General features: G+C 47.6%; 3 protein-coding genes across 7 annotated transcripts; 2 read left to right on the top strand and 1 right to left on the bottom strand.

Moving 5' to 3' along the window:
* Positions 1-3,133: 3,133 nt before the first annotated feature.
* LOC149332781 (growth arrest-specific protein 1-like) lies at positions 3,134-4,205 on the bottom strand. The gene has a single exon (XM_089555882.1). It carries the CDS (start codon positions 4,199-4,201, stop codon positions 3,311-3,313), a length of 891 nt encoding a protein of 296 aa, XP_089412008.1. The 5' UTR covers positions 4,202-4,205; the 3' UTR covers positions 3,134-3,310.
* A 30,944-nt stretch (positions 4,206-35,149) lies between these two features.
* On the top strand, positions 35,150-58,293 carry LOC149332780 (uncharacterized). Of its 5 annotated transcripts, XM_089558367.1 has the most exons (5): positions 35,168-35,767; positions 42,210-42,456; positions 44,729-44,904; positions 48,211-48,367; positions 51,820-52,083. In XM_089558367.1, the coding sequence occupies exons 2-3, from the start codon at positions 42,234-42,236 to the stop codon at positions 44,749-44,751; spliced, it is 246 nt and encodes an 81-aa protein (XP_089414493.1). In that variant the 5' UTR covers positions 35,168-35,767; positions 42,210-42,233; the 3' UTR covers positions 44,752-44,904; positions 48,211-48,367; positions 51,820-52,083. The 5 variants fall into 5 exon arrangements, with proteins under 5 accessions (XP_089414490.1, XP_089414491.1, XP_089414493.1 ...); XM_089558364.1 differs by lacking the exon at positions 44,729-44,904 and having other exon boundaries at positions 35,150-35,767; positions 51,820-52,089; XM_089558368.1 differs by lacking the exons at positions 48,211-48,367; positions 51,820-52,083 and adding an exon at positions 58,137-58,293.
* A 1,723-nt stretch (positions 58,294-60,016) lies between these two features.
* LOC149332779 (innexin inx2-like) lies at positions 60,017-69,948 on the top strand. Its single transcript, XM_089558363.1, has 2 exons — positions 60,017-61,848; positions 68,661-69,948. Exons 1-2 carry the CDS (start codon positions 60,914-60,916, stop codon positions 68,896-68,898), a joined length of 1,173 nt encoding a protein of 390 aa, XP_089414489.1. The 5' UTR covers positions 60,017-60,913; the 3' UTR covers positions 68,899-69,948.
* Positions 69,949-71,037: the final 1,089 nt, after the last annotated feature.

The following is a 71,037-nucleotide window of genomic DNA, read 5'->3' as shown; positions in this document are numbered from 1 at the left end:
GTATAAAAAATCTATAGATCATTTTTTATAAGGGTTTATGTTCATGAACCCTTACCATGTCTATGATGCCAGTTCAATGGCCTCCTCGTGAAGTGAATCCGGATAAAGTGCCGCTTCGACTTCAAGCAGGCTACTGCTCGCTTGTCTTCGTTCTTTGTCCGGACATAAAAAGACTAGAATGACTCGTCCCACCGACTTCACGCACCACTCCAGCCACACCCATTATTGGCTAAAACAGCCCATACCTCATGTAAAACCCTTCATCGGGTGCTTTGACGCGGAGGAAAATAGGGGTACTAAATCGAAAATGGAACGCAAAACTCGCGATTTACGAAGACGTTCTTTCTAGCGCGCTTCCTGGTGGTGCCGGAATCATAAGAACTGATTTTTGTTTGTCTCCTTCTCCAATCGAGTTAAGACGTTGCATTTTGTTTTCTTCAGTTGTTTTTGTTCTGACCGCTTCGTTGCTTGATTACCATGATTGTCCTGTCTTCTTTAGCCGTCAGTTTTCTGTAGACCTCCTTTTTCATGAATGAGATAAGGCGACGGTCTCGGATTGAATCTGGGCGATTGAAGCTGCGTACCTACTGTAAGAATATACATTGCTCCACGCTTTGTGAATGGGAACTAATTTGCACAGTTACCATTATTTTCAACCAAAACTGCTTTTTCTCTGCGTGCGCGTCCATGCATGCGTGTGCTTCCGTCCGAAATATTCATTTCGCATTTCATTTGTCCCCGATGTCATATAATCTTACTTGGCATGTGAGACGATTCGCTCTCATACTCGTGTGTATGCGATGTAAGTTATCACCGCTTGTCCTCTTTGAATTAATGCCAGTTCTTTATCTGTGTAAAACATGTTATTGGGCTAGTTTGTGCATTGCTTACCCGAAGAAACTTACCCGAGTTCGTTCCCTGAGACTATCGTCCATTCCTCACTGATTCGCTTCCATAGGATTGTTCCACATTGACTAAAAAATGTTTAAACATGTACATCAGAAGCCAATAGGAATGCGAGGCATGCGCATTAAGGTGCAGGTCCTCAAGTATCCTTCACAAGATCCGTTTCAATGGCTGCCTTCTATGTTTGCCATGGTTATAGTGCGATTACGTCCTGAAACGTTTCGCGTCGTCTTTAAAAGGTTTTTCCGTGCAGCAGGACCCGTTCATTTGTGCGTTTGTTTGCTTCAATGTGCTCTAATTTCATAGTTACGAACACCGTAAGATTGAATATACACGCGGGTGGTATCGGAAGAAGAGTTTTATTCCAGGTAAACAGGAAACAATGTACAGGGGTATAATTAGTACTAACATTCACCTGCCTGGGAACAGTGGAGCAGTTGAAAGGACGACGAAAGTGGAGGGGCAAAAATACGGAGACAAGGTTGCTCAGCTCAGCTGCATCGTTCCCAACTTTTTGCCCCTTGACTCTGTCGTTGCCCTTTTCACTGCTGAAATATTATGAGCAGTGCATCAACTAGCTCCGCTCTCCACCCAACTAACACTCACCTTCGCCCATGGTTTCAAACTTCTCCTTTATACGCCACCTGCCGCGTCTTGCATTTTACAAGCTAATAGTAGCCCGACTGGTGCACTTTTATTTCTGTTCTGTGACTTATACATTCTCTCTTTGATAATACACTTCAGTTGTTAGTTCAGCGCCTGTGTACTCGCGTCATGTCATGTCTTTCACGCCGTTTCCTTCACTTAACATAATATTCGATGTAACGGAAGATGGTTTGGTTTGGTTTATGGGGTTTAACGACCCAAGGCGACTCTGGCTATGAGGGACGCCGTAGTGAAGGGCATCGGAAATTTCGACCACCTGAGGTTCTTTAACGTGCACTGACATCGCACAGTACACGGGCCTCTAGAATTTCTCCTCCAAAGAAATTCAACCGCCGTGGCCGGGATCGAACCCGCGTCTTTCCGATCAGCAGCCGAGCACCATAACCACTGAGCCACCGCGGGGTCCGATGTAACGGAAGAATATTTTGTTGTGATAACGACAGAAATTTTGTCGGGACCTTCTGTTGGAGTGGCACAACTTCTTGTCCCAATTCTTGTCACAGTGGCTCAGTGGTTATAGCGCTCGGCTGCTGGCCCGGAGGACACGGGTTCGATCCCGGCCGCGGCGGTCGAATTTCGATGGAGGCGAAATTCTAGAGGCCCGTGTACCACGCGTGTAGCCCAGGTGGTCGAAATTTCTGGAACCCTGCACTACGGCGTCCCTCATAGCCTGAGGCGCTTTAGGACTTTAACCCCCATAAACCAAATCAGTATTGTATGTAGCGCTGCGTGGTTTTTCTAACTGCGAAATAAGTTGCCTTTAATCACGACAAATTTCCTGTTGGCGTGAGATCCTCTCATGGCAACAACAGCTTGAAATACTGCAAGAAATTCTGTCACTTCACTAAGAACCTCTGTCTTTACAAGTAGAACCACATAAATCTTATTGCCGTATTAAAGGGCACACTTGGGCGTAGCTTTCAAACCTAAAGTAGAACCAGGAAACAAAAACATCGTCCAGCTCTCGACATGTATGCCCGGAAAGCAGAATGTCTATCTCAGAATGCGGTGGCGAAGCTTACGAGCTCTTCAGGACTCAAATTAATTTCCCACTTGGCACGCATGACCGCAAGATAGATGTTCTCTCCGCGTAGTTAGGAAAGCTACATGGAGGCGGGAATGTAACAAAAAAAAAAGCCGACGCACCATCCACGCGCTTAGGACAAGTATGAGAAAAAGTTATTTGAAATGTGTCCATCCTTTTTAAAGTTAGCCTAGACAGCAAAAAGCGCAGCCAGCAGGAAAATGTGAAGGCTGAAACTTGCTTCCTGAATTCTGGTGATGTGTGCACGAGCTGCGTGATTCTGGTCGCCATCAGCTGTAAATGTATAGTTGTAAATTTTCCCTTACATCACAGCAGCTTTTCTTTCTTGGTGGTCCTCAGGGTAGAAGCGTTTATATTTAACGCAAGCCACTCCTCGAATGCATATCTAAGCTTCTAACATCCGAGAGTTCACGCTCGTCTGATAGGATTGCGTGGAATCTCAAAGATCAGAGCCATAAATATGTGCGCGATGCAACCATCTGGCAACTGTTTTTTCTTTTAGGCTTACTCTACGAAAAGGATACTTCCTGCCAAGTGCAACGAACCAGACAGGTCAAAGCGATGCGCCAAACATCAACGCTAGCAATGAAAAGCATTGTCAAGCGTTTCTCTTCTTTTTCACTGCATCAATGCGTCCTTCGGGCAAGCGTTTTTTCACCGCCTGTCAACCCACTCCACGCACTTTACTCGGCGTCACCGGGCGCAGCACCAAGTGACAAGGCTAACCACCAACACCGCAAGTACCAGGACACGTTCAAAACTCGGCTGACCACCACCGCTGTTCGGTCCTATGCCGTCCATGCGGAAGCATGTCCTGCGTATCCTGTTCAGTTCGTTGCCGCACGTGACCCTCGTGACTGGCCCGTCGCACGCGCAGTCCAGGAGCCTGTGGGCCTTCTCCATCTGCAACAGGACGCGTACGCTGTTGCGGCAGCGGTTCGAACAGTTCTCCGCCACACCCTCGAGCACCTCGTGGCAGAAGCGTCGGTAGTAGTCCCACGCCACCGAGCACACCGGGTCCAAGACGCAGTCCTGTGCCATCTGCGAACACTGCGGCCTCGAGGAGGACGTGGACGATGAGGAAGCGATCACCGTCAGGCCACCGGGGATCTGGAAGCCAGCGGTGGCGTTGTTGGCGCCGGAGACGCACGGTTTCTGCCACCAGCAGGGCGCCAGCCGCAGTCGCAGAGCCCGGCAGAAATCGTCCGGCCCGCACTCACAGCCGATGTACGCGTAGCCTTCCTCGGTGCTCGCCAGGGAGACGAGGGACTGGCGGCAGTGGACCGAGCAGCGGCCCGGCGTGCGGCCGGCCAGCTCTCGCCTGCAGTCCAGGCGGTGGCCGTGGAAGGCCATGCCGCAGGTGAGCCGGCCGATGCAGTCCTGCTCGGCGTCCTCGCAAGTCAGGTGGCGTCGCGCGGAGGAGGCAGAGTGCGCGCTGACGACGCTTCCGCTACTGCAGTCCACACCGCCACCTCCTCCACCGCTTCCAAGCGCGGCGATGAAGAGGCTGGCGAGGAGCACGAGCATCCGGTTGTACTGGGCAGGGTCTGGCTTGAAGAAGAGATGCGTGCTAACTTTCACCATTCGAAACTCGACAGATCAGAGGCTGGCGTACAGTAGGCATTCACGGGTGAACCCCCGGGGCCCAAGTGTCAAGTCAAGAGAATCGTCACCGCAAGGAACTGATTGAAATGGAAGGAACGTGGATGTCTGGTACGAAGAAGGAGCACCAGGAAGCGTCGTTTCAGTCGTTTACCGTCGTAGTTGGAGCCCTGGCGAACAGCAGTAGTCAGAGTTAAGAGCAACACAAGCTAAAATTTTTCTTTCTCGTCACGCACTAAACGGCGATAGTAATAGAAAGCACTTCTCGAAGAGACGACACCTCCGCTATCCCGTTCAGTTAGACGTTCGCACGTAGCGTTCCGGATGTCCTCACCCAGCGAGTGACAGCCCCGTATTGCAGGACGGGGAAATTCTGCTTTCTTGTGAAAGACTCTCCGAAGATTTCTTTTTTCTTTTTTGTGATTGTTTCCAGTCAGAGTTTGCCCTCATCACTCTTTCGCAGGCGCGACTTCGGGCAACAAAGGAGCTTGCGCTATCGTCGTTTTCCGTCTTATCGAAGCACTTTCCCTAAAAAGCTCTCCACTGCTTTCTTCATCTCGCTTCTTTTTTTCTTGAACAATATTACAAAGTCCCGTAAACACTATATTTCTGCTTCCGTATATTTTTTCTTCCGATTTTTTCGACGGTGAGTTATTATGCTCGCTGTAAAAGCATGAAAGGATCCATCCTGCGTAGCCACAAACGGAAGCCGTCAATACTGCAGCAATCTTAATCGAACGGTTCGATCTCTTTCCGCACCGCAACTAGTGAAAAGAAGAAAAAGGTCCGTTAAAGACGCAATGCTGAGACGTGCGCAAGCTACAGCCGCTCTAGAAGTATATCATGAAGTAGGTTTCGCTCTCAATGGGACCCTAACCCCGTTCTTTAAGGTTTCAGGAGGAGCTCGATATCACTTCAAGAATCTACGTCTCATTGATGAAACTGCTATCTTCTCGTTGGGACCACGGAAGAGCTTCTTTGTCCCCGAACTTTCCCAAACCGGCTGTTGAAAGCACCTGACACCGGTTTTATGTTTGTTCCTCCGGTTCTTTTTCAGTCAGACCGCAATGTGCAGTCTATTTTCGGCGCTGTGTTGCAGCTGAGGAAGATTCTTATCTTACTGAGCTATCTAGACAATTGTGTGACAAAACGCACGCGCTTCTGCGGCCATATTTTCGCTTGCACTTGTGTCTGGTTTAAAGGTTCCTTCGCAACTTTCTTTATGGCCTCGTCTTTAACTATTACCTTTCTCTGGGAGCACAAATGAGCCGAATTTCTATGTACTTGTGAGGTGGCGATGGACTGTTTTAACGGCCGCGTGGAGGCGTGCCGGATAATGTCCGTTCTAGAGCGACCCTTCGAGTTCAGCGCCGTTCACATGTGTGGGTGACGCACATACGATGCACGCGTTCGCTCCGTACCCCGTAAAATTGTTTGCTTTCCCAGCCGGCGTTCAGTGCATGAAAAGAGTCATGCTGAACATACTAACAACCTTCAAGGCGATTCCATGTTTCCGCACCAAGCTTCTACTGGAGCCATCTTGTTTCTTCCAGGAATGGTTTGCATCCCGTCTCTCGTTAATTCCCCGAGTGCAGCATAACCCACAGTTTGCCGCGCATGCTTCAAAGTGTCTGTCATGCACGCCCGATGTCTTGTCTTCGTTCTTGCGAAGAAACTACCTTACATGGGCTATCTCGGCCTCATCTGCTGCTTTCGTTCATTCCCCGTGTCAGGTTATCGCGCCTATAGTTTCAGAGTTTTCATTGCGAGCTCTTGACAGACACACGGGCCCGAGTTCCGTAATCTCGATGAGGATAACTGCGATATTTCTAGACGAATTGCTCCGGACATCGGATCATCAATCCCTCCCTATTCACCACGACTCTTGGACTGACAGAGCACATCCCTGCTGCAACCGCTTGCCGACTAATGGGCGGCCGATACGGTCGGTGGGCAATCAAACTCAAAGCAAAGTTTGCTCGCGCTCTGCCATCGACCAAATGTACACTTCCAACATTCTCTAGCGATGTCAGAGTACAATGCAGGCTTGAGCTCCAAAGTTAGTTGACAAACAGTCAAGCATTAGGAGGAAGGCGTAGTTGCGGTCGCTAGATTATTTCCTCTATCGCGTTCTTCGTCTCTCAGTCACGGCGCATATTTTCCCGAGATACTGAGAGAGGATGCGGAGGCCAGCTACTAGTCTAGAATGCTGCGATGCGGTCCTGATGGTCAGTGTGGAGCACATCGACAGCTCTTATTTCATTCTGAAGTTCTTCAACGTGCCCATTTAAACAAAGGAGGGTGTTACGACGATCATCACACTCATCAAACTTCTTGCACCAGAACCAACAACTTGGTGCGAGGCTCTTTGATTTACCTATTTTTCTTCTTTTTGTCTTTACTGGCTGGCCGTGTTGACGGAATTCCGCTCAGCGACGGCAGGCGCCCTGATTTCGAACCTGGGTGACCCAGCGGATCCATTCTGTCGCCACGTAGGAGCAGAGCACACTCGCTACAAGCTGCGGTAACAGAGCACTGGGTCAGTATTTGCGGCCATGTCTTCACTCGGCTTCTCCTAATAAGTCTTTCCAGATACTACTGAAAGAAGGGAAACATGGAGCACTTTTGCATCGACTCAAAATATCTGCTTCTGTCCTCCATCTCAGAAGCAACCTCGTTCCTCCCGTGTATGTTTTGGCTAGACGTTGCTCTCAAATTTCGATGGTGTCTTGTCGCGCTCTTCGTTCAATTTTTTGCGCCCTCTTTCACTTTTTGAGCATTGCTGCACTCGCATTGCACTCGCTGCCAACCGCACAGGTGCCTTTGAGCTGACTTCGAGCCGTTCGTTGACCTAATGCTACGTTTCTACTTTCCAAATGTCAGCAGGTATGAAACCGGCACGAATAGAAAACGTGGCCGGTTCTTTAGCCGTCTTGAAGTGCGTGTTACGGTACTATGAGATTAAGGCGAATTCATCGGCACTGCAGGCTACGGCGTTTGGGGAAACAAACGGATAGAGGAGAAGGCGCTTGCGCTGCCCAAGATGTCTTTGACTCCGAATGTAACGAGGCTGTCCTTGTTGTTGCGCCAGTATTTGAAGATCAATCGGCGTGTGTTTACGTTGATACTCTAGTTAGAAAAGCTTTCTTATCGTTATCCCTAAGAACGGGAGGGCTTTTCTATAGACGAACGAAGCCGTTTCTCACTTGAAACTCAGCTTTATATCCTTCCTTCTGTTTATCTTTTTCATGCATTCGCTTTCTGGCGGTGGAAGCTCAAGCTTGGATGTCCTTGGCCATCCTAAGGTTGCACCGCCAAGCTTTTCACTCGGGATATGAGGTTCTTACGAGAGCTGCATTTCCGTGAACAGGGTGGTTCCCCACAACGAGGCGATTCAACAGTCCGGGCTCGTAGCCGCGTTAAGCCTCCTACGTATCCACAAAATACTTCTTAAATGAGCTTCACTCGCAGCCTGTTAGCCGCTTAGCCAACCGTCCGATGAAGTTCGGCAAGCCTACGTACCCAACATGACCTGTATTCGCAAGCGGTAAAGCTTCAACTCCTGCAGCAAATTCCTCCCTGCCTCAGTTTCCTGTCAGCCCGAAAATCTTACACTAGCAGACTTCGGTTTCACTTGTGGCTTCACTGCACAGTACTGCACAAACGTGTACATCACACACGTTTTGGAGTCACACAATTCGCACAGTGATCCCGACAAGTAAAGTTTCCGGAAGCGCACGTCTTCTTACCGAGTGTAAATGGTAATCCTTTTCTTTTCTTCAGTCTCTTCACTCCCAGAAGCACTGTGGCTGTAGAGGTCCCAAGCACAAACTCGCCGAGACGATCCGCATAGCACAGAAAGTTTGAAAACGAAGCACAACCACGGTATTTTCGCCCCTGTGATGACCATAAAGCAACGCCTATCCAGTCTGCTTTATGCAACAGAAGTGCGAAGCGCCCGATGAAGTTCGGCAAGCCTACGTACCCAACATGACCTGTATTCACAAGTGGTAAGGCTTCAACTCCTGCAGCAAATTACTCCCTGCCTCAGTTTACAGTCCTGTTTCACTTGTGGCTTCACTGCACAGTACTGCACCAAAGTGTCCATCACACACGTTTTGAAGTCACACGATTCGCACAGTGATCCCGAAAAGTAAAGTTTCCGGAAGCGCACGTCTTCTTACCAAGTGTAAATGGTAATCCTTTTCTTCAGTCTCTTCACTCCCAGAAGCACTGTAGCTGTATAGGTCCCAAGCACAAACTCGCCGAAACGATTCGCACAGCACAGAAAGTTTGAAAACGAAGCACAACCACGGTATTTTCGCCCCTGTGATGACCATAAAGCAACGCCTATCCCGTCTGCTTTATGCGACAGAAGTGCGAAGCGCCGCAAAACGAGTCCACAGAACCGAGACGAGCACACGCCTTCTTCAGTCAACGCCGGAATGCATTCTTGGGCAAAGCTGGAAGAGCCCCCTCCCGGAGCGCCGCTCGCTTCGGGAGCGCGGGATGGAGTGACTGGCCTTGCTCCCGAACTCCCGCGGCTCCCGCATGACGGCGGGAAGGTAAAGGGGTGCGGAGCAGAAGGGGGAAGGAAGGAGGGCGGCCTGAGAAACTGGGACAAAGGAAAGGATGCGGAGAGCGTCAGCGGAAGAAGATGGAGGGTTAAGAGAGCGAGGGAAAGAATGGATGCTTTCAAGAGGCAAAGCAGGAGAACATGGTCGTTAGTGGGCAAGGATTGGTGGTGTGGAAATGAACAAGAACACAATTGCGGAAGAGGTGCCGCCGCTGCCTCCCGATTGTTCCAGCAGGATTCCTATAAGAAAAACACGAAACATGGCTGCTTCTGGTCCCCGCATTGTGCGTCCGCCTGCTAGATGCATAAAAGAAACGTGACAATTCGTAAGTTTCCTAACATGTGCGCCAATTTTAATATAATTTTAATTGATCACAACTTATCAATGAACCAACCCGAACTGTGTCATCGTCATCGAGCCTGTTAGATATAGCGTGTTAGACTGGAATAAGCTTCCGAATGATGTGGTTTGTGCACCTGATTTCGAAGGTGCTGTTGAAACGATAATCTGATGTATTTCTTCCAGGTCTCGTGCGTTTACCAGCGATGCGCCATCACTCATACTACTTGTAAACTCATTTAGTCTTCTTTTAATATGTTGTGTTATCCTTGCTGACATGTTTCCCAATATCTTCTTCGCATGTGTTATTGTATGTAGTAATATCCCCCCTACAATAATGCCTCATGGGCGCTGTAGGTACTTTCAGTAAATAAATAAATAAATGAATAGCGTTAACCAACTCGCCAGACCTCGTCACTTGTGTTTCGTACAATCTCGGGTTAAGCGATCATTCGCTGCTTCATTTTCAACAAAATATTTCTGTTCCTACTGGCGTATACAAGTAAAACTCATCAGGGATTATAACAAAGTTGATTTTGTTAGTATTAATAAGCAGTTATGTCTTTTTTTATTTCTTACTAGGGTTTTCTGAGCGCTCAGTCAACGCGAACTGGAATCTCTTTAGAGAAAAGGTTCCTTCGTTCGTTAACACATTCGTACCGATAAGAACTGTGAGGACTAATAAGAAATCTCCGTGGTTTACCCCGTCGATAAAAAGACTTGCTAACAAGAAAAAACGTCGCTTTCGTTCTGCTAAGCGATAGAACTATCAGCATCGATGGGAGGCGTATTCTAGTGCAGCAGCAGCATACAGAACAGCCTTAAAAAACGCTATGGATTCATTTTTTTAACCACGCTCAATCTTCGTTGCTGATGAATAACGTAAAAATTTTTTTGTAATGTAGTCAACAGGAAAGATGCTTCTGCTCTCCTTCTTAGATCTCCAAATGGCGCAGGCTCTTCCTGTGGATGATTGTGCCTCTGTATTAAATTACATATTTCCTTCGTCTTTTTCGGTCAGCCCAATTGCTACCATGTTTCCTGATTTTCCCACCACATATTTTTCCTTGATGAACCCAGTCGTTTTTAACACAATAACAATTTTATGCGCAATTGAAAGGCTTAAGGTGTCCTCATCCTGCGGAGCTGGCAACATAAATCCGAAATTTTTGTTCAATACAAAATATCTGCTCTTCTATAATCCTGACTGAACTTTTTGGGCAGTCGCTTGATACAGGCTGTGTACCCGATGGCTGGAAGGTTGGCGAAGTAATTCCTTTGCCCAAGTCTGGCAATAAACACTCTCCTATTGACTGTCGTCCAATATCGCTCACTGGCATTCGGTGTAAAATGATGGAAAACGTCATTTTCCCTCATCTTGCAAATTTTTTAGAAGCTAGTTTTTTCTACGGCAATTTTCAGAATGGTTTCCGAAAAATGTTCACGTGGGAGACTCAGCGTTTATGTTTCACTTATGGCCTCCATTAGATTCTTGACGATGGGTCGCTGGCATACCGGGTATTTCTAGACTTTTCTAAAGCTTTCGATAAAGATTCGCATGAATTCTTTCTCTTTAAACTGAGCAGATTAAACTTTCATGGCTGCACTCTTTTCTAACTAACTGATCTCATTCGTAACCGGAAATAATAATGACTCAGTTTTCCCCAGTTTTCCCCAGAGTGTAGCTCAGAGTTCATTCCTCTGACCCCTGCTTTTCCTCATACACAAACGACTTGCCGGAAAACCTTAGTTCATCAATTTGTCTCCTTGCTGATGATTGTGCTCTCCATCGTAAAATTAGCAACGAATGTGAGGTCTCTATCTTACAGTCCTATATTAATAGTATTTGCGAATTGCGCCAGCGTTAACATATGGAGCTAAACATTAGCAAGTGTAAGCATAAACGTGTCACTCTCGTCAGCACTACAGCTCCTACGTACAATCTCAACAATGTTCCTCTTGGATCTGTACAGCTCTTCCTATAAATATTTAGGTGTTCGCGCAACTAGTCACTTGTCATGTAAACTGCGTGTCCAACACGTAGTTAGTAATGCTAATCGTACGCTTGGCTACATTATAATAAGTTTTTCACGTAGTCCTAGGGCACTAAAACTTCACCTTTACAAAACTTTGGTTCGCCCGAAACCGGAATATGCACCTGCTGTCTGGTACCCAGGCATCGTTCCACTCACCACTGAACTGGTATGCGTGCGGAGTTGCGCATCTTGCTTTATATTCTCTATCATCGTACTCGTAGTGTGACTGCCATGAATGGCTCCCTACCATTCCTCTTCTAGCAGAACGTAGACAATTATTTCGCCTATGTTTACTTCATAAGATCTTCCACTACAATCTACATTTCAGACACAAACTTCTAACCCAACCATCCTACACTTCATCACGTATTGATCACCGTCATAAGGTAGGAATTCACGTCGCACTAAATACTGCCACGACTCTTTCATTCCCAGCACTTTAAAAAGTTATAATCGCCTTCCTCGTGCCAAGGCTGAAATTACGGATGTCATTGCCTTTCGCGCAGCTGACACGAACCTTTCTTGCTCCAATCTTTAACAATGTATTTTTGCTGTTGTATTTCTTTTCTTTTTCTTTTTTTAAACACATGTACTGCTTTGTTGGATTGCTGCCGGTTTCGTACGTTGGTATCTCGTTCCGCAGTCGTGAATATTTATTGTTTAATGACTATTTAGTTTTGGGTTATCTTTTTACAGTTTTGTGTTTTATGTTGCTTTGCTTTCACCCACTCCCCTCTGTAATGCCATTGGGCCCCGAGGGCAAATAAATGAATAAATAAAATTACGCTTGCCGCCGCTTACTCTTTTATGCCGGATCTACGTCACATGAAGGGCGTGGCCTGCTTTTCTCTCTCTCTCTCCACCACCTGCGCTTTCCAAGATAGTTCTGCTTTAGTGTGTCTTGCAGAAATGTGGGGATGAGTGTGCATAAAGGATAGGAAATAAATGTGGACATTTAAGAGCAGGATGGCGTGATGTGCTACTTGTTCGTCTGCGTCTTCTTGCCGCAAGTACGTACTTAGAGGGAAGAGGTTGGCCACGAGATGGCATCGCCTTCAGAAGAAGAAACCGATGGGGGAAGAAATTTCCCCCATCACTCCGGATGGATCTGCGTAAGAATGTAAACATGAAAAAGAAGTGAGCGTTGGTACTTCATACTGCAACCACCGAGAAATACGTGTTTGGACGCAGTGATAAGCGAGAAAGGAAAAGTATGCGCAGAAGAGCGAACTGATGTAGCAAACCAAAACCACCATTATGTCTCGGGACTGGTGCGGTCCGCGTCGGCATTCACGTATTCAGCTAGGAGTTGCAGGGCTTTCTTTGTGTCAGCGACGTTGAGAAAGCGAGCCACCAGCTCTTCCCACTTGATGGGAAAGTGCGGGCTATCTTTTTCGCGTTCCGCTGGGTCATCACTTTGGTTGTTTTTTGTGTATCCTTTTCTTATGCCCTATGCTTCTCTCTGCCTTCTATTTGTTTATCCGGACTGGCATCAGAAGTAGTGCGGTGTGAAGTGGGTTTTGTGGTAGGCTCCTTCAAACGCCATTTCCCTTTCTTCCTTTTTTTGCCTTTTTTTACCCTTCGCACCGCCAGCACGGCTTTCACATAAGCAGTAAGTCGCTGCACTCGTGACCTCGTTTCCCGCTGGACGGCGTCCGCTGCCGCTGCTGCTGCGTATTCTCATTCGCCTTCTTTTCTCGACGCAGGACTCAGCGTTTGCATTTAACGAAAGCCGAGTTCAGATGCCCCAAGTTCTTGCTTTAACCACTTCATAGAGTCCTGAATGCTCGGTGCACAAAAAGAGCTTTCAATTCTCGAAACGCTCGAAGTCAGCATTTTTTTTTACGAAAGGCTTTGTTATTTTTTTTATCCTGTGTTTAGTAGTTTCTCTTACTGCTGAGCTGCGTCTTTCTTCTCTTCTCTTGCCATCCTTGCAATCTCATTTCCTATAATGCATTTTTTTTCCTTGCTCTCCGTGTCGCTGTGCTTTAAGTCCCTGATCGATCGATTCCCTTCTTTTCTGTGCCCGCCGCCGCGGTGGCTCAGTGGCTATGGTGCTCGGCTGCTGACCCAAAAGACGCGGGTTCGATCCCGGCCGCGACGGACGAATTTCCATGGAGGCGAAATTCTAAAGGCCCGTGTACTGTGCGATGTCAGTGCACGTTTAACAACCCGAGGTGGTCGAAATTTCGGCAGCCCTTCACTACGGCGTCCCTCATAGCCTGAGTCGCTTTGGGACGTTAGACACCACAAATACATAATACTCTTTTCTGTGCCCTCCGTTTGGCCTCTGCTGTAGCAGTTAATGCACACGCATAAGCGCGCATGCATTCATCGCGTGTCTACATTCGAAACACAGCGTTCCATCTCTTTCAGCCACATTTTTATTGCGAAAACAATACTACGCCAGGTCTAACCGCTCGTCGCGTGGTCCGTGGACTCCCCTGCTCCTCGAGGAGCCGCCGCCGCGCCTAACAGATGGTGTGACGTCAGCCTCTCCGTTGCTATGGCGACGCGTGACGTCAGCTTGCTCTCTCCACCGCAGCCAGGAGGAGCCGGTCGTGCCGCGCTCCTCGATGAGTCTCGACATGGAAATCACCGACGAAGAGTCTATATCTGAATCTAGTTGCGCCGCCGCGGTGGCTCAGTGGCTATGGTGCTCGGCTGCTGACCCGAAAGACGCGGGTTCGATCCCGGCCGCGGCGGCTGGAATTTCTTTGGAGGAGAAATTCTAGAGGCCCGTGTGCTGTGCGATGTCAGTGCACGTTAAAGAACCCCAGGTGGTCGAAATTTCCGGAGCCCTCCACTACGGCGTCTCTCATAGCCTTAGTCGCTTTGGGACGTTAAACCCCACAAACCGAACCGAATCTAGTTGCTCTACTGCTTCTATTGCTTTCGGAACCAACCAGGTTTAACCAGAGCTAAACCACACCAATTTTTTTTTTCCTTTGATCTGCGATCTCGACAGCTGCCAAAGCTTCGCAGCTTCTTCACGCCTTTCTATCTCTATAGTCTAACATCCCTGATTTTTTTCCTTGCTTTTTACAAGGTTTTTGTATTTTACGCAGTGGTTGAGTGCCTTCGCCATCTTTTGTTATATTTAAGCGTGGACTTATTTTGACACGCTAGAAATGTTCTTTAAATGGAGCTCTCCTCTTCGACTTGCGTAGCTTCTCTGCCTTCTAGACTTATAGTCGTTTAACCCACCTCATACCATTGCTGTTTGTTTTCTTTCTTCGTCCTTTCCTTATTTTTTCTCTCTAGTTCTGATCAACCCACAGAAGATGCACCGAGGGGATTTCGCGAAAGAAGCCATGTTGTGTCGCTGAGATTCTTAGACCAGGCCCGTTGTGGGGCTGCCAGAGTTCCCAGGGCTGTAGAGCAAATTAGTCAAGCCGATGCCTTAACCACCGGAGCTCTTCTTCAAAATAAAATTCATTATTTGCACCGCACAATCTACTCAGGGGTCGCAGTCTTGGCAAGGCAGGCACCTTTCTTATTGACCATCAAAAAACGGCGCACAGAAGAACAGGGAAAACACAAGGAGAACGGACAGGACAAGAGCGCACAAGCAACTGATGCGTGATCGTAGAAATACCTCTCACTCGGTGAGCATGCGCCAGGAAATTCAGCACGTGTCAACAAGATAAAAACCCAGATAAAAACGTGACGTAGGTGTACGATAGACATACGGACTAAACCCAGAAGAAAAAAAAACATATAATAGACAAGAGTTAAGACAAAAAAACCTACCAACTGTGGTGACCGAAGCACATAATCAGCACATTCGAACGGCGAAAACTGCATGAAAGCTTCTGCTATCACATACCAAGGAATTTGATTTCTTTTTCCATGTTCACCGAGGGAGAGGTGTTTCTACGACCACGCAACAGTTGCTAGTGCGCTCTTGTCCTGTCCGTTCTTCCTGTGTTTTCTGTGTTGTTCTGTGCGCCGTTTTGTGATGGATCGTTACCAACTAGCCCAACTTTCTGCTCTACTCAACTTATTGACTACCCTGATCAGGCTTCTGTCTCGTTGGCTATCGTGCCCGGCCAACTCCTACTCAATCAGTGTGCATGCGTGCCTGAAGTTGCGCACGCAGTTCAACACGGTTTGGACGAGTGGCGCACTATTGTAAAATAACTCTACCGCCCTGGCACTGGCGAAGCCGCAAGAACCCGCACGACATACAATGCAGCCTTCATCTTCTCGTCCTTGTGGTTTAGTCGCTACAGCGGTATTTTTCTTGTTGTTTTTAAATGCGTTGAAAGGTGTAGTAAACATTCTCCTAAGGCGGCAACTCCGTTTTTTGCTATGAAATAAAACCTGTCCGCAAAAATAGAAGGAAAAGAACGTAATTTAAAGGGCAACTGAAGCGATTTCAGAGTTCGATGAGTTTAAGGTTACCGAATGAGCGAAATGTGCAGGTAAAGCCTACGAAATTGTTTTGCTCTAGCACTTGAAATGGTGGCGTAATCGCCGAATAAAGTCGTCGTTGGTGTTCAGGCTTCTCTGAAGTGCACAGCGACGGGCAGAGGCCCTGATAACGACGTCACGTATAACCGCACTGCGTTTCCACGGAATAAACGGTTATTCCATGTAAGAAAACCGACGCCATTGAAGGTGAAGTTCACGATGCATGTAAGCTCACGACGAACAGCAGCATGCAGGCGTAAGCAGTGGATATTGAAATTCAGGCAACAATGACGTCACTGCCGAGTTTCCTCGCACTCCTCCAACGTAGTGAGGAGAAGCCTAAACATATTCGGGGTTTTAATCGACGATTATGACGCCAATTAAAATGCCAGTGCAAAATTACATTTCATGCTTTATCTAGAAGCTTGATAGATTCGAATTCTTGAATAACCTCGAATTCTCAAAAAAGTGTTTCAGCTTCCCTTTAAGCGAAGGGAACGATTCCTTGAGTGAGTGAACAAAGCTTTACTGATGAAACACTTCCCAGGTGGAGCCCCTAGTCAAATGCACTGACGCCGGCGGTCGCTCTCTTCGCGATGTCGACCAGCTATTGCTGGTCTGTGAGGGCGGAGCCGATCCGCTCAGGAGGCATGGGCGGGATAAGGGATTGCCTGAAACTGCCGGACGTGGAAAAGAGGCAGTTGGGGAATGCAGGAGTAGAACAGCGGGGCAGGGAAGGTATCGGTCATCAACTGCCTGAAGACGGTTGCATGTCAATCTCGATTTCGTTCCAATCATTCCGTGAACCAATACGTGTTCCTAGCAAGGACTCAATAGCGCAGGTTAAATTCACAAAACCTAACGCTCGTTATATTTCGTCAGGTAACGCGCGGACGCCATTTACAGGTAACGGATGCTAAAAACTGCCATTATTAACTCAACAGCGTTAAAAGCCTTGTTTACCAGGAAATCCGGCGTCGGCGTTGTCAGCGAGAAATCACGGGCACGGCTCTGGCAGGTGGTCCTCAGAGAGCAACCTAGGAGGCAGGTGGGTCACCTGGGTCACGTGACCTTGTGACGTCATCACAACCTGCCCACCAGATAGTGAACAAAGTGACCACCATGGCAGGCGGCAGTTAAATTAATGATTGGTCCCGCAGGAAGAACAACTTGGGCCGCACAAGGCCCATCGCTGGGAGCATTTGCCATTGCAGGGCAGTGACATATCACTTAACCGCTGTACCACTGCGTCAGGAGGGGTACGAGGACTCCCAGTAAATTAGATAATGACCAATTCTGCATATATGGGAATTAACCCATTCCTCTATCGCGCCTTACCCTTAAGGCGGAGCTTAAGTGTTTTCTCTCCTTTTTAAAGCACATCGCGTTTCATTTCTGCAACTCAGAAGCAACATGTAGATTGTACAGGGGCTCAGAGTTGGTTCTTCGTTTCGACCAGTCATACAGAAAACTATGGGGACGCTTAAAGGGCAACTGCAGCGCTTTTTGAGAATTTCGCGATATTCAAAGATTCAAACCTATATAGGCTGTAGGTGAAGCATGCCAAGTGTTTTTGCACTAGCATTTAAAATAGTGACGTAATCAAAGATTGAATTTTGCACTTCTTCTCAATGCACCGGAGGAGTGCAGGGAAATTCAGCGCGATGTCACGGAAGGTACGATATCAAATTACCGCTGTCGTCAGCCATACCCTGCCCTGACTCGTTAGGCGCTGCCAAACAACTCTAGGCAGGGTTTGCCTTCGGTGGCGTTGGTTTTCTTCCTTCAAATCAGGCGTTTGTGCTTTGGAAATGTACCGATACCTTTGATGACGTCTTCGTGCACCCCCCACATGGCGTTGTGCCCTGCGGAGAAGCTCGAAGGGCGTCCGGATTTTAATCGGCGATTACTTCATTATTTCAAGTGCTAGCCCAAAAAGACTTCGCATGCTTTACCTGCAAGTTTCACATATTCGGTCCTCTTAAGCTCGTTGATTTCTAAAACCTATGCAGTTTCCCTTTAAGTAACCGTAAGAGTGGAATTCGATCACGTTGATTTCACGTTTGTCACAGCTCCTGTTGCAACTTCTGTGTGTGTCTGCGGCAGTTTCTTTGCAGTTCTCGGTCCATCAGCCGCCATATTCGGAATGCTAGATGCAGTAGCACGGATCCCCTATGCTGTGCACGGTGCGCATATTCGCGTGTATAACAGTTTTTGCTGACTTTTTATTTCGATTCCTCGGTGGGCAAGTTGTGATGACAGGGTCACGTGAGCTCTCCCAACTTAGAAAGGAAAGATAAAGTAAGATACTACGGCAGCCTCATCTCTAGAAACATTTCAAACCAAAATTATGCTTTTTGTTTTCTTGAATCGTCAGGCTGCATTGCCTCTAAGGCCGGACAACTTCCCTGAGCCCTCACTAGCATCTCCCTCATGGGTGAAAGGTGTAGGCTGCTTAGTACACAGAGGACACGGTGGCCAGATGGCCGACTAGAGTATGCTCTTGGTAAAAGGCCCTAACCCAGTCCATAAGGATGTGCTAACGTGAACGTCCGGCTCTAGTTCGGTACGTTGCCCAAGGTAGAAGGTTGTCATAGCGTCTTGATCTGACTTTTCTTGCAGTCTTCGCTACCAGTTAGAAGTTGGTTCATTAGTTTATTGGGGTTTAACGTCCCAAAGCAACCCAGGCTATGAGGGACGTCTCAGTGAAGGGCTCCGAAAATTTCGACCACCTGGGGTTTTTTAACGTGCACTGAAATCGCACAATACACAGGCCTCTAGAATTTCGCCTTCATCGAAATTCGGCCGCTGCGGCCGGGATCGCACCCGCGTCTTTCGGGTCAGCAGCCGAGCGCCGTAACCACTGAGCCACCGCGGCGGGTCTACCAGTTAGAAAGCCTGAGGTCAAATTCACAATATTTAGTCCACAATCTTTAGTCCAGTGTCACTGCATGTGTTTGGTAGTCGTTTGTTTGATGTGTTTTGACAGCTATAGATAGGCTTTGTGTGAGATTCCGTGGTAGGGCTGGAAGTCTGCGGATGTACTTCTTATAAACACGTTTCTTCCTTCGTCCGCAATTCTCTTTTTTTTTCACACAATTTGAACTTGGTGCTGTGGAAGACGTCAGATACAACTTTAATCCGGATTACACCAACTTCTCAAATGCCATGTACACGGAAATACGGTAGGAAGTAGGATATTGACGTTTCCTCAAACATCCCTATTCTTTGCGTTTTCGTTTGTTTATATGTTTATTTACGAGCTTGTTGGCTTACTTCGAAATACAATTTGCGCAACTTGTCAGATCACCATCATTTGACGGGTCGGAAAAGTGCCCGTCCAGTCAGGAGGGTTTTTTGTTCCCCTTTTATACCACTGAATTTATTAGCTTTGCTTGCTTGTTTCTGCGTCAGAAGAATAGGCATTTGGGCAAGTTGGTAAGGTGTCATACTGAATCTACAAGCGCGAACGACTAATAGCCCTGTCACACGGGCATTTTGGATCCTCATTGAGTCAATTCTAATGGAACTCAATGCAGATCTACGGTTGTCACACGGCCACTTTCAAGCGCAATCGAGCTCGATCCTGCTTGATTCGATGCCAACTCCTCAAGAGTGCCGGAGGCTCCAAGCTAAATCGAACGCACTCTCGCTCTCACGGAGCTATATAAATAACCACTAGTTAACGAAACAAAATCACAATTGTTGCTGTTGTAATTGATTTAAATGCAATACAGAACATTTTCAGGCACTATGCCTGCTTATATGCAAGCATATTGATAAATTATCTCGACACCACGCCAACCACGCTCCAAGCTTCGCCGTCAGTGTAAACAAAGATGGCGTCCTCCTACTCGTCGACGCGCAAACTGTAGAGCGAGTTCGAGACAGCCGCTCTCATCGACTGCTGGCAAGACCGCCTAGATGATTTGCGGCGCCAGAAGAGAAACCCCGCAGTCTACGCAGAAATCACGGAGGCGTTGCGGACCCTCGGGTTCCATCGCACAGCGGCAGAGGTGCGCCACACGACTGGCTACGAATTTAGCTGCCGCTGCACCCGACTTCACAGTGTTGCCGGACATCACCATGTTATGGCTGTTGGAGGAACATTTGGCGCCACCTAACACACATGTTGGGAATCTCCTCAAGGAGCACTGAAAATGCCCGTGTAGCACCGGATGTTTCGAGCGTGCTCGAAAATCTCGATGCAGATAGTGCATTGAGGATCGAAAGTGCCCGTATGTGTGTTAGACTCGGAAGACAGAGACAATACAAGTGCTGTACTTGCAGCTGAAGAGCAGAAAGTTGGGCTAGTTAGTTGATAAGCATACTGAAAGCATACTGCTATGCATACTGATGTGCTCGTCCTTGTGTTTGTCTCCGCTTAGTCCTCGTGTTTCTGCGCAATGTTTTTCAGTTTGCAACTGAAGTTTACCGATGCAAGCAGATTACATAGCCAAGCCAATCAACCCCGCGAAACTCACAAACAACGAAATTCTCACATAAAACCTTACGTCATGAACGCACCTGAAAACACCCTCAAGAAAACCTATCCCGTTGCAAGGGAACGCGACGGACGGCTCGTTGAAACATACCCAGCAATTCTTGCAAAAGCGATTTTGAACGAGGAAGATTTTATGAACGCAATTTTTTTTCACACATTGTAAGATTTAACTATGACAATAAATATATTCGCAGGTATCTTGTCCACAGGCTTGCATTTTTTTGCAATTAACGTATTTGATATCGTCAAAAGTGTTCCCCATCGGTTTTCTATGGCAGTCTTAACTGCTCGATGAGTGAGATGGAAAAAAATTTAATAGATTTTGCTACACGTCGGAAGAATGGATCATTGCCTTCAATATTTCCATAGCAGTACCTTACAATTGTCCAGTATTCAGAACTTTTGTCCAAGAATGCAGGACATGATCGTCGCATAGTCGCTAGATATGTCCAGCCTCAATGATTTTCCGTTTAACCTGCAATGCGTGAAGAGCCAAAATGTCCATAGCCAAAAGATATGGGGAGCAACCCTTACATCTCTCACAATACACACCAAGTTGGATCCCCGGCCATTTCCTCTCTTTCCATTTTCAATCCCCTCACCCCTCTTCCCCAATGCAAGGTAGCCAACCGGAACACCCTTCTTATTAACATCCCTGCGTTCCCTCTTCCTTTTCATCATTCTTTCGCTCTCTCTCTCTCTCTCTCTCTCTCTCTCTCTCTCTCGTGCTCTGGAAATCGTGCATTACTAAACCTGCTAGTCTGACCCACACAAACCCTTCCTCAAGATAAAAGTATTCAATAAACCACATTCAATAAACACCCCCAAAACCCTTTGAACATTTTCCCGAACGTCCGTTTTCGGGCTGTCATAGGGCGGGATGTGATTTTTTACGCAGAATTGGAAAGCTTTTTCGTCTGTGATGCGCCAAGTAGTCCCCTACTTTGTACGTTCACGGTGTTAGCCACTGCCTTATTTCGCACAATTCTACGTTCTACAGTATTTATTTATTTATTTATTTATTTATTTATTTATTTATTTATTTATTTATTTATTTATTTATTTATTTATTTATTTATTTATTTATTTATTTATTTATTTATTTATTTATTTATTTATTTATTTATTTATTTATTTATTTATTTATTTATTTATTTATTTTAGTGCCTCAAGGACCCCAAACAAGAAACATTACATGGAAGGTGGGTTGTGCAGAAATATCAACAAATAACGAACATATTCTGTACGGTGCCAACATCAAGGTTCAAAATACAAATGAAACAGGCAAACAGCTCAGAAAATCAAAATGCAAAACGCTCAAATGCTTTACAATACAAAAGAAAAAACAAGAACAAGAATAAAAGACAGGAAGCCGCGCTGAACAGTGGGTAAAAATTCAATGACTGATTAGAGAGCAGTAAAAACCTCATAGCAAAACAAAGTGCAATAGCAACACTTGTTGTTGGGCTAGTTGGTAATACATACTTCTGAAGGAACCAGCGCACAAAACACAACGGACAAGAAAAAGGCGGAACACGACGGACAGGAGCGCTGAACATACAACTTTATTTCGGAAGTACAGATGCAACGTATATATATATAGCCATGTCAGGGGGGCGTGCCACACAAGGAAAGAAAGAACAAGTGGAATCAACAAGGCCATGAAGAGACAAGCGACACAAGCAAACCAAAGATCTTAACTAATATAACAAGTGAAGGTGAGGAGTTTCAATGGAGGCAAGAAAAACAACAGGGAAAAAACAAGGAAAAACGCGAGACCTCGCGAAGATGAAAATTGATACTGATAATAAAAACAGATAAAAACAAAAAGGTAAAAACCAATAAAGTGCAATAGGTCAACGTTAGAGGGGAAAAGTGCATGAAAACCTAAAATGTGTCTAAAGCTTTAAGCTTATATTTGAATGCAATCGTGTCTTCTGTTATTACAGCGGCATTGGGAAGGCCGTTCCAATCCTTTGCTGTTCGGATGAAGAAAGACTGCACAAATGTTTGTGTTTTTCGGCAAGGGTATGACACCTATTGACTGTTTTTGCGATGAGCTGAAAACAGGGAGCGTTTTGTGACGTAGATCTCTAACGGGAATGAATAGTAGAAACGATGAAAAAGGTCTAAACTGGCTAGTTTTCGACGGTGCTTTAAAGGGGCCCAGAAACACAATCTTAGTTGACTGTTTTGCCTGTTGATCGCATACACTGAGTTACAATGGGGCTATTAGCGTCGGTAATACCGCGTATATTCCGTTTTTTTAATATTTTGATATCCTCCCAAAAACAAATTCATGGCTCTGATGGTGTCCCCACACAGTGGCGGGTTTTAGCAGCGGATGGCAGCGGATATGACATCACCTGGCGCGAGCTTGATGGTTGGACAAACAGTAAGTATATTGCAAATTGTAGGAATATACAGAGACACATTTTGTCACCTGTCGATGTTTTATATTACATCAACAAAAACAACTTGTTCGTCTTAGATAAAGGCCCTGCAAAGCAAGAAAAATAAAAATACACCACCAGGGGCTCTGGCATGGAAACGACGCTGCCAGTCTCAGCAGGAACGAGCTACAGAGAGCAGGCAACCATGGAGTGCAAACTTCCGCGACGTGCTCTGGCAGGCTGTTTTGATTGGTTGCGCCAGGTGCCGTCATTGGGAGAGAGAAATAGGAGTGGGAAGCCCCGCCAAAATCGAGTTGAGGGCAGCGTTTTGTTCGCTTGTATTTTCAAATTTCTTCATTGAATAACTCCCGTTGCTGTGCATCGATTCCTGTAATTCTTTTTAAGTCAGCATCTGTGTGACATAAAGAACCCACCTGAAGTATGGCCGGTATTCCCCCAGGCAGTGTTTCGCAGCCCCTTTAATAATGTAAAGCTGCTCGGTTCTTGAGGTCGGCTACACTTGTGTGGGATGAATAATCGGAATGAACAAATCTAATGGAGTGATTTTGATAGTTTCTCTGCTCTCAGAGAGGTATTCCTCATGTGGATTCTAAATGGCGGCTGCATATTCTAATTTTGGCCGCATTAATGTGGTGTAGGCTAGTAATTTTACATGAGCTGGGGCACACTTCGTTGAGCGTTGAAGGTAGCCATGCGATCGGCTGGATGCTGCAGTGGTGTGGTTGATGTGCGTTGACCACGTAAGATCGTCAGACAGCTGTAATCAAATATATTTGTATGCTTTAGTAGCATGTAAAGGAGAACCGCAGATAAAGTAGGTATATGGTATTAAGTTGGAGCGTCTATGGAAATGCATGACTTTACACTCAGCAATATTTAAAGACATTTGCCATTTTTTACACCAGTTTCCTACTGCTAGCAAGTCACGTTGTAAGCTAATACTGTCTTACAACGGTATTAGTTATACAACAGGTTGGTAGTTATACGAGTTCAATTCGTAAGTGACTGTCGAGGTATCGTGGTACTGTCGTGCCCTCACAGTTACTTTTGCGCTTCATGACTGGCACTACCATTCAATTTTAAATATTGTGAGATAAATATATCCTTATTGTTTGTGTGTTTTATGGGGGCTTAACGTCCCAAAGCGACTTAAGCTATGAGGGACGCCGTAACGAAGGCCCCGATCCGGCAATTTCGACCGCCTGGGATTCCTTAACGTGCACTGACATCGCACAGTACGCGGGCCGCTAGAATTTTTCCTCGATCGAAATGCGACCACCGCGTAAATATATCTGAATTATATAAGTTAATGGTTACGTGAACAATATTCATATATAAATCATAAATAGATATGAATTACATATGAATATTGTTCACGTAACTGTTAGCATCAAAGCATGAGTAATGGTACAACATCTTATTGTTCGGCATTGGTTTTTCAACAACAAAGCGCACAAAAATTGTTGTACAAATAGAGTGAAATAAAAAATCATTGCTTCTATTTTTGTTCTTTTTTGGTATACGGAAGTCTGTCCTCCCCCCCCCCCCCCCCCCCCCCCCCCCCAATCGCTAGGATGGCCACTGAGTCTAACAAAGAGGGTTCAGCTTAAGTTAAGGACAACGCAGCGAGCTATGGAAAGAAAAATGATAAGTGCACCGTTAAGAGACTGGAAGCGGGCGGAGTGGGTGAGAGAACAAACGCGGGTTAATGATATCCTAGTTGAAATCAAGAGGAAGAAATGGGTTCGGGCAGGGCATGTAATGCGAAGGCAAGACAGCGTTGGTCCTTTATGGTAACAGAGTGGATTCCAAGAGAAGGCAAGCGTAGCAGGGGTGGCAGAAAGTTAGGTGTGCGGATGAGATTAAGAGGTTTGCGGGGATATACCGCCGAATTCAGAAACGCTCCTCGACTCGAAACTCCACACCGACTGCTCCTCGAAGCGAGATTTGCATTTCATAAACCAACCTCGACTCGAGGCGCTCTCGAGTTGAGGAGCGGAGCTGAGTTTTCCCTCGAAAATGTCAAGGTAGCGGCTGCCCACCTGTGTCTGTGTGTTCTCTCTTCTTGGTCCCGTCTACTGCGCTGTTTTAGAGCGCAGCTCTTTGGCGTCCGTTCCTGGGTTTCGCGTCGTCGTCGGCCTCGTAACCAGCTCCGCCCCCCTTTCATCCCCCCAGCGCTAGCAGCGACCGACTGATACCGCTGGATGCCGCTGACGCCGCTAGAGAGTCAAGATAACGTGACTGCATAGAACACCGTCGCCGCCATGCAGAAAGAGGAGGAAAGGGTCCCCCCCCCCCCCCCTGTTCTTGTGTGGCGGATAGGGTGCTGTTCAGTTGCCGACGCGCCGGTTATTTCACGTAGGCCCCGGCACGTCGACGAATACGTGACCACCTTCCCACGGCTAGACCTGGTTCTTAGCGCTGCGGAAGCGAGGGTATCATATTGTTTGTGTCGGCATCGGCGGCGTTGTCCCTGAAACCAACTCCGCAGCTGGGGTTGACTCACTATCGAAAAGGTGAAACAGCTTATTTGCTGCGCTCAAATTTCGCATCAGGAAGTAACGTAATCGTCGGTAATTTTTTATTCAAATAATGTACCAACTAACCCGGGTTATTCCTCTCTTGGATTTCACTCACGATGGTCTCGCCACTGAGGAAAGTTGAACTACCGAGCCGTAAAAAATCAGTGCAACCAGTCTCGTTGTTTGCTGAGTTGCGTGTCTAGAAGCAAGCTCAAGTAATAAAAGGGCGCGATGCGCTACGGCAGGATCGGGGTTCAGGGGAGGTCCTCTCGCTGCTTCCTAGGTTTATGTTTCTCGCCAATAGAGGTCCTGGAAAAAGTTTTTTGCGCTTGGGCACGAAATAAAAAAAAAACGTTGTAATTCGCCATAGTAATGGCGTGAGTTTTAAAGCCGAGGGTGGAGAAATAGGATTCGCGTTCCCACCGGGTAAGCGCGCACAGTCGTAAAACGCCGCCCGAAAAAGTTTACGAAGTGCTCGTAAAAGCGCCCTGATACCTACACGGCATTTCCGTACCCTGCACTCAGTTGTGAGCCTCGACCGGACTCTTTTCAGCCCTACAGGAACGAACATTTTTGCTGCGAAAAAGTATGCTAAGGAAGCTTACTATATAAATTATATAGCGGCTTTATAATACTCCACAAACTCTCAACGAAACTGTACAGCCTTACTTAATTACTGAGCTGACCTCACCTGAACACAGGTGCACCCACATGGGTGCTTACACGGGACATGAGCTTTTGAGGGTAGGTCAGGCACGCTTAGATTTAGGCTATGTCAGATTAGGGTAGGGTAGGGAAGGCTACGTTATCAAGTAAATGTCCGTGCAGTAATCTGGACGAAGACTTAATGACAAGCCAGCGCATGTGTATAGTAGAACAAAGTGAAGAGCTTGCTGTTAGAAACAGCTGTAGAATCCAAACAGATCTATTTTATATTTTGGGGGTTCATCATCATCATCAGCCTGACTATGCCCACTGCAGGGCAAAGGCCTCTTCCATGTCTCTCCAATTAACCCTGTCCTTTGCCACAGGCGCTGCGTGACCACTCATTTGCCAGTGCACTGCCACTTTGGACCGGACAAAAGTTCTTAAACGCTACAAGAACCAGCCTGAACGTGAAATATTTGAAGCGTATGCCATTCATCAACGAGGCGAGGTATGGGTTTCTACATATTGCCGTTGCTGCAATAAACTTTTTTCAGTTGACAATCAGCGCCTGTGTCTGTGTGTTCTCTCTTCTTGGTCCCGTCTACTGCGCTGTTTTTATTCAGAGTGAGTCAAGAGAGTGAGTGGAGAGAGAGAGAGAGTGGAGAAAGAGTGAGTGGAGAGAGTGGAGAGAGTGGAGAAAGAGTGAGTGGAGAGAGAGAGTGGAGAGAGAGAGAGAGTGGAGAGAGAGAGAGAGTGGAGGAGAGAGAGAGTGGCGAGAGAGAGAGAGTGGAGAGAGAGAGAGTGGAGAGAGAAAAAGAGTGAGTGGAGAGAGAGAGAGTGAGTGGAGAGAGAGAGAGTGGAGAGAGAAAAAGAGTGAGTGTAGAGAGAGAAAGAGAGTGAGTGTAGAGAGAGAAAGAGTGTAGAGAGAGAGTGTAGAGAGAGAGAGAGTGTAGAGAGAGAGAGAGTGTAGAGAGAGAGAGAGTGTAGAGAGAGAGAGTGTGTAGAGAGAGAGTGTAGAGAGAGATAGTGTAGAGAGAGAGAGTGAGTGAGTGAGTGAGTGAGTGAGTGAGTGAGTGAGTGAGTGAGTGAGTGAGTGAGTGAGTGAGTGAGTGAGTGAGTGAGTGAGTGAGTGAGTGAGTGAGTGAGTGAGTGAGTGAGTGAGTGAGTGAGTGAGTGAGTGAGTGAGTGAGTGAGTGTGAGTGAGTGAGTGAGTGAGTGAGTGAGTGAGTGAGTGAGTGAGTGAGTGAGCCTGGCACTGACGCACATATAGCATGCGACTACCTACGACTAAGGACGGAAACTTGTTTGCGAGACAGTAAGCGGAGGACACATAGGCCTCATCTCATGCAGCGTCTTCTATCGCCAGCGTCTTCTCATGCAGCGTCTTCTAACGCCAACCAGAGACCGTAGCAACTTGAAGCAGCTGCTTCATTTAGGAGCTGGGCTCACGCAGGTCATCTGCGTGCAATGACGTCCTCTTTCGTCCCTTTGAAATTCACCGAGGGTCCCCGAAATGGTCGCGCGTTTGAATTACCAGAACAGCGAGTGTTTCCACTTCGCTCGGGGACGGCAAACGCGGAACGCCTCTTAGCGGCGCTTTCATCGGAAACACGGAGGCATTCGACCGCTCGCAGTCCCGATGCCGTTTCAGAGGCGCGCAGTGCGCTAATTTGGTTGACAACGGGAGAAGAGAACCTGAGGAATTGTTTGCGTGCATTCGAGCGAAACTGTTCCCTTTACGGACTGTACTGAGCCGCTCGTTAGCGTCAACCAGGCTGGGTGCTCCAAAAATGTTGTCGAAGTGGAATATCATCGTAAAACGTAACTTCGTAATACTTAGGCGCACTGATTTATTGATTACCATTTTCGTAAAAGCTAAGCAGACTGATTGTTTTTTTTTCAGTTCAGCTACCAAGGCATGGATCGGTGCTCTAAACGCGCCCTTCGTGGAGTGAGTGCAAACCAGGCTGTTCGAAGTATTTTCTTTTATTTCGTTTGCCCGTTTCCGCTAACTTGATTACTGGTTATCACTAGTTTTATAATTGCTTTCGTCTCTCTATTTCATCTGTTTGTAGGGGGGGGGGGGGGGGGGGGGGGGACCTACTTGCGACGTGTGTCAAACAAGGATATCCAAAGACGACGTGGCAGGACTTCTGCTTTTTCAATCTGACATTAAATTTTATTCCCCTCGTTTTTGTCTCCAGTTTATCAGCAACGGGAGCCAAGAACGTTCAGGCAGACGTCTGGAAACAGAATCAGAGCACGCGAAACACATTTCGAGATTCGTTGGGGAGCACACTGAGCAAACAATGCCACGTGGCTTGGCCTGAACGTGTCAAGTAATGCGATAAGCGAAGGAAGCAATCGGGGCCGACGACGGCCCAGTCATAGAGAAAAGGATTAATAAAGAGCGGACACTATCATCGGACAGGAGAAACGTGCGAAAGCGGCGAAATTACGAACAACGGAAACGTGCTTTTACGAACCTCTCATGCGAAACGTTGATGCACCGCATACAGTGCTACAAGATCATCTCCCAATGATTTTCAAGCATTCCATCGTTCCCCGACATTATTCTCTGCCCCCCAAAAGCTGTAAGTCTCATTCCACGGCATTTTGTTGGAGAATGTTTCGCACTGTGACCACGGGCTCCCAACCAGTCGCTCACAGTGAGCTGTAACATCGAGAACAAATGCGCGGTTGCAATTTCATTTCATTTTCATTTATTCTACCCTCAAGGCCCGAGGGCCTTGAAGAGGGGAGTGGTTGTATACAGTAGTTAAGTACAGGGCATTTCAAATTCAAATTCAAATTTTATTTTGCCACCATGGTACAGATGATGGCGGGGACCCATAGTAAAAGCTGCCGTTTGACAGCTAATTATACAATTTCAGCTCTAATTATACAATGGTAGCTAAGGCGGAAGAAAAACGCTGATGATCGATGATGGAGGCTGTACTTCCGGGAAGGTGGATCCAGTCCTTTGCTGTTCGTGGAAGGAAAGACTCAGCTGCGCATTTTGTTTTAAAGAAAGGAATGCTTGTCTTCATAGGCGCGGAAGACAATTTTCGGCACGCCAGCTCCAGGTTTACGAGCCTTTACAAAATCCTACTAGAGTACTTTTTTGGTTGGTTGGTTGGTTAGTTTATTGGGGTTTAACGTCCCAAAGCGACTCAGGCTATGAGGGACGCCGTAGCGAAGGTCTCCGGAAACTTCGACCACCTGGGGTTCTTTAACGTGCACTGACATCACACAGCACACGGGCCTCTAGAATGTCGCCTTCATCGAAATTCAGCCGCCGCGGCCGGGATCGAACCCGCGTCTTTCGGGTCAGCAGCCGAGCGCCGTAACAACTGAGCCACCGCGGCGGGCAGTTTACTTTTTTTTCTGTGGCCGTTTTGAAAAGCGCACTTCCTTGTCACTGTGCGGGTGCAATGCGCGTTTTCACTAGAGGCAGACGGCGGAATCTTCGACGCACAAGTTTACAGTTTTTTTAGCTTTTCGTGCATTAATTTTCTTCGTGGCAGTCTTGAAAATTACGCGCCCGAACTAACAACGCGAGAAGGCTCGATTTCGACACGTTTGTCTAAGGCATAATGAATGCATTCCTTTACACCCTGCGTTGCTCTTAGGTGAAAATGCCATTTATAACTCGTCTTGTGTTTTTAACTTTTTAAAAAAAGCAGGTGTTCTTGAGAAACTGTAAATTTTAATCCACTGGTTTGCTTTATATAAAATACACTTCAGCCTTGTTCTCATCATTGAGAAGAAGACTGAGGTCTTTATTTGATTGGCTGGGAACCTCAATTTCCTTTCCCAGCCAAGGTACCGCTGATGAGGCTACCCGGCCTCCTTAAAAGCTTTTACTTGTAGACAGTTCTAAAACTTCTTCCCTCTCTTATTACGCGGTACAACAAACTTTAGACCCTTTACACCGTTTTATCACATATTAGCAAAAATCTGCACAAAAGAAATATCCTATACATTGAGCTTGGCGCATGATAGCCTTAGCTGCTTATGCGCCATTAAACCCAACACAACACAACGACACGTTTGTCCGTTTTTTTTTTTTTCATGTTGACGACGTATTTTACCCGACCGTCAACAAATATTACTCCAAACAAGTCGTTAATTGCTGGGGGCCACAAAAAAACCTCGCGTCGCCCTAAAACTCAACGCGCAACCATGCGAAACTAACCGCAAGGCAAAGTTCTCAACGCATGCGCGTGCCATTTGCTAACTGCGCTCCGACTGGCGTCATGGTTCGCGCCAAATGGCGAGAGCAGGTAGGCGTGCCTTTCACAACTCCGCCATATTGCGCCGGCCGGCGTGCTCAGCGAAACTGCTGGAAATGCAGCGTAGTTTGCCAAAAACTAGCCGAACTGGAAGATTTGTCATATCGGCGTAAAATTGCTCGCTTAACCCTTTTCCATAAGCTTTATCACGACCCATCCCTTCGCAGTGATTTGTTTCAGTCACCTGATGCCATCTTTCCACGCCGCGACCATTCATTCAAAGTCAATCATCGTCTGTCAATCATCGTCTGTAAACTGTCAATCATCGTCTTACGCCAATTCATTCATTCCCCGTGCTATCACTGAATGGAATAGTTTGCCATCAGTCATCGCCACAGAAACTTACAATAAAAAATTCCAAGAGCTTCTTCGCTGTAACGGAAATGCGTAAAAGTTTGCTGTTTTTGTTGGTTTGGTTTGGTTTATGGGGTTTAACGTCCCAAAGCGACTCAGGCTATGAGAGACGCCGTAGTGGAGGGCTCCGGAAATTTCGACCACCTGGGGTTCTCTAACGTGCACCGACATCGCACAGTACACGGGCCTCTAGAATTTCTCCTCCAAAGAAATTCAACCGTTCATGTTCATTTTTCCTTTGTGTTATGCCTTATGTTTTATTTATTTTATTTATTTATTTTGAACGTACCGCAGGCTGAGCGCCCAAGCAGGAGTGGCATATATTTACATACTATATTTACATAAAAAAAGCATGACAGCACAAGATACAAAGCACATCAACACATTTCGTAGTCCAGTTGAAACGGTTATTACTGCACATAAAATATAATCACAAAAAAAAACTGACACAGTCAAAATCGACACCAAAGAACTGACAGGAGGCAAGATTTCATAGCTATTAAATACTTAATTCCAGCATATCTAAAGATTGGAGGGAAGAAGCAGGCAAACTATTCCAATCTGATATTGTATTAACGTTTATTAACGTAATTAACGTTTATTGCTACACTTATTTGTTAAAATGTATCGCGATTACTTATATGATTATACCCCCCCCCCCCCCTTTGTAATACCCTCTTCTGGAGGGCCTTTAGGGGTAACCTGAATAAATAAATAAAAACTAAACGCTTCTCACCTTGCCACTGTCAGAAAGAGCAAGAGTGACACGAACCGCGCCAGAACAGCCGGCAGGCCATGAAGCGTGCGCGCCTCTTCACGAACTGCGTAATTTCAGGCACCGGCCGACGTGGTCAGCGTAAACTGCTCGAAATGCAGCGTAGTTTGGAAGAAAAAAAATTCTCACCTTGCCGTCGTCAGAAACCGCACGAGTTCTGCATCGAACACCAAGACGGACGCAAAAACGCCGAGTTTGCGCCCTAACAAAGACGCCGCATGCTTACAGGCGCCGCCGTGCCAACGACCGTCTCCTGGTTTCGCTCTGCCTCGTCTGCCCATCTTCTCCGTCGCCCGCGCTCTAATGCTGGTGGCGCCACTAAACAGAGGGGATACCAGTTCTGTTTTGCGTGTATATGTCTCCATCTTTTGAAGCGAAAAACTTCACTAGGCTCGTCAACACCGCTCCTCGCGTGAGCCGGAGCCCAGATTTACCACTTCTGCGCATGCGCGAAACCGAGCGACGTCACGCGCAGCGCAGGTGGCCGCCGACTCCGTAATACCAAAAAGAATGAAAGTAAGCTCAGAAACGACAATAAAAAAAGAATGAAAGAAATAAAATATCAGGAAAAAATAAATAAAAGACAACCAGCGCGCCAGGAAAAACTCATATCTCGGTGGACACCCAAAATGAGCCGTAAGAGAAGGAAAATGAAAAGAAAATTGGTTTTAGGGAGAGGAAACGACGCCTGTCTCTCTCATATCTCGGTTGATACCCGAACCGCGCCGTAGGGCGTTAAGAGAAATGAAATGAAACGAAAATTGGTTTTCAGGAAAGGAAATACCTGTCTCTCATATCTTGGTATACACCCGAAAGGAATGGACACCACAGTACATGTCTCTAAAGCAACCTTCTAAGACAGCACCGTATTCACTACACGCGCGTCTCCTCCTCCGCCTCCGTACAGGCAGAGCGGGGACGGCCGAACGCCTCCACCGTTATCGTGGTGCTCCCAGCGCATTGTGCGCGAACTGCGACAACCATGACGTCAAACCAAGTGTAACTGAACCTTTTCGCTTGTATATCCAGGCTTAACCACAGCTAAGCCACTGCCAATTTTTTTGCGCCAGTACGCTTTCGCACAATTTATGTCATGCTAAAACCAACTAACTCAAACGAAAATATTGCTGATACCCACTATTCCGTTACACATTTCCTGGGGCCAGATTTCGTCGAGTGTCCTCTCATTTTGTTTCTTTCTCTATGGCTCAGTGCTTGAGGCACATGCGACAACTCTCGCCAGGTTTGCCGCTTCCCACCGGTTAGGGTGCTGATCAAGCAAACAGTCGGTGCACGCGTGTTATTATTAAAGGAGTGGAGACACCAAATTTGTGGTTGGCGCGTTTTTTGTTTCAAACGTTTCTTATTACTCCTGGAAGCATGATACACACTCGAAGATTCATATATTCACAGTGAATAATTCCATATCGCATTTCTAGGTGAGCGATTTTTGGTGTCGGTTTCTGAACGCCGAGTTGGACAGTGACGTCACCATCTAGGATGCTCAACTACTTCGCCTGGTCACGTGGGCCCACAAAGTTGTGACACACCTAGTACTGCATCGTCTTCTTTCTCAAACACGTGCTGACCAGCGCATGAAAACAAGCAATGGCATGGCTAGTCCCAGCAGCTCGGATTTTGACGAATCTGATTCCAACGACGACATCGACTTTTTCTTTTTTATCGCACGATCGCACGCTAACATCGCCTTCGCGGGTTTGCGTGAGGATGCGAAGCACTTTGCAAAATGCCAGTAAGCATGGCTAGTTCGGCAATACGTTGACAAAAACTAACCGAGCGAGTGGCGGTTCGCAGCAAATGCGGCTCGCTGGTGCGTCAACTGCGCTCACGTGGCTCGTCATTCGTGCCTCACGGCTGCGGCTGTGCCAAGCTCATCATACGTCACTGTATTTTGGTGTGACGTCACTAAAACGTTGGTTCTCTACCAGCGTAGTGACGTCAGCATTGATAGCGCTAGCGATGGGTCTAGATCATGAGAGTGAGCATTTAGGTAATGTTTGGAACCGAATGACAATATTTTTTAAACGTTTTTTGTGTCCAATACCTGGCTCTGAGTGCCCTTGCGTACAGAGGAATTTCATAGCAGGCTTTTTATTGTCTCAAAATTTGGTGTCTCCATCCCTTTAAGGAGTATTCAAAACGGCGATCCGACGCACCTCTCTTAATCCGGGAAGGAACAAGATATCCGCTCTTCGGTTTCGCGGAGCAAGATAACTTGCTCCAGACCGCCGACTGGAATACACCCGTAGTTGGTTCATGATTGAAGACGCAATGAAAACTGCGACGAGCGAGGACATAACTAGAAAACAAAAGAAAGATGAAAAGGAATACGCCGCAAGCCAATTAGCTGTGGTGTATTTACTGAGTGCAGTCGTCATATTTGCAAAAGGGAGCAAGCTCGGGCCCGCCATGTGTCCGCGGCTGTTCTTCGAATTTGCAACATGGCCAGAAACGTGCGCCTGTCGTCTGCCTTAGAATATGAAGTTTCATAGGGCACTCGTTGATGAAGCCAATCGCGAAAATCCACGTAATCTATCTGCATCTAAGCCCAACGCTCTGAGTGCTCAAAAACTTGAAATTAGGGTGACTGTCACGCCATCTGCAGCATTAACATGAACTAATGGTAGCAGTAGTAGTGGTTTATTTGTGGAAGTAGCAAGTAGGAGCAAACGAGATGCCCGCCGCAGAAACGGCCTTATTTGAGTCGGGCGCCTGAACAGTGGCAGGAGGAGATAAAAGAGTGCAGTGAGAGAAAGGAATGAGGGAGGAGGGTAGTGCTAAGAAGATAGAGAGGTGTAGGCTATTTATGGGGCTGTAGACAAGAAAACACACAACCACACACACACACAAGTATAATAACTATAAGCGCATAAGTGTCCTGCCGCAGTCGCATAAGCGAACTTTTGCTGAAAAAAAAATGCACCGAATATACGAACACAAACCAGTAGCTTAGTGGCTTTGGCGTTCGGCAGCCGAAGTCGCGGGACCGAATCCTGGCTGCGGCGGCCACATTTCATTGACGGGTGAAATAAAAAACGCCCTGCTGCCATGCGATTTCATAGCCCAGAAGCTGCTTCTGGACGCTAAAGTCCGCTGTCGCATATACCACATTACCTGTATCCCATGTACACACAGCACAACCCACACTTAAGTGGTGCTAGTGTACACGCTGTGTATAGTAGTGAATGTTTGCCGTGAACCTTCGCGTCCTGGCTAGCTTGATTGTAGGCTATGCCTTGGGGCTTCTTCGTTCTCCTCTGGGCACACTTAGACCCATCTTCATTATTCAGAAGGGTAGCGGATCGGGCTAGTTGGTGCAGATTTGACATTTTTCAAGCGCTAAGACAACAAGGACGAAGAAGGAACAGACAAGGACGAGCCCTTTTTTTTTCCTTGTCTGTTCCTTCTTCGTCCTTGTTGTCTTAGCGCTTGAAAAATGTCAAATCTTCATTATGTTCGGCCTGCCAATGTGCTACCATGAATACGAAGTGCCGCAACGCCTGAATAAGCGGCTGTATCGTTGCAGGCCAGCATTAGCGATCAAGAAATATCTTATAGAAATTCTGTAAAGAAAAGAAAATCGCCTTTCCAGAGAACTCATAGAAAGGGAAAGAATTACAATTTTTATTATTTGAGGACCCCAGGCGATACCCACGGCCAGAACAAGGTCTTCATCTGGGCACTATCAGGTTACATCGACATTGGCCGAGTCACACTATAGGATGACGCCGCGTAAGTAAAGCTGAAAGCAACAGATGAATGCGGCAAAACAGATTCCAAGTCCCCGTCCCCCAGCCTCTTCCTCAAGATTAGATAGTTGTAATCACGCCAAGGACATGCGCGTAAAAGGATCGCTTCTGCGTCTGTCAATCTTGTCTCGTCTTTTTCTTTCTGTCCTCATTTGTTATCCTCTTTTTTTTCTCTCTTTCTCTTTGGTATCAAGTGCGTGCTTGCTTCCTTGACACAGCGACTTGACATGCCGCCATCACATTTCTGCGCATCGTTACTTGTCGCTCGGCAAAGGCACAGACAGCACCTGGTGGACTGCATCTGAATGATGGCACGTTCGTGTGGTCACGGCTCAGAGGACGCTCCATTGCCAGAAAGACGCCCAAACCACACTGCCTGCTGTGTCCGCCATCAGCCTGGTAAAGCTTGTCACCCTATCTGGACAAGTTTAGAAGCTACCCCGTAGACCAGAGCGCCAAGGCTTCGGAGTCATCTTCAACGCACGCTGGCGGTCAAGGCTTGGCAAGCGCCACACAATACGAAGGGTATTGATCGACTTGGCTCTTCTCATCGATTCTTTCTGATTGAATGCGAGGAGGCTTCTTTCGGCTCCTTATCGAATCCCCCTCTCCACTATACTTTCCTTCCGTTTTTTTTTCATTCTTTTTGTTTTATCAGATAGATAAGCCTGGCGCTGTACTCGTTGGGCGGGATCGCGGTCTTTCTGTTTTTGCTTGTTTCCTGCTGGATTTATTCCAGAGATACTAACGCGTCGTCGAGGAGCCTTGGCGCGCAGCTCTGGGGTCGCTGCAGCAGGTCGCTTCCGGAGACCGTACCGTTCGGCCACGCGCCCCGCCATGGAGTCGACGTCACGACAACGTTCTTGACATAAAGCGCTCAGGTGCCATCATTCTACTGGTAAGTGCTACCTCATCTTCTCTGGTTTACGTCAGATTTCCAGTGATTTTAATATTCGAAGTATGCGGATCTTCAAGCCATCTGTAAATGACCGTCAGGATCCCTTTTTGAAGCCGAACGCAAAATGTTCAAGCTGAATTGTTACGCGGCACCGCTTTGGCTCTTTAAATAGCGACTGACATTAACTAACTGGATTTTTTCTTGCCGAAATAACGTCAGGCACACGCACACCATAGCTGAGGGCTCCGAATCTGTTGCGCGTGATAGACCTTGCAAGTGACGGCCCTGAGCTACTGCAGTCTCTTTCTGGATACGACGGCCATCAGGGAATCAGCACCCGCTGCATATCTGCTTTCCTATTCGGCAGAAGATCGGAGGCCTAGCGCGTCCATATCCTAACCCGACTTCCTTGCAGGGAGCTTTAGTCGGAACGAGTGAAAGGAAAAAAAAAAACGTGCGGCCCTCCACCCGGTCATCTGGATAACATCTGCTGGTCTTGCAGCTAAGCTCCGCGGAAAAAACTGCGCATACAGGCAAGTAGCAGTGGCACAAGGAAGAAGCACGATTAAATATGCTGTGAAACATACTGAATCGACCTTGGCGTTGATAAACACACATGCGCCACGCTAAGTGTCCGCAAGTCATCAACTTATTGCTGGCCACACAGTGCACATTTGCAAATTGTGAGCTGTAACTTCCCGAAGCGACGCACGGGCTACGAGGCACGCTGTAGCGGACAGCTACGAACTAATCTAGACCACCTGCATGGGGTTCTTCATTGTGCGCTGACATCACACAGCACACAGGAGTTTTTGTAATTTGCCTGCATCGAAATACGGCCGTCGCGACCGGGTCGAACCCGCCAGTTTGTGATCAGCATCTCAATGCCGAATGCAATGAGCCGCCGCGGCGGACCAAGTTACACATTCGAAAGAGCACTGGCAATAGATGCGAAAGTGAGGGACCTTATTGGTAACGTCACCAGAACGCCTACCTCTTTTCGTGTATTTTGCCGTTGTGCCCGCCCGTCTATCCTGAACACGGTGTCTTTGGCTTGCGTCTGCTGAGCACGGCTTCCCTGATCTTGCAGTCCGCTAAAAAAATACCGCATATGCGAGATTCTGTGCATGTCAAAGAAGGCCATGTCCTCTGAACTAACCAGGAGTTCTCCACTGTGGTCAGCAACGGCGTTATTAATTTGGTTTATTGGGGTTTAATGTCCCAAAGCGACTCAGGCTATGAGGGACGCCGTAGTAAAGGGCCGCGGAAATTTCTACCACCTAGGGTTCTTTAACGTGCACTGACATCGTACAGCACACGGGCCTCTAGAATTTCGCCTTCATCGAAATTCGACCGCCGCGGCCGAGATCGAACCCGCGTCATTCGGGCCAGCAGCCGAGCGCCGTAACCACTGAGCCACCACGGCGGGTGAACTGGGAATTGTTCCCGTAGTTAGACTAGCTCAGATTTCCAACATTGCGCTCCGTTATAAAAAAAAATGGCGGCCTTGTTCATACTTAGCAGCTCAAGAAACGAGGACCAAAGCGAACGAGGAGACACAACGCAAGCGCAGACTATCAACTGAATTTTTTTTTTATTCACGAAAGGGAAGCTTTAAAGGCGTTAGAAAATACAAAATCGAAACACAATAACCACAACCACGGGTGCAAAGGAAAGCTATGACATATCATTTCTGCGTGAAATACGAACACAACAACAGGATAACAAGTGCAATCACATCAAACCAACCCCCCGTACTGTCTGCTCGTACTCAAGAACCTGCGCAGAAAAGGAACCTCCTTTTCCTGCAGGCTGACCGACGGTGATGCGGCACATGCGTCTCCTTTTTTGATCAAGTTCCCTTGTTCTTTCCTATACTCCGTTTCATACATTGTAGTCAACGCTGCCAAAGGTACGAAAGTAGTCCGCTGCAAAAAAAACAAGCAAAATGTATCCGTCCGCCTCGCGTCGTGGCTGAGTGGTTCGAAGCGCGCGCCTGTCCGTTCATTTTATAAGGGGTCAAGGTTCGACTCACGGCTTGGCTGGTTTTTATTTTTTTTATTTTTCTTAAAAGATTCATTAGCTAGAAACTCGAAACTGTCACTCTAATACCTACATTGAAAAACACAGCGCTGTTTACTTGTTTCAAAGGGAAAAGGCACTGTAGTGTACGGCATACAAACGATGTAACTCGAGTCGGATGGCGTTGAGCGCAAAGCTGTCATATTTAACACTGCGAGAGCTAGATATTGTCACCTTGCTAGGTCGGTTTTGCGGTGACCTTATTCCAGTAGGGAGACCTTCTTTCTTGAACCTCGCAACTGTTCGAGGGCTCACCCCGGTCATCTCGCCCACAGTTTCGAGAACTTCACGCACAGTCTTCTCCGGGAAGCGCTGCCTTATGCTGGAGTAAACGTTGACAATCACCTGCTTGCAGTTTTTCGAAATTTTCGGAGACTTCAGCTTGGAGAATAGGCGAGCAGGAGATGTTTTTGAATCCGCAGTGGGCGAAGAAAACAAGCGAGTAGGAGATAGCGGTGCCATTTTCGCAGACTGAGAAACCGAAAGACAAAGCAGACGACATCACCGGACGGCCTACACTGCAAACCGAAAAACACCCGGATAGGAGTAAATGGCTCATCGCGTAGCGCACTCCCGAAAAGGGGTTTTTATACTCCTCAGAATAGGAGTATATCGTCTACTCCTCTGCTTGAAGGGGTACTTTCGGAGTGCTAGAAGGAGTAAAGTGTTACCACTCTGCAGACGGGAGTTTATTTAGGAGTAAAGTTGTGATCACAAAGGAGTTAGCATGGCAATTAATAGAAGTATTATATACTCCTTTGCAGCTACTGTTATAGTACATTTCAGGAGTACGTGCCTGTTCCTTTTAAGTAGTTTTGACAGGAAATTTTTCGAGAAATTTTTCTTACTATAGGGTTACATTTATGATTCCCAGACGAGTATATTACTTCACTTGATGCGGAAGCCGATTTGAAATAAAGTATTCGTATGGAAGGCTCATTTTAGAGCTTGATATTCCAGGATAAATGCGTCGATGAACTTACAGTGATTTATTTCAAACAATATTTTATTGGGTACAAAACATTTGAGACATGTGTTCGGCAGCTTGCTTTCGACGGTTACAGAGAACCTACGTCTTGGCCCCTGTAGAAAAGAAGAGTGCCTTAACCCACGCTGTCTTTGGGTACATAATTTAAATACCCAAAGGAATGAAAATAGAGATGCCACACTTGAAAGCAAGGAGGGAACCTTGAAAAGCTTCGCTGTCAACATACAGGCTCCTTCTGAAAGAAAGATTAGAAAAAAAATGCATCAGAGGAATTGCACCTCTAAGCTTGAAGTATGACGTGCTTCAAGTGTAGAAGTCAACGTCCCAAATCCGTTCAGAGTGCACTTTTAAATAAAGTAGGTATTATTGAAGTTTAAACGTTTTTCATGACTAAAGATTAGCTAGTAGAACATAGTAGGTAATCAACTAGCTAATACATACCTGTACCCTGTCGGATGACAGCGGATAAACGCGGTTTTCAGGGAATCACAAATTCCAGAGAGCCGCTTTCGTAAACGTTAAGGCAATACGGCGAATGGGAAGCAGCATCGATAGGGAACATTTTTTCCGCAAAGCATAAAACTGAAAAAAATAAAATGGTCTTACCGAGGCACTTGCGCATTCGCGCTGCCTTTGGCTGCGTTCCTGCACCGAAAGAGGCCTCGAGATATAATTTTTTTTTTACTTGTCAGAGGTTCCTCATGCTTTTCGGGCACCATATCAGAACCAATTACTGAAATCAAAACATGCAAACAAAAGACAGCGCTTTGCATACACGCAGCGGAAGCTTACATGCAATTTCCTTGATGGGAGAGCCCGCAGCTACGCATTTTCAGGACGTCGTCATTCTGTGTATAGGTCAAAGGCAGGGCAAGGGCGACTGACATAGCAGGCATTGTTAGGAATAGAAAGCTACCAACAGACCCACCCTCCCGCCGCCACCTGTCTTCTGTTAAGCTTTGCCCTCACATTCGTGGCCAGGGTTCAAAAGAAAACATTCTACACAGGCCTATCTGGCTGGGAAAGGAATATACTTTCGGGAAAGAACGCCAATGAAAAAAAAAAAAAACATGTTTCGGAATCTTCTTGGTTCTTTCAGCAGGTGTGACTGCGAGTGAGTCACAGCTTGCCTTTTTTTAAGCCTTCGGTTAGTCATCCGCCGGGTCACTGATCGTAGACAGTTGATGCAAGGATAGTTCCCTCGAAGTCAGTCTTGTCAACCCGCGCTTCCTTCCTTGTTCATTTGTTTGGCATCCGCTTTGTGCTGCTTCAGTTTTTCTGGGAAATGCTTGCTTTCGCCAATGTACTACGTCCAGCACGAGCAGGGGATCTTGTACACTGGCGTCTGCTTTATTCTTTTTCTTTCGCTGCCTTCCTGGGATCAGCAGTCTGAACCGGAACGCTTGCCTCCACGAGTTTCACATAATGGAATGTGTTCGGAAACTGCACGCGAAGTGGAAACTTCTTTTAACATTTTTCAAATGCGAAGAGCTTACAAGATACCACATTTTGGAACTAGACGCCTAACCATCCAGAAAAGGCAGCGTTCAGTATGGTTGAAACCTCATGTCCGCTGCCGAAACTCGGAAAATGTAACAGTTTAGCTAATCTCCGTGAGCGCTAAGGCGTCGTCATGTCCTGTGCTATGACTGAAAAGAATAAAATCGCTTGCATTGTTTGCATAACAAGGCCCTCTTAAAACACAGGAAAGGAAGCAACCGATTAGGGCAGGGTTCTCAGCACTGTTCGTAATAACGTGACAAAAATTCACAGACCCCAAGGCTGTGCATTTTCACCTGTCATTGCCTGTACAGCTTTTCCATATTCATGGGGCGTGAACGCATGAAGAAAATTTGGTCCCTAGAAGAACTGACCGTACTTCCAGCTGTACATGTTAGCGTAACAGCCACGACTGCAGTGCCACACTCTTTTTTTCAGCCGCATGCAACAACAAATTTCTCAGATACTTACTTCATGCCTGCTGTGTGAGTTGGCTCCACCGGACCACAATGAAGCCTTTGCTGTTTTGCTGTTCTCGTTAAGTCTTTCATCTCGGCGCACCCGTGGTTCACAGCAAGTCTACGCACACTGAAAAGGGAGCGGCGTTAAGTGCATGCGCGTCTATGGCATCAAAGGAGAGTTTAATACTGCTTACCAGAACACACGACGATGATAATCCGGTCTTTAGTATTCTTGCAATACAGCGAAAGAACGAGGGGCCGACGATGTCGAGAAAACTGGTGCGTCACACACACACCGCCATGTCGGCGCGGCGAAACGGCAGCAGCCAACACTTGTACGCTGCGTAGACAATGAATGACTAGCCGCTGCTTCTGCACATATTGCTGGCTTCAGTGAGACGTTCATTGCAGCACGTTGCTGCTAAGGTCGATGATGTCCAGTCTTACGTCACGACAAGAGCGCGCAAAGGAGCGGGTGGCAAACTGGCGGCTTCGGGGAGGTCGACGCGTCACACACCGCCATGTTGGCTCGGCTGAGCTCGGCTGGCTAAGCCTCTCGCAGACTGCCGTCGCAGGCGATGCAGCACCAAGCGTTCTCCGAATACACTGGGGGCTTCACAGGCACTGTCTGCGGCACTGTCGCGAGGTTGCGGCGATCCGGTGTCTTGTAACATGACAAACGTGCGTGAAGCAGCAAAAGCAGAGGCGAGCAGGCAGCGACGACAGAGCCGGCGTCGTCACCTGCAAGTGCAGCGAACCGGCAGCTGCCACTAGGCGGCGGGCAGACACTAAGGAGTGCATAAAGGGCCTGAAGGAGTATTGAAGCCGACATACTCCTGCTTGGAAAAGTAGTAAAATCATGTAAATGCTTTATTTTACTCCTCGATTTCGCGACGGCAGTAAAAAAGGAGGATTTCCTCTTTTTTACAACTTAAAGTCGATTGCGCAATTTTCAAAAAGGAGTTTAAAAGCGGACACTAGCCATTTATACTCCTATTTGGGCTTATTTGTGTTTACAGTGTAGGTGCGAAAACCTGATACAGGAGGAACCCGAAAAAAAACCAGAAAACTAAGGCACTTTGTTTTGAAGAACATAAAAGGAAAAGCAAAAATTTTGGAAAATAAAACACTTTTATTATTATACTACAGTATCGACCAACATTTACTTTAATTTTAAGTACATTACTCTTTTCACTTTCGACGCACTACATTACGATGCGGACGAGGAGCGCGAACAGGCGCCGCAGCCTTCGCTGCGTTGACTGCTATGTATGAAACGGAGTATAGTTATCACAAGAAACATACAGTTTGCCACCTAAAAGCATTGGCCATTAATCAGCCATTCACATTAGAGAAGTTAGCCTCTCCCCGATTCCCCCCCTGTTCGAATCTCTCTTTGTCTCCTTGGCAGTTCGCCGTCCTCCCGGCCACGTCGATGACATGCGCGACGCGCGCCTTCCGAGAGTCCCCGCGGTCCTCGGCGCAGCGTCGTGCTGAGCGGCCCAGCTTCAGCGGCCAGCTGGTCACCGCCGCCAGGCGCCGCGCTTCCGAGCGGAACAACGCCTCGACGCTGCAGAGCACCGCGCGACGCTGGGGACAGATGGTGCGCCGAAGGGCGCTGCTCAACGGAGCCGCCATTGCCCGGATGGTGCACAACGGTGAGTGGCACAACTCCGAAATGTCAGTGGCAGCGCGCTACTGGAATTCAGACACTGTGGACATCAGGCACTAGCTCGCATAAGCAAGAACAGCGCTAACAGACAACTGATTTTTTAAGCATGAAATGCTTCTAGCTCCCGTTGACGGCAGTGTGGTGACGTCACGCCGAGACCGAGAGCCAACATCCGGGCACTGAGTTCCACTCATCCGGGCACTTAAACGAGAGCATCCGGGCACGGTACGAGATTTAACGAGACTCTCTAAGAGAGAGAGAGCCGCTTAAAGCAAGAGGGGAGCTCCAAGGCGAGAAGGGCTTTGGGCGGAAAAACTGCTTCCGCGCCGTCCCCAAGGACGGCGCGCTGCGGTCCCGCACTCACGCATGTAAAAGACCGGCCGCTGGGCCTTCAGCTCATGACGCTTCCCCCTTTGGCAGGCAGATGTATGCATGTTCGCGGAGTATTTAGAACACGCTGTTTTCTACAGAACACGGGCTTAGAAGAACACCGAATGGCTCCTTATCGTCGTTGTCTACTTGTCCATCGTGAGCCCTGCCTTCGAGCTGTTCATTTCGTTTTGTGAGAAACGTGCATTTACCCAACTGCAAACTGCGCTTGGCTTGCATCAGCAAATCCATCGCCGAATTGAGAGAGATGATGCTTAAAAGTGAAGATTCCCGTGGTTTTACGGTCCTCGCGACGTTAGGGTATTCAGGGTATTAGTCCTTGCGTTGTGGTGTTAGAGCGTTTTCTCTACGACGTTAGGGTCTAATCCATCGCCTAAGGAGGTCATCTCACAGTTGCGACTGCTGCGTCCGGTGATAACGGCCGCAGTTACCGACAACATTGATCCCGTTTCGGGCGAGGCGCCCTGCATATTTCCTACTCTAAGCGCTTTTGCAATGTCGCTTCACGTGCCTAATAGGTGTAAAGTTCAAGCAGCTGACTGCATATCGTGCTTCGCTGTCTCTTTGTAAACCCACTGTGTGCACAAAAATTATATAAAGCCGACACCGAGCCGGTGCATAACGTGCCGGCTTTGATTGCCGATAGCGCCCTCTCTTCCGTAGCATACCCACTGGGGAAGCTAACGCCCCCCTGTGGCAATTTATCTTGCCGCTGTCGTTACGCCGTTCAGTGTCACCGTATGCTCGTTCCTGTGTTCTTGCATGCTCTCAAATGAAGTCCTCTTTCTGCACGAGAATACACGGATGGCGACAAGCCATCACTGCCAGTACCAACGTCACTCCGTTGTCAGGGAGGAACGGGACGTGCCCTTATCGTGTCTAGTTTCCGCGCAAACTTCGCAAGCGCACTTTGTCAAATGGCCAGCTCGGTGACAGAATGAGCTGTTATCGACGGAAGCGGGGGCGCTCAACGTGGCAGCGGAATCGCCGCAGCAGTGTGGGTTCATATTGGCAGCATCGGTGCAAGGAAGGCGATGATGTGTCTCTGTGCGCGCATTGCAGGATGGTTTGCTCTGGCTGTCGTTAAAAAAGGGGTTTTCATCAAAATCGGGAGCTGATTACAGCGTGACGGGAAACGACACCGCAGTAAAACGGAAAGGAAATTCGCCTTTGCATTTAGGCCAGCAACGTGCTGTAATAGCCGGTCAACTGAAACTTATTTTAAGTTTATGTTGATGTTAACGCATGTGCTTCCGGAAACGACGACAGGTTGACTATTGTACAGTGCCCACTACAAATGTGCCCGATGCAAACCGGTGGCTGGCATCCGATGCCGCGTTACTTGGCATGCCTTTACAAAACGGAACTTCGCCTCTAAAAATAGAGGGGCTAGGTGCCTGAGTATCGGTCTTCACTACCAAAGGAACGTAACGAGATGATTTAGTTTCGGTTGTATGCAAGAACACCGGACGCTGTTCGGAGAAAATATTTAAATTCTTTTGTTACTAGTTTACTTCACTGATTATCTTAAGCAACTGATTTTCTTTCAATGATCGTTGCACTGAGGCCAATGTACTGTGTAATTTTCTTGCTTTACTTATACTGTACTGGAATCAGAGCGAGTTGGAAATCGCGCGCTTAAGACCGCACCGTGTAATGTTGCGCAACCTTCTTCATATCCTCTTTTGATATGCCAGTCATTATTAGCATTTTAAAACCTATTTTCGGTCCGAAAATTGGCGAATAAAGTGCGCACACACGTTTTTCGGCGCATTGTAGTAGTAGAAGCAATCAACTTGTACTATTATGGATGGAAGACGTTGATCATCGCTCGCATAGTAACCACCGGTCCACTTTCCTCTGCGCAGCTTTCCTGTCTCCAACGGCGTGACGGCGCTCAGCGCGTCGGTGTAGGTCGTCTCTGTCATGAACCGTCTTAATTTCATCAAATCAACAGCGTTTGTCGTCACACTAGCTGTCATCGTCACAAGCTGTTCTGTGATCTGACCCCTTCAGCAAGTGACCCGAGTAACTTCAACGCACGGTACGTGTCGAAACATTTCGCTTCATTTGTTTAGGAAGCAGAATTTATGTTCAGCTTCAGAATAAAACGTTGCGGTGACAGCTTTTCGCTTAAATGAGGACTTGTAATCTAGCGCTAAACCAAGACAACCACGGGCAGCAGCAATATAACAAGGGGACCGACTACAGTTACATTCGTGCGAAAGACACAATCCTACTCCAGATCACACAAGCGAGCATGCGCGATAGAACTGGTGACACCAAAGCTCTTAGTTGTTGGTAATCAGGAACTTGTGTGAGAAAGAAGTTATTGATAAACAGCAAGTTCTATCCCTCACGCTCGCCTTCGTTAACAGTATTGTGTATTTTAAAAAGACTTTTGATTTGATTTGATTTGATTTATGTTTCCTTTCTGATACAGAAAGAGGAGCAAGAGCAAAAGGCGAAACGCCTGACGATGGCTCTTGCCCCGCATACAGTTTGGCACAAACAGTCATTTAACATAGATTTATGCGAAAAGTTTCACACCAAGATCTTCGGGGGGAAATAATAATGTCACAGCACTGAGGGGAAAAAAAGGCAAATAAATTATGTAACGGAAAAAAATGCATAAGTAGCAAACGATAGACCGTACATGCCAACACAGAATACTTAGTACAAAGAAGAAAATGTACACGATTCTGAACATGGTTGTTGCAAGTTTAACAACATAATAGCAACATCATAATAGCAACACACAACAGCAAAATTCAAAACTATAATGCACTCCCAGAAAATACAAACTATGAACAGAAACATGGCAGATTAATTGAATTCCAAGTTATTTTCCAGCAGCAGAGCTCTAAGAGGGTTCTTAGAGACATTAGCACTCAGATCTGTTAATTCTTGTATTTTGTTCAGAAGGTTAGCTGTATGATATTCAATAAGTTGTCGTCCATAATTCGTCCTTACTTTGGGTGGCCGTAAAGTTTCCCTACGGAGTGTGTATGCAGGAGCTGCATTAGAGTTTTGTACCCGGTAAAGCTTCGCTTTCTTTATGTACTGAAGTAATTTGAAATAATAAACTTGACTGGCCTTTAACATTTTATATTTCAGGAAAAGTGGTTTTGTACGCAGTAATTCCGGTGGGCCGTGATATTGCCAAAATATTCTTCACTTTAGCAGTTGGAGTCAAGCGCACGTCCCATATTTTTGGTTTGTTTGGTAATTCCGCCCACCTGGGGTTCTTTAACGTGCACTGGCATCGCACAGCACACGGGCCTCTAGAATTTCGCCTCCATCGAAATTTGAACACCGAGGCCGGGATCGCTTCTTTTGGGTCGGCAGCCGAGCGCCCTTACCGCTGAACCACCGGGGCGGCTTCCACCTTTTTGCTGTCCGTGCATGAGTTTCCTTTCAGCGCCTTCGTTCATACAGAGCTCCGGTGACTCCATTGTGTTCATGCTGTGAATCTTGACAAATCACGTTGCGGGGCTAGTTGGTGAAGCATGGTTTCTTGAAGTTTTTTTCAGCACTACAGCGCCCGTCCTGTGTACTTCTTTCTTTTTGTGTCCTCGTTTTTTGTAGGGCTGAAAAAACTTCTGGAAACTGTGAAGCTTGAGAGGGAGAAATAATAACTTTACGATGCCGCGTGTTTCTGCAAATATTGGTACGAATGTTACCAGGGATAATGCGAGTCGAAAAAAAAAATGGGTGTCGCCGTGAGGAAAATTCGTTTTGCCTGCAATGCTCTACAGTGTGAGTTTGCATGGGGTTGGGGGGAGGGGTAAGTTTTAAAACGGGCGTTGGTACCCTTTAAGGTGGATGCTAAATAAGCCCGGTCGTTGTACGAAAGCTGCGAGGAGCGTATGGATAAACAGAAATCAATATGGCGCAATGAGGAAATAATTCCCCTACTCTGATTCGTGGAAAGCGCAGGTATAAAGTATTGCGCGTGAGCTTGCACACTTTCTGGGCGTGGTTTTGCTTTGTAATGAGACCACGTGTACGCCCGGAGGTTATGCATGCTCGGGGAAGCCCCCCGTGGGCCTGTCCGGGCGCGTGACGTCAAACGTGTTGCATAAACGTTATAAAAGAAAATCGGAAGAAGGGATAGGAAGCGGTGTGATTGCTATTTGTCATCAAAATAAACAGGGCGAGCAGAAAGCTGTCCTTCGGTGCCCATTATCTCGTAAACTTCAGCTGTATCATAACCTCGCGTTTCGTAAAACGACTGCAAGGGACAGAGCGATTCAACTTCGCATAGATGCGCCGTGGTCGCCTACACCGCGATGCCAAGGGAAGAAAAAAAAACATGGCGCTATTCAGACCGGGCAAAATACGTCCCGTTCAACCGGCTTCAGACTCGCCGGGTTGCGGCTTGCTAGTTAGCCAGGCATGTATAGGCATAAAACACCGTCCCTAACACGACAGCGAATTTCAGCACTCCAGAAGGTGCTCTTGTGCTTAGCTATAGCCTTGTAAAGCTTTGCGCAGCGGTACAGACAGCACTGACGTCAATGTTTTTCGTTTTTTGTGCACAAAAGAGTATCGAATTCTAGCGCTACTGTCCACGCCAAACTTCGCCACTTATTTCTCAAAAACAAAAGTCAGAAAGACAGCCGCCAATGAAAGATTGCTGCATTATCAATGGCTGCAAAAGCAAGCTTTCCGGTGAGAAAAAAAAAAAGCTAGCATTTTTAAACGCGTGCTGCTGCGTCAGCAAATGATGGAAAAGTTATAAATTTTGCTGTTGCTTTAATCTGTGTGCCCGAGTAAGAGGAAGTTTTCTTTTAAAGCGTTCAGAATTCAGCTACTTCGATCTTTGTTTTTTTCATACATCTCCAATATAGGAAGCTCAAACTACGCAGTGCAGGAGGCACAGAGCTTTAATCCCTTATTTTTGTTGTATGTGCGTTACAAGGCTCGGGCTGCTTGAACAACAAGGTTTGGTTTGGTTTATGGGGCTTAACGTCCCAAAGCGAATGAGGCTATGAGAGACGCCGTAGAGGAGGGCTCCGGAAATTTCGACCACCTATTGTTCGTTTCTCTCAGTACATTTCTGCAATAGGAGCCTGGAGGCGACATCTCCCTTTCAGGTGCTTTGTACAGTGCGTGTCAGACTTGGAGGGACCGCGGGAAATGGTTGAACCTGCTCCTAAACCGAGAAAAGTAGGTTTTGCCACAAAGCGAAAAACAATCCGCAGAGAGTTCCTGAGGAGGAGCTTATGCCGCTCTCAGGCTTTGCGAAAAACCTGATTTTCTCGCGTTCCCTCTATGTATGACACATATTGCACGCTTTCGCTTGCATCGCAAATTCGCAGCTTTCTTTCTCTTTTTTTTTCGGAAGTGGGCTTGGCTCAATGGCCGTGGCATCCGGCTGCTGAACCCATGGTCGCGGAACCGAATCCCAGTCGCGGCAGTGGCGGCACTTCGATGGAGACAAAACTCAAACGCCCGTGCGCTGTGCGAAGTCAGTACTCACTGAAGAACCCCACCTTTTTCAGGTTCGAGGTGTTAAACTTTTCTCACCATGGCAATTTTTGAGGGTTTGCTGCAGCTTGCAAGGATTTGATTGATTGATTGATTGATTGATTGATTGATTGATTGATTGATTTATTTATTTATTTATTTATTTATTTATTTATTTATTTATTTATTTATTTATTTATTTATTTATTTATTTATTTATTTATTTATTTATTTATTTATTTATTTATTTATTTATTTATTTATTTATTGATTGATTGATTGATTGATTGATTGATTGATTGATTGATTGATTGATTGATTGATTGATTGATTGATTGATTGATTGATTGATTGATTGATTGATTGATTGATTGATTGATTGATTGATTGATTGATTGATTGATTGATTGTGTCACGTCCTTCGAGACACCTTTAGGCAGATGTTGTAAGCCGGAATATCCATTTTCTAGGGCCACGTGTCCTTTCGAAAATAAATATGATCCTTTGGTTCGTAGGCTATTTCGTTAAAAAGTCCCGGTGCTACGTTGTCGCAATTTCCAATTATCGGAATACTTAGCACGAAATTTTGTACAAGGCAGCAAAAAAGTTATTCTTGAGAAGAATGCTAGAAAGTTTATGGTTTATGTGGGTTTGACGTCCCAAAGCGACTCAGGCTATGAGGGACGCCGTAGTGGAGGGCTCCGGAAATTTCGACCACCTGGGGTTCTTTAACGTCCACTGACATCGCACAGTACACGGGCCTCTAGAATTTCGCCAATAAGGATTGAGTAAAATAATTTGGTCCTCTACCATTGGACCACATGCTAGCTTTCCTTGTTAGCACAGATGGTAGAGCAACCGGTCCGGCGAGGCGATGGTCCCGGGTACGAACCCCGGACCAGGAATAATTTTTCTTCAGCTACGAAGTGTCTGCGGGCGCTGTACAGCATTCCTTTGCAGCCGTATGACTGCGCTTTTGTGGATGTTATTGAGTAATTACTTCCTTCCTACAAATCTACTCAAGTTTCAGGGATTCCCCTAAGCATTGCACTTTTGTGCGCATGCGCACATTGTCATTGTCATGACACATTGTCATGGCACATTGTCATGCGCACATTGTCATTGATGAGCGCAAAGCATATATTCGTTGACGCGGGTTCCAATAAAATCAGTTGTTAGTTGGCGCTCTGTGGTGTTATTCTACGTTTTGTCCTTGTCTGCCGCGCCGAAGCATTTCTTGAAACACTGGAAGAAGCCGTCAGAAGGCTCTGCTCCATTGCGACTGACACTGCCATCTCGTGAACGCCATCGCCGATCTTCCATTCTGATCGCTGTTGCCTGGATCCAGTGACCGATAAGTTTAACAAATCCTGGCTGCAGTACACGTGTTCATTGTTTACTGTTCCCTCCTAACACATATCGGGCGCCTCAAGTCTTATCTGAAACAAATGTCGTGCACCTCGTCTCCGTACGATATATATCTCCGTTCGAGCAATTGTCTTTACTATCTTGTCTTGCCGCCGACTGACTGACGCTCGTACGGGAGCTTGCTAACGTCATTCAGTCTCCTCTTGGTCGTTGACCGACTTGCGACACCCGGCAACTCACCTGTTCGCGGAAACGGTTGGCGCACTTAATGTTTTCCTCACGTGCTACAGAAGGCACTATCCTTCACTTCGTTATCTAAAGTGGTCGATGGGACTGCGGATCGTTGGCAGTGTGTCAAATGATATTACGTAATCGTACCGTGGCTTCAATTCAATCGTCTTTACCTCCTGAGGCCGATAGCAGGTGTGACATGAAACTCTGGACTAGAGATGGGCTGCTCTCGTCTGAGTAGTGCACTTTTTATCTGATCAGTGGGAAGGAAAGTTCTACATTTATGTGCCCATTTCATATCCAAGCTTGGGTGATACAAGTCATCCTTTTACTTCCCCTGTCAAGGCCTCAGAACCATATTTTTTGACCGCAAAATGATTGCTTTTCTGACTACACGAAAAATCTCATGCTTTGTTTGTCTGTTCGGAAAAATAGGTATTACATGCTTGGTTCGTTATCTCCCAATCTACGTACCCCCTTTGCCAAAAGTAACCGAGCAACAGGTTTTTGCTTCTCAAACGTATAACGGAGCATTTACAGCAGCCCTAAAGACCGAACGGTGCCCTAATGTAAGGACAAGGTCTCCCCTTTCTCTACACAGAATCAGAGCTTAAAGGCGCTGCGAAACACTGCCTGGGGGAATACCGGCTATACTTCAGGTGGGTTCTTTATGTCACGCAGATGCTGACTTAAAAAGAATTACAGGAATCGATGCACAGGAACCGGAGTTATTCAGTGAAGAAATTTCAAAATACAAGCAAACAAAACGCTGCCCTCTACTCGATTTTGGCGGGGCTTCCCACTCCTATTTCGCTCTCCCAATGACGGCACCTGGCGCAACCAATCAAAACAGCCAGCCAGAGCACGTCGTGGAAGTTTGTACTCCATGGTTGCCTGCTCTCTGTAACTTGTTCTTGCTGAGACTAGCAGCTTTGCTTCCATGCCAGAGCGCCCCTGGTGGTGTATTTTTATTTTACTTGATTTGCAGGGCTTTTATCTAAGACAAACAAGTTGTTTTTGTTGATCTAATATAAAACGCAGACAGGTGACAAAATGTCTCTATTTATTCACACAATTTGCAGTATATTTACTGTTTGTCCGATCATCAAGCTCGCGCCAGGTGATGTCGGTTGGTTGTTTTATGGGGTTTAACGTCCCAAAGCGACTAAGGCTATGAGGCGCCGTAGTGGAGGGCTCCGGAAATTTCGACCACCTGGGGTTCTTTAACGTGCACTGAAATCGCACAGTACACGGGCCTCTAGAATTTCTCCTTCAAAGAAATTCAACCACCGCGGCCGGGATCGAACCCGCGTCTTTCGGGTCAGCAGCCGAGCACCATAACCACTGAGCCACCGCGGCGGCTGGGTGATGTCATATCCGCTGCTAAAAACCCGCCACTGTGTGGCGACACCATCAGAGCCGTGAAGTTGTTTTTGGGAGGACATTAAAATATTAAGAAACGGAATATACGCGGTATTACCGACGCTAATAGCACCATTATAACTCACTGTATGCAATCAACAGGCAAAACAGTTAATTAAGATCGTGTTTCTGGGCCCCTTTAAGGGCTGCCATGAGTGCTTCGCTACGCGACTAAGAAACAAACCACCTGTGCCGGGTTACTTTTGCCAAAGACTGTACATTACGTCTCAATCCACTGAATATTGGCCAGCAATATTTACCCACTGCCTTGGTCTTCACGGTATAAGCGAGTAAACACTTTTAATCCACATTCCTGAAATTATCTACAAGGCAATGTTCCATTTGTGATAATGGACTACAGTTCAGTACGCACTAGCGGTTTACTACCCCTTTACCTTACAATATGGTCAAATAAGGACGCAAGCAGTGCGGAATTAACGTCTCATCATGAACTTTTATTATACAGGTTCTCATGGTGGCCTCGCTCAGCTATACAAGCCAAAACAAAGAGCGCGTTCAGTCGTACCCAGGTCAATTGACCAAGTCATCTCCCAGTCTTTGCAACTATAAGCAGTGTGTGGTGGGTCCTGCTGCACGCTGTTCAATCAAGCCACCGTTCAATCCCAATTCGCCAATCCCATATACGCTCGATCCATGTGTACTGTGTTCTAAAGAGTTCAATAAAAAAGTGCCACCGTATTCTGAAAATCTTTGAGACGCACCCGTCCATATCATTTGTACTGCTCTGTCGAATGAGTCGGGACTGTTTGTCCAGACACCGTTATCCACGTCAATTTTTATACGGTGATAACCCTCGCCATAATTTTCCTTATCACTGCTGTCTGTTATTGTTTCAAGGGGAATAATGGGCATGCGTCGATTGCCGGAAGGATACCGATGGCATCTAATGTGCGGGCTTGAAGATCGATGGATCACGTCTCTTTCCTGAGAGAGAATAGGGTAAATACCTTCTACGCAAATCTTCAAATTTTGCGCTGATCATCGCATTATTTTTATTGAACTTGCACGTTCAAGTTGCGATAGTAGCTTTTCAAAATAACACCCCAAATAATTACAAAAATCAAAAACCAGGAAGCGGGAACTTGGTTTCGGCCAAAGGATGATGTCAGGATAGACCAAAAATGACGTCATGGATACTGTCGCCAAACCTCTCGTGTACGTGTTCAACGGCTAAACTGGCGATTTAGCCACTCCTTTGACCGTTATTTATTTCCCTTAAATGACGAAAAACAAATTTTTGCACTTCAGAAAACGTACAGCCAATATCGACTGGCGTGCAGCTCATGACGTCATATATACACAAGACTGTCCGTAGAAATCACCCCAACTGTGGCCATGGAACTGAAAAGATTAAAACTCATTTGCGCTTAAGGACAGCGCCACATAGCTCAGAAATTAGGAATAAATAAGACTCTTGGGAACATACTGCTAAAGTTTCAGTAAAATGCGTGGGCATCAGAAAAACCTCGGAAGCGCCCTTTAACGCGAATTTTCGATTCAGGTCTAATAACAATTTCTAGAGACTTTCATAATAGAAGCTTCAGTTGTTTTTTTCTGTAAGTACAGTGTATACGCGATAACGCAACGCAGTTTTCGTTATGCTGCAGTTCACTCCAGGAGACCAGAATGCTTAAATCGTGGTACAAAACTTCAAAGCGGCTTACGCAGCACCGTTATAGCCTGTGAAAAAGTAAGTTCGCATGCATTGGTGGGTAGAGAACCAATGCAAATGTTTTTCATTGATCCGAACAGATGCTGTTTAGGAAAATCTATATGACATCGACGTAAAGGACACGAGTGGCCGTACAGAACGGTGAAGGGACGTTAATAAAGAAGGTGCAGCTTGGCCGGAATTAATCACGAACAGAAGAAGACGACGGCGTTTCGCTTCTCTGCGCTCTGGACGATTTGCGTCGTCCATTCTGTCAGCCTATACCCTATTACTACTCCCTTTCTTATATAAATGCTCCTCTTTCCATCAGTACCCCGCCTGTGTACCCGGCCACTCCCCCTTAGTGGGTACATGCTATTTAATTTGAGGCCAACCAACGATTTCGAGCCTTTCCTCTGCCCCTCAAAGGCCATAAAATTGCTAAAGAAGACCATTAAGGCCAGCCAAGCCACCCGCGGCAAGAAGACTGCCCAGGACTCGACACACCGGGCACGAGCTGCCAAAAGTCGACGTGGCTCGGCTGTTAAACCTACTGATGCAGCACTGTGCCTTCGCGCCGATGAGGGGCCCAGTCTAAAGGAGGTGATGGAACCCCGGGTCGTCGCCACGACCCTGCATGCTAGTGCAACGACGGGTGCCGGACAGGGTCCTCCCTTGATAGGCGCCGGCTGTAGTCAAGGGTCAACCACTGGAGCCAGAACCTGGTCGCAGAGCGACATGTACGCGAACAACCTACGTGAGCAGAGATGATCTGCAGGCCATGGGGGTCCAACCACAAGAAGCCACTGGTTCCTCCCAACGGACACCAAGGCCGGTGTAGGTTTCTTGGCCTCCGGTAGAAGCACCGGCGAAGAAGGTGAGGGCAGCCCTAGACATGCCAGTAACCGCTTACCCTACGCCTCCCCTCAAGGATTCCTTCTGAGTGCACATCAGGCCAACTCCAAGATTTGATATTACCAAGCTGCCCAACAAAATCATCCAAAGAGTTATCTACTCCGCGCTTGGTACTAAAGGATATCAGGACCTCGTAAGTCACGTAAGTCTAACAGCGTCACGGTAAACTTAGCTAACGAAATTGTGCACAATAGCACAGATAAAACATGTTTTGCGTCAGGTACCAACACTCAGCGATGTGTCGTGTGCGACCTCGACCTGAGTACCCTGAGACGGTGGCAAGAGAGCTACTATCAGCAACACATACAGTGTTGGCCTCACGTGTTGGCAACACATGCAGTGTTGGCCTCACGATCGATTGATTGATTGATTGATTGATTGATTGATCGATTGATTGATTGATTGATTGATTGATTGATTGATTGATTGATTGATTGATTGATTGATTGATTGATTGATTGATTGATTGATTGATTGATTGATTGATTGATTGATTGATTGATTGGTTAATTGAATTTCTCGTATGCTGAAAATTCTCCGGTACATCGAATACGTACCAATACTCCAGCAGACCAAAAGCCTCTTCATCTAAAGATACAAGTGCAACACTATCCATATGTCTCTGTGTATAATCTTCAACGTACCGCGTGGCATACGACAAGGCATATTTTTCTCTGCTGGGGACAGACGCTTGATGGCTACCAATGAGGGAGGCCATCACACCCGTCAAACGCCGGACGCAACGGTTGCAGTAACCTTGTAAGCGACGTTAAGAAGCATGATCGGCCTCCACGTACTGCTCCGGTCGAGTCCACCCGGGATCTCGTTTTGGCAGTAAAGTTATTCGCCCACTCCGAAAACTGGAAGGAAAATCCGAAAGCGTTAAGGACTTTCGGAGAACATTGGTGAGTGGGGGACCAATGATGTCCCAGAAACCCAAATAGAATTACTGGCCCACGCTTCATTGAATCTAGGGCAGCCTTAACCCCCTCTGAAGTAGAAACAGTGCAAAGTGCACCATGTATAGAGTCGCGGACAGAAGAGTATGGACAACGCTTCGGCAGTCAAAGTTTTCTGACACGTTACCTAGCGAGAAATAATGGATATTTGATGGATATGAAAGTACTACTTACTTTTGCCCATGCACGTAAAGGCAGCAAACGTTTCTTTTTCCGTTGAGGAACGCGACAGAAAGGTCTGAAAGCGGAAGCGTGTTCCATGTTATTCTGCCCGCAACTGTACACGGCTCACCCTCATCCGTGTTATGTGCCCCTTTTTCATCTTACTTGTATTGCCGGAAGGCCACAGCTCACCTACGTATGTTCGCTCCTCCCTTTTGGGATGATCTGCATGTTCGCCTTCTTTTATTGCGGTGTGATCACACTGTACTTTTGTTTTCTTGCTCCCCCCGTTAAGTAATACCCCACCTGGGGCATTTAAGGAACAATAAATTATGATTGCGATGATGAGGCTGACCGCCATCAACCTGGCCAACGTTGGATGCGCTGCACGGCCCCTACTTCTATTGTTGTAATCCAGGATTTGACGGAATCCCGTCTGGTCAGGTAGTGGCACAGTAGAATGTAAACTTGGGTCACTGACTACGTCACGAGTCTTCAAGAAACACAGTGTACATATTGCCCACGTACCGGCAAGCAAATTGCGCGGGGAACTTTTTTGAATATGAGAGATGCTCTGCCCCGTTCAAAGTTCCCAGGCATCGTCTATAAGATACCTTGTGACGACTGCAACTCCGTCTACATCGGAGAGACCGGAAATCTGCCAAGGTGGGTAAAAGAGCACCGAAATGATGTCACAAAAAACCCGACGGCGCTGTGGCAGAACACGCGCAAAAAGAGGGGCAAGAGATCGCTTGGAATGACGTGGAAATCGTTGCTACAGAAAGAAACCTATCAGTGCGGCTGCACTTGGAATCCCTGATAATACAATCGACGCCGAACACTATCACCAGAATCAAGGGAAATCTTCACCCGGCTTACGCAAAATCATTTCCTCGGCTGGTCAAAGCTACATGAGCTGCATCTTAATCGGCCGGTTATTCATTGTGAACAAGGAACCCGTAGCGGTTCCGAAACGTCAACTATCCCCTGTTTTGACGTGGTCAGTGACCCAAGTTTACATTCTCCTATACCTCTATTGGTATGTCTGAACATGCCATAGACCTGAAGTGCGCCAAGAAACGGCCTTGAGGATACGCGGAAGAGGGTGTGCCGCTTGGCCCCGAGCTATGAATATAGCGGGGTAGCCCAGAGCGCGCCACACCTCGGGGTGTGCACGCGGGACTCGTCTCCCACGCCAGGCCGCCGCAGAAAGGGACGAGGGGTGCACAACAAACCACACACGCATCGGTATATGGTATGCCGACCTGCCCTCAGTGACTTCGCAGCCCTGTCCGCCAACTCCTCAGACACGCGGCGGCGCAGCGCACGCCCCTCTCCAGAGCAATGCGTGCGCCGTAGTTGTTTGAGCGTATCGCACGAGCTATCGAAGCTGTCAGGGAACGAAGCACGCGACAGGCTCTAGCGTGAACGCGATAGGATAGGATAGGAAAGACTTTTATTGCTCTAGAAAAGTCTTGTGCTAGTAGCAGACGAGAAAGAAGAGGTCCATCTTCCTTCTTCTGACAGGGTATCCGCTATGCACCCTGGCCTATTACTACTCCTTTTCCTCTAAAACTGCTAATCTTTCCAACAGTTAACCGCCTGTGTATTGGCCACTCCCCGTAGTGGGTATGTGCCATTTTACTTGAGGCCAACCAACCAACCACCCTGGCCAATCATCCGCCGTGGGTATGTGCCTGAGGACATCATCATCATCTCACAGGGTCGGTGCCCCTATTCCAGACTCCAGGGCTGCGCTGAGCTTCGCTGCTCGTTGGGCGGGCTGGATCAGACCTTGCTAGCAACCCAGATCGCCGCTGGTGAGCCGGCTCTCCCACTGTTCCGCACTCGGTTCTTTACGAAAGCTGTCGTTCTTACTGCACTCCCACGTGATGTGGTACAACGATGGTTTGCTACCACACCACGGGCAAGTACCCCGATATTGCGTCGGGTAAATCTTGCTAAGGATATGCAGGTTTGGGAATGTTCCTCTCTGCAGTCTTCGCCAGTAGACTGCATCTTGTTGATTTAGGTCAGGATGAGGCGGCGGATAGCGGATCCGTACCCCCTTATAGTCGTTGAGAATGTCTGAGTACGTAGGGCCAACTCGGTCGGGTCGATCGTCCGATTGGGAGGAAGCTCGGCTCGTATACCCTCGAGCTATCTCGTAGGCGCGTTCGTTCCCCGCTATGTCGGTGTGTGGAGTCTGGGGTTGAGAGAGTGGGCATGCATGACCGGCCGCCGGTCAGAAATATTAACCGAGGTCAAGGGCGAGACCACGGCATTCAACATCCATTCAAAAAAGAACTCAAAATAAAGTCTCCCCGGATCATGCTACGAGCCGTAAAGGGCTAGAGGACTAAGAAAGATGTACTTCACTCATCGATAATCGCGTCGAGCTGCTTCATGTGGAATGGCGCAACCGGCTGATGGTGACGATCCGGTGAACGACGCGTTGAATATAATTAAATTGACAGAAATTAAACGTAGTTAGTGACGCTAGAGGGATCGAGAGCGATCAGGCACTTGTTATATTTTGTTATTTGTTCGGAGTTAGCATTTCTTCGGCTTTCGCGCATTACCTATTTAGTTACGTAGGTATAGCTATTCCCAACCTGTCTTTCCGTTCAGTGAACTTGTCTATTTATCTAGTTCGATCACTCCCTCACTTATGCTTTTCTTTCTTCCTTTCTTTCTCTCTTTCTTTCTTTCTTTCTTTCTTTCTTTCTTTCCTTCTTTCTTTCTTTCCTTCTTTCTTCCTTTCTTTATTCCTTTCCGTCTTTGCTTTAATTTCGTTATCGATATACTGATTGGTACAAGACTACGGAATGCGGTCCTTATGATATGTGATTCGCTTCAGTTTCCCTGGCAGCCTCTTAATTTTTTAACTTTAGCAGAATTTCAGTTGACGAAATTTCGTTCCTTAAATATTTGCTTTGAGCAGCTTCCAGGAAGTGGCATATTCGAAAGAAGTAATTCTTCAAAGTTACTTTCACCTATACCTAATTCGCAACGCCCTCTTGATTCTCCGATTCTCGGCGCAAATTAAAATGTGGCCCTTTCTTTTTTTTTTAGATACGGCCAAGCCCTTGGTTACGCGGAGGCTTTCCAGCCTGCATTGGTCTACCTACCCTTCGCTCTGCGTCGGACTAAGTTACATGCTTCAGGGTTTCAACTAGGGCGCCACGGCGACCCTAAATTCCTTGGCTGGAAGTTCTCATACCCACTTATCATTTTTGGCCTGGTTTCTCCGGAACTTGGAAGTGCCCGAGCGTGCATGGGCTTACATTTGTCTGTATATGTGTGTGCACAGATGTACTCAGTGTGTACTTCCATCTTGTAGCGGTGTCGTAGACATTAGGTTGCTGCACTGAAGCGTGAAGCGAGAAAACTAGTTTCTGCTTCCGACATCTGCTTTTAGCCAATGAAAACTCTCAAAATAAGTCTATACTGGAGCCACGGGAAAAAACTAAACACTTAAGCTCCGGCTTAAGGGTAAGACGGGATAGCATTAAAGGTGCAGTGAAGAGGAATCTGAACTCGTATTTTTGCCGCGGGAACTCGATCTACACGTTCCGAACATTCTTAGAAACCTCGACTTAATGCCCTGTGTGGCTGATTTTTCTAATTAAATCGGATTAACGTCTGGCTCCCACCTTTTTTTTTAATTCTCCCCTTACGATGGGCGGAGTCGACCAACGCGTGGAGTGCCTTTCAGCAGGCTCCGTGGACGGTTTGCTTTCGCTTTATTTTGTTTTTTAGGTTTCCGTGAATAAATACTTTCATTCGCAGATAACATAGCCACTAAACAAACCCGCAGAAATAAAAATACGCACGGACTGTCTGCTTTTGCATATTACTACGTATTACTCCGCGTATGGCAGAGCAGCAAGCCGCCACGGAGCTGGCTGAAAGGCACTCCATGCGCTAGTCGACTGCGCCCACCGTACAGGGAGAATTAAAAAAAAAAGGCGGGAGCCGGACGTTAATCCGATTTAATTAGGGAAATCGGCCACACAGGGCAATAAGTCGACGTTTCTAAGAATGCTAGGAACGTGTAGATTGAGTTCCCGCGGCAGAAAGACGAGTTCAGATTCCTCTTCACTGCACCTTTAATGGGTTAATACCCGTGTCCGCGGAACATGTTATACTTTACATTCATAGATATCTGGGTGGCCTCGTACCATTAGTGGCCTCCAGCAGGGAACCAAGAGCACGGCGACAGTCCGCTCTTGACTTATCCACTTGACACCATGTCCTCTGACCTGCACTGTGGAAGAAATGCCCCGTACCCCACAGTGGCTTCTGTGACGTCGTGTGGAAGCCATCTGCAGAAAAAAAAGACTTTTCGATGTTGTACGCGCTAATAAAGCGGCGTAGCTTACACAGCTTTGGGATAGCACCCACTAACACGTGCGTACACGTCCATCATCCTTTTCTTTTATATCTTTTTTTTTAATCTCGGTGTTCCTGACATGGCCCGAAGTGTCGACGTGTACGTAGTGCTGGCGGTATTAATAACAGAAAGGAGCAAGGTCTCGACAATAAGCATTGAACTAGCCTCACTTCTGATGTTTACACGAAGCCACAGATGTGCACTGTTTTTCAAGGCAAGAAAGGATTTCAATATGTAACCGCAATCTAATTATCGAACCACAATGCCTGATTTCTCTTCAAACCATCGCACTATAAGACCTGCGAGGTTGCATCAAAATTCCATTGAACGCATTGTGTGCAGACCACCCAAGAAGAACGGAGGACAATTCAAAAGCCGAAACGCCATTTATCATCACAGGCCCACTATATTCGAGGCATATAACATTTGGCGGAAGTGTGCTCGCTGCAAAAAAAAGTGTGTGTGTGTGGGGGGGGGGGGGGGGGGGAAGAACTCTCGCCGGACGCACTATGCATCGTGGCCTATAGCATCCACAGCTGCGGCGCAGTGCTTTCGCGAAACTGTCTCTGCACAATACCGCCTTTCCGCTGTCGGTTATGCTATATGGGTTGCAGCGACCGTGAACGACAAGAAAAACAGCAGGAGCGCTGTGCCGCTGTAGGCGGCGTGCGGGATACGCAGGTGCGGCGCCATGCTCTCTGGTGGGGCTCGGAAGGCTGAAAAAGCCCACAGGTGGCTGTGTGGCAAGCGTATGGCATAAACCTGTAGATGCAGCTCTAACGATTAGTCATTAAACGTCTGCGCCCGCATCCAACAGCGCCCAAAGCCTGCTGGAGGACCACACTTGCGGAACGTATGTGATATCCCAGCAGAGAAGGCCAAGCTGCCGCGCTGTACCCATGGACGATTGGTGTCTCGTCCTCTTGTCACAACGATGCTTGCAATCATTAGCAGCAACGGCTGACTCGGGGTCGAGAACTGCGGCAAGGTGAGCAGCTCAGTCTTCTTGCATCGTTTGCCGTGGGTACTTGAGTTTCTTGGCGCCGTCTTTTGATGACTACCACCGGAGGGTCACTGTGGATAACGGGATATTTATGCGCATACAAAGGAGTCTTGGCTGCTGTTGCGCTTGCTCGGCCAACGAGCTGCGCCACAAAGCAAACGCTACCACGTGAGCGAGAGTCTGACGAAGTGCACGTACACGTGGTCGCAGTGTGAGCCTCTTGCCTCGCTCACTCTTTGCTTCAACGCCCGTGTTGGGACGTTACGTCTTTCTGCTGCGGTCGTCTGAAGAAACAGTAGATCTTACTTGGTCATGATCTACACCTTACCACTTTGGATGCCAGCGAATTTTCCAACAGAACTGTAAGAAACGTAGCGCCGACATTCGTCTCCAGTTCTCGGTCTTCCTCTCAGCTCTGCAGCGAAAGCCCTCCGGTACACGACGTAAGCAATCATGCTGCACGTTCTTGGTAGTCTCAAGAAGCTTCTAAGCATACGCAAGGTCAGCATCGATTGCTTCGTCTTTCGCCTCCATCACCAGCTCACGGTGCTCATACTGGTAGCCTTCGCTGTTCTGGTCACCACGAAGCAGTATGTCGGCGATCCCATCGACTGCGACCGCTCATCTGGAGTTCCCGCTGGAGTCATAAATGTTTACTGTTGGATTCACGCCACTTACAGCGTCAAGAGCCTGTTCGCCAACGCCGACGGAAAGCGGATTGTCTACCCGGGAGTGGGTAATGGGGCTGACTTCACCAATGAATCCGACGTCAAGTACCACAAGTACTACCAGTGGGTCTGCCTGGTCCTCTTCCTGCAGGCGCTTTTCTTCTACATTCCTCGCTGGCTCTGGAAGGCGTGGGAGAGTGGGAGGCTCAAAATGATGGTCCAGAGCCTCGAGTTTCACGCCGTCCTTGAACCGGACGCCAAACGTCAAAGAACGGATCTCCTGGTCAAGTACCTGCTGTCGAACCTCGGATCCCAGGACTGGTACGCCTGGAAGTACTTCGCGTGCGAAGCCCTGGCCTTCTTCAACGTGGTGTGCCAGCTCTTCTTCATCGACAGGTTCCTGGACGGCGAGTTCCTCACCTATGGCCTCGAGGTCGTGAGCTTCGTGACTCGCGACGAAGACTACGAAGACAGACTTGACCCGATGGTACGCGTCTTCCCGCGTGTTGCCAAGTGCCACTTCCACAAATTCGGTTCGTCTGGCAACGTAGAGACTCACGACGCGGTCTGCGTGCTGCCGCTGAATATCGTCAACGAGAAGATCTACGTCTTCCTCTGGTTCTGGTTTGTCGTTCTAGCGGCGCTCACTGCGGCTGTGGTTGTCCAGCGGATGCTGCTAGCCTCCAGCCGCACCTTAAGGTCACGGGCACTGCACTACCGGTGAGTACTGAGGAGAAGGTCAACTCCCATAGCCTCACCCTCTCTGACTGTACTAGGACATTTTCTGACTGCACTAGCACTAGCACTAGCAGATGAATTTGTTGCTGCAGTGAGAAACTGCAGTCATTGCTCGGAACTTTGCCGATTTTACTGCATTAGCAGTGGTGGACTCCTTATTCGTTGAAAATGCCGTGTCTAGCTGTCTGTGTGAAGCCACCACCCTCCGCAAGCACCCACCCACCGATAAAAATGCACCACCTACCTACAAGCCTCCACCCCCCTCCACCATTCAGAAGCTCCGTCCACAGCCACCCAACCACCTATACCGTCCAGAAGGCTCCGCCCACTGTAAGCCCACGCAGCAGCGTACCGATTAAATTCAAAGACGCAGTGGGAGGGGGACCAATATAGTAGTGAAATGTACAACCAATACTACTAATGCATGTTTGTCGCATCTCATCGTACGATCACCTGCGCATTTTTTGCGCTCACTTTATTACAGCGAGTAGCTATTATAGACCTGTTCCGCCGAATGGACGTCAGTAGTCCGTCGCTCCTCCGACCTTGCAGGTGACTACGCCGATCCCCCCTCCACTAGCCCCCAGTCACCCGCGTGCAACCGACTCGAACTGACGCTCTTCGCCGTAGCAGGCATGACGACACAATGGTGATTCAACAGCGCAAACACACACAGACCAAGAAAGAGACAAGACACACGCACGAGTGCCGGTGTGTGTGTCTTGTCTCTTTCTTGGTCTCTGTGTGTGTTTTGTCTCTTTCTTGGCCTCTGTGTGTTTGCACTATTGAACCACCATTATTAATCTACACCAACTAGCCCAATCTGCAGTTCTACGTAACGACACAGTCGTTCTTCCCCGCAGCTGGCGCCGCTCGCTAAAGCGCACTGAATTAGGCGCACGGTGGCGCTGTGCGCTCATTCATGCTAGAGTTGCTGTATAAGTACCTATAGGCACCTATAGGTACTTATATAGTTACTCTAATTCATACACAGTCGAACTTCACTATAACGAAATAGCTAGTAATGGAGAAATTGATATAACGAAGAAATAGTTATACCCCTTGGAAGTTCCCACAGAAGCCCATGTATTTGATATCTCACTTTCACGAAGTTTCCCTTCACCTGGATGTAACTAATATATTTCTAATTAACCCGACTGGCTATTTTGCGCTGAGTATGTACATTTGTAACGGTGCCCACCACATCCGTACCGATTCGACTTGGCATATTGCAGTTCCCCCTTCTCCAACCTTCTCGCTGCACACGGCCCACTGCGAACACGCTCTGCTTCTCTGGTTCGATATGCAGTTTAGTTTGTTTTTGCAGCATGGGCTCACAAATAAAACCGTTTGGCAGTGTGTTTGGGGCATTTGAGAATTTCGTGGTCCCCACCCACAGGTCCAAGCGGAAACACCAGGTGGTCTAAATGATTCTGGAATCCTCCACTGCGTGTTCAATTCTTTCTCTTTTTCTTCTTTCATTGTTTTCTTCATCTCTTTCCGCACGGCGCATTTGAAGTGTACACTGAGACAGTTACCGCGCCTTTCCTTTCCTCAAGCCAATTTTCTCTTAGCTCTCTTTGAAAACTTACGCGGTTCAAAACGAAAAGATGAAATGGAGGCGGAACGCAAAAGGCGCGCATGTGCTCTGCGATGTCAGCGTAGGTTAAAAATCCCCACGTGGTCGGAGTCATTCCTTCCACTGCAGCCCTCGTTTCACTGCGCCCTCCATCATTCTCCTCACGGGGCGATTGGGGTGTCCACCGAGAATTGAGATGGTTACTGCGTTTTTGACGAAGAAAGCATGACGAAGAAATAAAGGCAACGCTTGCTAACATGGCTAGCGGATGCCTAGATGGATACCACGAAAAATAACGGGGCAAAATGAAATGGAAGAAATGTAAGCACTGTCTGAGGGCGCTCAAACGCATGCACACAGGAATGTTCTGCTGGCAAAATGAGCAACGCTGACAGCCAAGCACGTTTCCATTGTCACCTGCAGCATTTAAACACGAAGGTTCGAATAACAAGCGCAGTGTCGCCGGCGCGGCCACCCCCCTCCATGCAGCATCCTGGAAGCGTAGAACCACCTCTGTGGTGGCTCTTCTGTTTCCTTTAGCTGACAGCATTAAGTGACACGACGGAAATCTGCTGCGACAGTGTCTAATGCCAGTCAAGACGCCACATAAGGTGGGTTGTCGTGCGAACGACGCGGCGACGGACTACAACCAAGATGGCGCTCGACTGCTTCCGGTAAAAGCGCGCATGCGCAGTGGGCTTTGTGAAACCGGTCTACAAGCCGCGGCCGTTACGTCAGGAAGGACGATGGCGCCGTTGGGGATGTGTCAGGGTGGGTCGGGTGTCCCTCGCAGGGCAACGCTTTCCAGCAGCCAGCGTCTCGCCTCCTCTGCTGGCAGCCCGTCTGGTGCCAGCTAGCGACCTCCTTCGCCTGTTCGAGCCGTTGCGCTGTCTGCAACGTCCCTTGCTGTTAGTACCGCTTGCCGGCGCGCACGCATGCACACACAAACGCACTCGTCTGCCCGCGCCCGGGGAAGAGCAATGCCGCACAACAAACCGCAGGGAATCTGTGGTGAGCGTTGGGCACCACACGCACCCTCCCGTCTCCACCCCTCTAGCTGTCTGTCCTCTGCAGCGCCCGCCGCACTCCACACCAACGCCTTCGCAGGTATATCGAGATAGGCGCAATGTTACTGGGACAAGCCCAGCAAACCAAAAATCTCTCAGAGATGTCTAGCTAGACGTCTCTGAGAGGTTTTTAGTTTGCTGGGAGGCGGCGGAGTGTAACCCTGATCGCGAGCAATGTGTTGACCTCCTGCACTCAGTCCTTCAGAAAAGGCCATAAAATCCCCCCGGCGTACAAGCTTTGTCCGCGGAGCTGGACCCTCCTAGACGTCTGTCGCTGCCGTTAGTGTTTTTACCGTCGGCAAGGAGTGCGAGCCCTTCTAGCTTACCAGCTTGCTCACAAACAGATCGAGGTGACAATTTACGGCTCCGCCGCGGTAGCTCAGTGGTTACGGCGCTCGGCTGCTGACCCGAAAGACGCGGGTTCGATCCCGGCCGCGGCGGCTGAATTTCGATGAAGGCGAAATTCTAGAGGCCCGTGTGCTGTGCGATGTCAGTGCACGTTAAAGAACCCCAGGTGGTCGAAATTTCCCGAGCCCTTCACTACGGCGTCCCTCATAGCCTGAGTTGCTTTGGGACGTTAAACCCCAACAAACAAACAAACAATTTACGGGAGAGTTCACAGAGCCGGATTGCGGAGGCACACCTACCCCGCCACCGCAAGCACTCCGGCTTGGTCATCGCCCCTGACGCCACCGCCGTAGACAAAAAAAAAGATGTAGTAGGGTTAACCTAGTTGAAACGAGTATACGTGCGAAAGCATGTGTTTAGCGTGGTATCGAAACCATCTGAGCAAGAGCCCTTGCAGCTGCGCCGCCACCAGAACGGCGCATGCGTCAAAGGAACACAGCGTCTTCGAAGTGCTCCGAGTCTCAACGTCTCGTCGCAGGCGAAGCGCCCGACGGTGGCGCGCAGTCCTGGTGGCGCAGTAGGGGCGAGGCGACGATGCCGCGTGAGTCGCCATCATTAGGTAATGTGCGTGTTGGCGACACAGGTCCTGTACTGCCAACACATGCTCCCGGAGTTTCGCACAAGTATGCAGTTGTTCAGTCACGTCACCAGTTTACCAAGTTAGCAGTTTCGCCAGTGTAGACGCAGCCGCAGTCGGAGCAGGGAATGCTGTAAACCACGCCGGGATATTTTCCTTTTCGAAGAACGTCATTTACGTTGACCAAAGCATGTTCCAGTTCTCTGGTCGGAACGTGGGCAATGTCAACATTGAAGGTGCGCAGAATGCGTGCCAACGCCTCGCTGCTCCCGGGTGTGTAGGGAACAGCGGCGCGTTTCAGGGGGGAAGACAAAGCTGTTTCACGTTCCGGTCGACACACAGCTGCCACCAGTTCTCCCGAAGACAGGGCAAATGACTGACATGGTGCGACAAGAACTTTCACGCAATGCCCGCCCGACATCTTTCGTGGCATCGGTCGAAAAACAGCTGTGTCTTCCCCCCTGAAACGTGCCGCTGTTCCCTGCATCCCCGGAAGCAGCGATGCGTTGGCACGCATTCTGCGCACCTTCAATGTTGACATTGCCCACGTTCTGACCAGAAAACTGCGACATGCTTTGGTCAACGTAAAGGACGTTCTTCGAAAAGAAAAATATCCCGGCGTGGTTTACAGCATTTCCTGCTTCGACTGCGTCTGCGTCTACACAGGCGAAACTGGTAACTTCGAAAGGCGCCTAAAAGATCGTAAAAACGATGTTAAAAACAGAAAAGTGGATTCCAGTGCTATCGCCGAACACTCCATATCGAAACAACAGGTTATCGACTGGGGCAAGGCACATGTTATTGCGACAGAAAAGAAGAAATTCCCTCGCCTTCACCTGGAATCTTTGACGATACAAACGACCTGTCACACCTTGAACCGAAACTGCGGAAATCTGACAACTGCTTACGCATGCTCCATGCGCCGCCTTTTGAAGCATACATAAGCTCGCGCACCCGCCTCTCGTTTTTTACTGTGAACAAGGCTCCCGTGTGGGAGCCGAAGCGTTTTTTGTGTATTCTTTTCGGTGTTGTGGTTGGCGTCTGCAATGTCACGTTTTATAATTCACTCCGACCAGGCGAGTTTTCGTCCAACTCTTGATTTCATGTATGATCATCCGCTGCATTGTATACTTTTCTGCTGGATGAGTAATTTCCGAAGGTTTGTGAGAGATGTTTTTCCCTTACCAAGTGGCAATAATTTACGTGAGCCCAGAACAATGAATTATGAAGCAGTACTTTCACTTTTATAGGGATCATGTGTTTGAGAGCGTAAATAAATCAAACGACTCTTTACAGCTTAGATGTTATGTAATTTGTGTGATCATCCCATGTCATTTTCTCATTAAAAAGTACACCTAGTACTTTAAAGGAATTCGCTATTTCTACTTCACTGCTTGATTCTAAACTCGAGCTTTCAGAACTTGCGTAGATAGCAGTGTGAAGGAAAGGGCATACAAGGCGCTCTCATTGTTTGCCGAAGGAACAACTGCGCCACACTGTGCTCGTACAAAAAGCACATTTGTTCAAGTTAGATGTGTTTCAAACACACTGCTGGGAAGGATTGCAAACCACCAGGGCCACTCCTTATAAAAATGGTCTATATTCAGTCTATAGACTTCTTGAACAAACAAATGGCAGCGCAAAGAGACGAGGTCTAGACGAGACAACAAGGTCTAGTCCTCGTCTCCTTGCGCTGCCATTTATTTGTTCAAGACATGTACAGGGTCCGTCAAAAGTTCCAAGGCCACAGGGTTTGCTTTTGAGCAGCATAGTCGGGCTGTTGAGATACCCTCGAAGCTCAAAATATCTGTAGAGAATAGAAGAAGGATCGTTCTACCATCTGAGAACCTCGATAGCTCTATCGGAATCTTAAGTGCCAGGATACACCGATGAAAAGCGGACCATGTGGCCTGGGAACTTTTGACGGACCCTGTACCAACACGCCCAATTTTTTTACGATAGACTTCTTATTGACTCTGTTTACTTCCTATAGATATTGTTCTTTGTCTGTTCATAGTCTATAGACTGTCTATAGACAAAAGTCTACTAAAAGTGCAAGGCCATAAATCTATAGATTGTTTATAGACTGTCTATGGCATTTGTATTGCCTATAGCTTGCTCTCTAGGATTTGTCTATAGACAGTCTATAGGCTTTATAGACAGAAGTCTATAAACACTCTATAGACTGTCTAAAACTTTTTTTGTAAGGGACCAGAGAGAAGCTTGCGCTTTAATTGGAACGCGTAACCAATTATAAATCTCCCTCTGCTCGCAAGCCATCGTATACGAAACAGGTAATTTGAATAGTTTAAGACACGTTTAATGAAAAAATAAAGAAGGTGACAAGAAGAAGGAACGTTTGCTTTTAAAAGCTTTCTAGCTTTGCCTGCACAAGCGCCGTCGATCACTTCAGAAATATATGTTCCTTATTCCGCTACTGTTTCCTTAGAAGATCGAGGAACCGGTTGGCGGTAGCTGATCGTGGATTGCGCTATGCTAAATCTCTCTAATATCTAATCCCTATTCCTTGACTGCCTCCTAATAAAACGAGTTTTTAAGTGTTGAGCATGTCATAACTACTATACTTTCGTGTCCAGATGTTGAATTTAGCGTTACAGACAGCCCGCTTACAGTAGCACTTCACAGTACAGTTCAGGACATTCTCTACGCGAGTGGAAACCGGACGTGAACAAGAGAGGCTCCACGCCTTCTTTTAACATCCCTGCAGGACACTGATCTTGACTCTAAATGGTGACAGCAGGGACGGTGTATGGTCTTCTGTGTTTTAATGTGTGCGTACATGGTGCCTTCTGGAGTGGTCTATGTTATTCTGTGAGTGAGTGTGTGCATGGATGGTGGCTCTGCGATTGACTATGTTCTACTGTGACTGAATATGTGTATAGATGGTGTCTTCTGGAGTGGATATTGTTATGCTGTGAGTGACTGTGTGCATCGATAGTGACTGCGGGAGTGGCCTATGTTCTATTATAAGCGACTGTGTGCATAGCGGGACAGATTTGACTGGTTTTAGGACATTTTTAACATATAAGTGACGCTACGGTGGAGCATTTGCCGGCAGAACATGCAAGGCTAATTCCACCTGTAGCTTAAAACAACTCAACTCAACTCTACGGGTTTTTCCCTGCTGCGTTCTGTTCTCCAGGTTTCACATTATTCCGGAGAGGGACCTACGCGAAGTCCTGGACCATGGCTCCCTGGGCGATTGGTTTCTTCTCTACATGATGGGCCAGAACGTGGAAGCGCAGATCTTCAGCCAGGTCATCACCGAAGTGGCCGACCACCTCCGTGAGGAGCCCAGCCACCGGAAACACGCTCCTGAAGACTCGGAAAAGAACCCAGAAAAGACTAGATACGGACTGGTGCCCGCGCAGGACGTCTGATCGCTCGTCCTTTTGGCGGAGAAGCATGCGTGTGGAATCATTTGCTACCCTGTTCCCAGACAGACTGTAGCTGTGCATGCTCTGCCATTGGGACAAGCGCTTCTAGTTCCCTTGGCTGCCATCACGTGGCGCATGGCTTGGATTAATTCAATGGAAAAGAAGCATAGTGTAGAACTATATTGATACTGGAAAAGGCAGATCAGGAAAGAAGTTTTCAATGATAACTCAAAAGGCAATGCCCTACTCTTTGAAACTAGGTCAGGTGTCTTAGAACGCGCAGCTACAAAAAAAAAAAGAAATTTACCGAAGAAGATGACACATGTGCAGTGTGTGGTATATCTGTGGAAACAATTGAACGCCTCATACTCAAATGTGATGGTATCCATCCGAATGTCGATGCAGGCACAGTCACTCTTCCTGTGGCCCTAGGGCTTAAAGATAACAATGGTCACGTAAGTAAATCTGCAGTGGAAGTTAGCAAAAAGCGATTGGAGGATTGTTGGCTGAAAAGCAGAGATGTGGCATAAGGTTAGAAGTGTAGGAAAACGTAGGTAACGAAGATGGCGAATCTTAATGAGAATTGACAACACAGTTGAACAAAAATAAATAAAGAAAAGCTGAGCATGGTGGCAATTTCCACCACCCCGTATCAAAGGGGGCGCTCCTATCCATCCATCCATCAAAAGTAGCGCGTTGTCATTATCTGTGACCTAAGAGAGAGAGTGGCTGCAAAACAGAATGTGATAGATAGGCTGCTAGTCTTATCTGCACTGTCCAGGAGCTGTTCCCGATTCCTGGTAATGCACATACTGCCAGCGTAGGCACTACGTAGCACCAGCGATGCAGGACAGCGCCATTGCTTCATACGCTTACACGTCGTTCGATGGTGGGCAGCGTTTCCTTTCACGAGCCAACCAATGAGTCGGGCTTAGTCTGCGAGCTCGATCTCAGTTTCTTTTTGTGTATGTGTGAATAAATGTATTTAGTTTATTAAGGTGACCACTGTGTCATTAACTGCACCATAGGAACATGGCGCTATGGCTATGCCGCTATGGCGCTCGGCTGCTGAACGCCCCAAGGACGCGAGATCGAATCGCGACCGCGGCGGCTGCGTTTCAGTGAAGGCGGAACGCAAAAATGGCTGTGGCTCAACTCAGCTGAGCCAGTTTATACGGAGCGAAAGCCAACCGAACCAGTGGCCGATGTCGGCGCGGAGACGTTGGCAGTTTCCGCTTGAGATTATTGCCTGTGCCGCTGCTTTTCCAGACGTACGTACCTCCCGTTCTTCATCGGTCTCACGGCCGCGGCGGTCGAATTTCGATGGAGGCGAAATTCTGGAGGCCCGTGTACTGCGCGATGTCAGAGTACGTTTAAGAACCCCGAATGGTCGAAATTTCCGGAGCCCTTCACTACGACGTCTCTCATAGCCTGTGTGGCTTTGGGACGTTAAACCAAACCATAAACCAATCATGGGTTCTATCAACTCGACAAGCCCGCTTTCGCAACTTATCTCTAGCCAACGCGGCTTCGTGACGCTCTATGTGATAGGAATCGCTAGAAGCATCCCGGCGCCTCCAATGCTCAGTGGACGCGCTCGTCCCATTGACCGGCTGCGGTTCCATGTCTATGCGGTGGCTAGGCGGCAAGCGCTGGCCTTTATTCAACAAGAGCGAATCGCGCGGTTAATCACGTGACACAACTGGCGACAGCGAGTGGTCGGAGCGGCTCGTTTCAAAATGCCGGGTTTCGATTCGCGCGGTAATCAAAACCTGGCATTATGAAACGATGGCCGCTGCGCACTTTGCGCATGCGCTGTACGTATTGATCATTCTAGGAAATGCAGCGCACTAGCACAAACACGAGGGAACAAGTGACGAGACACAGCGCTGACTAACAACTGACAGTTTTATTCAAGGATCACTTGCGGCTCTGTCTTCAGTCTTCTAATCTTCCCGCCGCTTGGAGGAGAAAGTGGTACGGAATCAGCCGCCTCATAGACAGCATCAACAAATTCTTGTGGTAGCAACAACTTCCTCTCCTTCGAAGGTGCGTACCCAGGAAAGCAGCAGGGAACCTCAACAAGATCCACAACATTGAGGGTGTACCCATCCCGGAGGGCGTTCAGCTGGTCCTACGCCT

This window comes from Amblyomma mixtum, chromosome 8 (assembly GCF_055824585.1).
Source record: "Amblyomma mixtum isolate Tamu chromosome 8, ASM5582458v1, whole genome shotgun sequence".
Taxonomy (NCBI): domain Eukaryota; kingdom Metazoa; phylum Arthropoda; class Arachnida; order Ixodida; family Ixodidae; genus Amblyomma; species Amblyomma mixtum.
Note: the sequence above shows the minus strand (reverse complement) of the source record. Positions and strands in the feature narration are given on the sequence as shown.

Bases quoted from the DNA above. Each gene is read 5' to 3' on its own strand.
- LOC149332780 (XM_089558364.1), top strand. From the start codon at position 42,234: ATGACATGCGCGACGCGCGCCTTCCGAGAGTCCCCGCGGTCCTCGGCG. The intron at 42,457-48,210 runs GTGAGTGGCACA...TTTTTTCGGAAG, and splicing joins TGCCCGGATGGTGCACAACG to TGGGCTTGGCTCAATGGCCG. The intron at 48,368-51,819 runs GTTCGAGGTGTT...TTTATTATACAG, and splicing joins AAGAACCCCACCTTTTTCAG to GTTCTCATGGTGGCCTCGCT.
- LOC149332781 (XM_089555882.1), bottom strand. From the start codon at position 4,201: ATGGTGAAAGTTAGCACGCATCTCTTCTTCAAGCCAGACCCTGCCCAG.
- LOC149332779 (XM_089558363.1), top strand. From the start codon at position 60,914: ATGCTGCACGTTCTTGGTAGTCTCAAGAAGCTTCTAAGCATACGCAAG. The intron at 61,849-68,660 runs GTGAGTACTGAG...TCTGTTCTCCAG, and splicing joins TCACGGGCACTGCACTACCG to GTTTCACATTATTCCGGAGA.